The sequence below is a fragment of the Camellia sinensis genome, chromosome 8, assembly GCF_055761805.1.
Source record: "Camellia sinensis isolate YWXY chromosome 8, ASM5576180v1, whole genome shotgun sequence".
NCBI lineage: Eukaryota > Viridiplantae > Streptophyta > Magnoliopsida > Ericales > Theaceae > Camellia > Camellia sinensis.
The window spans coordinates 43,809,977-43,882,065 of NC_138968.1; positions in this window are offsets into that span (position 1 = coordinate 43,809,977).

Here is a 72,089-nt window from a genome sequence, read left to right on the forward strand (position 1 = left end):
CGCGTTGAACATGCATTTTTGTTGTTTCGCATAGAATATGCATTTCTCCCTCTTGCATAGAATATGCATCATAATATTGCATGGAGCATACATTTAACGTTACTTGAATTGTCATGCACACCTTACTTGCGCTATTACGCACACTCGTTGCATTGTCACGCACTCTCGTTGCATTGTCATGCACACCTTACTTGCGTTGTCACGCACGTTATTTGCATTGTCATGCACACTTTACTTGCATTGTCACGCACGTTATTTGCATTGTTATGCACACTTTACTTGCGTTGTCACGCACGTTATTTGCACTGTCATGCACACTTTACTTGCTTTGTCATGCACGTTATTTGCTTTGTCATGCACACTTTATTTGCGTTGTCACGTACGTTATTTGCATTGTTATGCACCACTTTACTTGCGTTGTCACGCACGTTATTTGCATTGTTATGCACAACTTACTTGCGTTGTCACGCACGTTATTTGCATTATTGTGCACACTTTACTTGCGTTGTCACGCACGTTATTTTCATTGTTATGCACACTTTACTTGCGTTGTTATGCACGTTACTTGCATTGTTATGCACACCTTACTTGCATTGTTATGCACGTTATTCACATTGTTTTGCGCAATTTAGTTTCATTGTTATGCACCTCCTTACTTGCGTTGTCACGCACACTCCAGTTGCATTGTTATGCACGTCCCAGTTACATTGTTATGCACGGTTCCACTTGTATATTATACATGTCTTAGTCGCATTGTTATACACTCCTCACTTGCATTGTTATGCGCATTCCAGTTGCATTGTTATGCCCCTTTTCACTCGCATTGTTATGCTTGTTCTAGTTGCATTGTAATGCACATCTCCTATGCATTGTTATGCACCTTTCCATTGGCATCATATATGCACGCTCTTATCTTGTATTGAAGTTGTATCTTGATATACCGTCGATTATGTGTTCCTATTATATTATACTTGTCAAAACCTCTCTTTTGTGCAGGCACGATATTGTATGTATGGTTCATTTGAGGGTGGTGCAACCAAACGGTATTGTATGTACGGTTCATTCAAGAGAAGTTCCTGTTCAGTTTGACTGCTACCCTTCTCCACTCACATTTGACATGCGTTTGGACGTACCCTTCTCCTCTTACATTTCACACGCGTTTGGATGCCTTTCTTCTTTTGCGTTTGGTATGCTAGGAGGTATTTTGTTTGAGACTCCGGGTATTCTCGGTAGTCCCTTTTATCCTTCTCCGCGTGAGATGCAATGAGAATTGTATAATTTTCTTACGTCCTTTCTGTTGGAACGTGTGAGACTGTTGTTTCTTATTCGTTTGCTTAAAATGTTGTATTGATTTTTCATGAGTGCTTCATTACAGCCCTCTTTGCATAATCATAAGTTATGTTCCGCATCGTGCACGCCATTTGCATCTGGCCCCTGCCTGCCGGCGCATCTTATTGTTATTTTGTATGTTTGTCTAAGTCTTCGGCCTTGTCAAAAATGGGTCGTCTCTGGGCTTTGACATTCACTCCCGTCATCTTATGACTTTCGAGTTTTGTCAAAGAGGGGTAACTGTAGACACTCTATTTTTGACCATCCTCAAGACTTGGACGTCATCGTTTGAACACTAGATGATCATCCGTGCTCGTGTTCATTTTGAGTTCCTGAGGGTCTCGGCTGCGCGCCTTGCCTTGGAGCCTCTCAACTTGTCTGTTTTGTGCTTGGTTGTGGACCAAGAACTTGTGGTTTTGTTTGTGAGGGAAGAGAGTGGCTTGTTGGCCAGCCCTACAACCCATCGGCCAGGCCTTATGCCAATCGGCCATTCCTTCTTTCCATCGGCCATCAGTGGTGGCCGGTCGACATCTATGATGGCCGGTCGGCACCCTTTTTGGCCGAGACCTTTTTATTTGCTTTTGCAGATATTTTCGTGCCAGCTGTGAAAGTTGGTGAGCACAGAACTCATCCTCCATACACGTGTATGGAGGGATTGAACCAAGCCTCTAGCTTGTTCAACAAGCTTGAGGCTTGGATTTCTATAAAAGGGGAGGTCCCTCTTCCTTTCCAGAGGTTCTGAAAATTTGAGATACAAAACATATATCTTTCTATATTTCTTTTTCTCTTTCTTTATTTGCACTTGTTTGTGCTCAAAAGTGTATTTTCCTCACACTTTTGCACTAAAGCACCTACTGAAACACCTTCACTACTGAGCTAAGGTTCTTGGAGGTTGCAGTTGAGTGGTTTAAGTTTGGTCTTTTCCTCTAAAGTTGTTGTTCTAAAGAGGCTCTTCAAGGGTGAGTCTTTTACCTCTTTAAAGCTTTGTTCTCATAGCTTATTTGGCCTTATTTGCATGCATCTTTTGGCTTAACTTTCAACTGTAAAAAGCTTCATTTTTAAGTATTAAAAGTATTTATTTAAGGCCTCTTTGGTGTTGGGGGTGGTCTACCCCCCCCCCCCTTTTTGTGCCTTATTTGGCCTTGCTTTGTGCCATCCTTTTAGGCCTTCGGGATCACCTTTGTTTGGCCTCTTCACCACTGAAATTCTTTCAGTGGTGGGAAAGTGGTTTTGAGGTCCCAAATAGGAAGGGGTTGTCCCCCCTCCTCTCCTCTTGTTTACTTTTGTTGGTGGCTCACCAAAAGAGCATGTAGTTCTATCTTCTTGAGGCTTTGTTTGAGCACTTTTTTGTGACCCTCTAGACCTGCCATGACTCTATTTTTGGCTGTCTTGGTCACCTCTTGCATGCTTCTTGTACTTGTAGCTTTGCAAAGTAGCATGCCTTTCTAGCTTGTTTTGGCTCCATCTTAGCATGTCTTAGGCATTATTTTAGCATGTTATAGCTCTGTCTAGGGTTGGTTTGATAGCCTCTTGCATGCTCCTTGCACTTGTAGTGCAATCCTCTTCACTTGCCTTAACATGCATCATGCTTTGGACCATCATTCTAGCATGCTTTTGGCTCCACTCTAGGAAGCTTTTGCTTATGTTTTTCTATGCTTAAGCTCTATTTGAAGTTGTTTTGGTCATACATGCCTTGCTTTGTATAGCCGTAGTGCAATCTTGCCCGCTAGCTTTGAGTTTCCAAGTCATTAGCATGCGTTGCTTGGGCTATTTGCAAGATTTAGCATCATTTGGTATGTGATTTCAGTGTGTGTAGTGTGGTCATACTCTCTCGTCTTTCACTTTTTCAATGCTTTGGAGGGTTTGTGCTTTATGCCTTAAACATGTGGTAATATGTATGCCATCTTGCCTAGGCTTTTGGGCTCCCATTTCAGCGTGTATTTGGTCTTATTTTGCCATGCCATAACTCTGTTTTTGGCTAGTGGAGTCATCTCATGTTTGGTTTTGGTAGGTGTAGTGTAATCCCACTCATTGTGCTTTATGCTTCATGCCTCTAATTCTAGCATATGTTGACTATGTTTTAGCATGTTTCTAGCATTGTTTTGACCTGCCTTGGGACTGTTTTGAGTCATCTTGGCTCTTTGTGGCTTGATTGATATGGCCATGGTGCAAGTCCCTTTGCTAGCCTTAAGCTTTGAGCCTCCTAGCATGCTATGCTTGTGTTATGTGCATGATTTGGCATCATTCCTTACATGAATTCAGAGCCTATTTCATTGTCACACTCTCACATTTTCCACTTCTTGAATATGTTTGAGAGTTATTGTCCTCATACCTTGTTTGTGAACCAATGTGTATGCATGCTTGTATTTGCTTTTGGATTTAATTTTCAACATGTTTTGACCATTGTCTTGGCATGCATAAGGCTTATTTGAGGTTGGTTTGGTCCATTGAGTATTACATTACAAAGCCCTTGCCATGTTCATGTTGTCAGCCTGTTGTGTGTTGCACGTTGTTTAGGTTGGACATCAATCCAAACATGAGGAACGAGGGACATTTCAAACTCAAAGTGATGAAACGCGCCTCATTCCTTAGGTCACCGACACCTTTGATCATGTATGATAAGGTGGAGGTTCATCGAGTCTCATGTGTTATTTGTGTGCATTCATTAACATTGATTTGTGAAACTCGGCCTCTTAGGCCATCACGCATCGAGATGCATGATTGATGACTCGAGAGCCGAGCACTACACTCCTTTGAGCTTTAGACATGATAAGGAGTGTGGTTGCACACACATTTTCTTGTAAATATACTACCATGCCTCTGTTAGTGCTCTGTTGCAGCAAAAGGAGAAATTGTAGGAATCAGTGGCTGACCGGCCATCAAAGGCTGCTGATCGGTTATCAAAATTGGCTGATAGCCATAAACTCTGGCCAATGGCCATTCATCTTGCCCGACCACCCCTCAGCATGGTCATAAGGTGGATCAGAAGCATCTTGGAAGTTGGCACAATTTTCAGAAATACAAAAGTGTGCAAACAGAGGCATTAGAGGCACGGTAGTGGATTTCCAAGCGAAGCCGACCGAGCATGGATCTTTTCCTTGCCCACGAGGCCATTTCATTACTTATGATTAGTTCGTGTAAATTAGTCATTTGATTTATTTTGTAATAATTAGTTAACTAGGAATAGTTAATTAGTTTCGGGTTGTAATTAATTAGCTTAGCGTAGCTAGTTAGTTGATTCATTCAGACCCTCCGTCGAGAGGGCACAACTGTTGTAATAAGTGTGCATGTGTGTGATGCATGTCTTCCAATCCCCATTTCTTTCTCCTTTTTACTTAACCGCTTTTGATAGTTAGTTTGAGGGTCATTTTCAATTAACATACTTATGTTTGCATGCGTGCATCATTCATCTGTCTTGCATGCATCGGGCTCGGCGCATCATACAAACTGCATTGAATTTCAATACTTACTTGAATACATATTTCAAAGCATGTTATCAAGTGCTGCATTCGTATGCCATCTTAGAATAGCCGAGTCTTTTAGCTGCATTTATTACATGTGTTGCATTAGGCATTGTTGACATAGTTAGGAACATGTATTGTTTTTTAACTAGTTTTCTGTTTTGGCTCGGAGTACACTGTAAGTGTTTATGCTTTAGCATCCTTACATGTGTGTAAGTGACTGCCATGATAGCATATTTGCCATGAGGCTATGTGCTTATGTGTTTAAATGCATGAATGCCTGTGGATGAAGGCTCCATTGCTTGAATTGGAATAATTCATCGAAATGCGAGTTTTAAGCCCACTTGAAGTGGCAAATCATGTTTTCTAAAGTCCAGTTGAGGGTGGCAAAATCCGCGTCATAGCCTACTTGCGAGTAGAAACTCCAAACCATTTTCGCAAACAGACATGAGATGTTTTGTTCCAAATCGAGTGATTTAGTCTATACTTGCATACTGTGTGCATCACATAGTAATTCTAGATTAATAACCAGAATAAGAACACATATGCTTTCAAAAATAACATATCATGTTTAGTAGAGGCTAATCCTTTGATCGAGCGAGCGGGGTTGCTCATTTCAAGACCTTCCCCTCTCATACCCAAGTTCCCGAGTCGAGGCAACTTTGGTGATGACGGACACGTGGCCTTAGGCACGAGTCAGAGTTTCCTAAATTTCCCCAAAATAAAACATTTAGGTGGCGACTTTGAAATCTGACAAAGCAGTCCATGTTTGGTGCTTTTTGATTAAAATCGATTTTCCAAAACGATTTGCCGGATTTGGACTCTTTGATGATTTATCAGTCTTACGTTGCACTTTGTAAGATTAGATTCAGAACCGTGATAGAAGTTCGAACTGTAGTAGCTAAGACCTACGATTCACGCCCTCGCACGCGGAACGGAGTTTGGGACGGTCTACAATATGAGAGTCTTAACTCACCACTTTCAATTAGATTACAACAATATATAATAAAATAAGAAATCAAAGCAAAAGAGCAAAGTAAGTAAGAAATGCAAGAAAATGAAAAGTTTGTGAAATTCACCTTCCAAGAAAATGACGAACTGGTTAGTTCACAAACTCCCTGTTGATCACCCTCAAGTGTGGGAAATGTGTTCACAAATCCTCAATTCGAAATTATGGAGTTTATGGTATGGAAAATGGCTAACTCTCTAGTTTTTCTCACTTTCAATCACTAAACACTCTTCCTTATGATCAAGGCAATTGATATTGGGCTATATCAGAATTTTTGGAGTGGTTTTGGTGTATGGAAATGAGGAATTCAGTAGCTATGGAAGGTATGGGGTGCATATAGAAGATATGAGTATTTTTTGCTCAAAAACTCATTTTTTCCCTCTTTTTTCACCCTTTTCTCATTCTTTTCTCTCTCTCTCTCTCTCTCTCTCTCTCTCTCTCTCTCTCTCTCTCTTACAATATGATCATTCTAGATAGGCAATGAGGGAGAATGAAGGTCAAAAAGAAGGTGGAAACATGGTGGGAGACAAGAATGTGATAGAAGGGCAAATTTTGAAGTTGGTTGCATGGGATACTCCTTTATGGATGCAAACAAAACCTCTTGTTGATAATGGAGGATGAGTGAATATAATGGACGATGAGTGGGTGCACTTGAATGGATAAGAAAATAGGTAAATGGGGTGTCCCAACCAAACCAAATCCAAGAAAAACGGGAATGCTGCTGTTTTGGACCGAGTCAACAAAATATGCTATTAAGCCCAACTTCAAATGGGCATATCTCCCTTATATGGACTTGGTTTTGGGTGGTTCTTACATCTTAATTGAAGCCCCAGAAGTCTAATTTCCAATGGTGGTGGTCTCACATCTAAATTCCAAGTGCACAAAGAGATATACCTAATTTAGTGAAGGCTGTTCATTTCTCTCGGGCCAGGTCAATAAAATCTGCTCTTAAGCCCAACTTCAAATGGGCATATTTCTCTTATTCGGACTTGGTCTTAGGTGGTTCTTGGGTTTAAATTGAAGCCCCAGAAGTCTAATTTCCAATGGTAGAGGCCTCACATCTAAATTCCAAGTGTACGAAGAGATATGCCTAATTTAGTGAAGGTTGTTCATTTCCCTTGGGCCAAGTCAACAAAATCTGCTCGTAAGCCCAACTTCAAATGGGCATATCTCCCTTATCTGGATTTGGTTCTTAGTTATTGTTGAGTCTAAATTGAAGCCGCAAAAGTCTTATTTCCAATGGTGGTGGCCTCCCATTAAAATCCAAGTGTACAAAGAGATATGCTTAATTTAGTGAAGGCTGTTCATTTCTTTCTTAATAATTTGATGCTCATCCTTTCCCTAAACCAGTTGTCTTCCATCCCCTCTTGTTTCCTTCAAATACAAACCTATGCAAACATATCCAAACCTATAAAGAAGATGTTTTTAAATATTTTTTTAAAGAGTTCACCTTCCTTCCATTTATTTCTACTTTGTCCTTACTCGGTTCACTGCAAAGTGCAATATTTTAATTGAAATGGGAGCCTCAGAACATCGTAGAAACATTTGGAAAAATATTTTGAAAAGAGGATTTTAAGATCTAAAATAGTTTGGCCAAAAATGTATGAAGGTTGCGATTAAAGCTCAAATTCTATTTTTCTTGTTGAGGACTACTAGGGAACACATTCTGATTGTCATCATCGGGTAATCAACAGAAAGCTCCTAAGTCTTAGGACTGGTTAAAATGAGGTGTCTACAGTTGCCACTCTTTGACAGAGCTCGAAGTCCTTTTATGACGTGAGTGATTATCAAAGCCCGAAGACAACCCTTTTGACAAGGCCGTAAGACTTGGGCAAACAAACAAGATGCAAATGCAGTTGGTTGAACCTAAAGGTTACGTACGTATCCCATTGCAAGGAATCAAACCAGCGTAGTTTAGGGGCAAAATGCAAATGATATGCAACTGAAAATTGAACTCTCTTTTTTTGTCTTTTTTTTTTTTTTTTTTTTTTTGAAAAAGTGCATCACTAATGCAATGCAACAAGTAATATGAAGCATAACAAGGGATACAACCCGAATACATCCATGTAAGAGAACGAAATATAATTGATGAATGGTCCCAGAACAAGGAAGGTATTAACCAAGGGATAGACTTAACTAACAACCCAAGAAAAGGCAGGTATTAACCAATAATGGTTTGGACTACCAACCTGAGGAAGGGATAGTTTTGTCATCCCGAAAAAGAGCCAGTACAAACGAGTGGTTTTTACAACCCAAAAAATGGGAGCTAGAATAAATTGTGCCAAATGGTGATGTGAATAGATTGTAGCCAAGTGATACAACATATAACTATGCAAATGATATGCTAATGCAAGTGAAAGTCGTTTCTTTTTTTCTTTTTTTTTCTTTTTTTTTCCTTCTTTTATTTTGGAAATGCATGATGTGTACAATGCAAGATGTGATATATAGTGAGGCAAGCCTCATGCAAATGATATGAAAGAAGGGGGTGCATCGCATACAAATGTGCATACCGCACAAATGAAAGAAGGGGCTGCATCACATACAAATGTACATACCGTACAAATGAAAGAAGGGAATGCATCACATTCAAATGTGCATACCGCGCAAATGAAAGAAGGGGGTGCATCGCATATAAATGTGCATACCGCACAAATGAAAGAGAGAAGTGCATCGCATACAAATGTGCATATCGCACAAATGAAAGAAAGGGGTGCATTGCATATAAATGTACATACCGTATAAATGAAAGAAGATGGTGCATCGCATACAAATGTGCATACCGCACAAATGAAAGAAGTGGGTGTATCGCATACAAATGTGCATACCACACAAATAAAAAAAGGAGGTGCGTCACATACAAATGTACCACAACACAAATGATGAACTTGAAATTCAAACACGTCTCATGCGAGAGGAGGAAAAATGGTGTGAACACTAGGCACACCTGATGTTTTTAACCGAGTAAATCAACCACATAACATGTCTCAGGCGCAACTGATGTTTTTAACTGAGTAAATCAACAACCTAACGCGTCTTACGCGAAAGAAGAAAAGATGGTGTGGACACCCGGCGTACCTGATGTTTTTAACCGAGTAAATCAACAACCTAATGCGTCTCACGCTAAAGGAGGAAAGATCATGTAAACATCAGGCGCACCAGATGTTTTTAACCGAGTGAAGCAACAACCGAACGCGTCTCACGCGAAAATGAGGAAAGATCATGTAAACATCAGGTGCACCTGCTATTTTTAACCGAGTGAAGCAACAATTGAATGTGTCTCATGCGAAAAAAGGAAGGATGGTGTGAACATCAGGCGCACCTGATGTTTTTAACCGAGTAAATCAATGACCTAACGTGTCTCACGCGAAAGTAGAAAAAATGGTGAACAAATCCAAATGCGTCTCATGCGAGAGGAGAAAAGGTGAAATCAAAATCCAAATGCGTTTCACGCGACAGTAGGAATAGTAAACTAATCTAAATACATCTCATGCGAGAGGAGAAATAGTGAACAAATCCAAACGCGTCTTAGGCAAGAGGAGAAAATGTGCTATAACCAATAGACATTCCTAACCGTATTTCATGCGGAAGGGGAAAGATTTTAACCAGGTAAACGTCACATCCTAACATATTTCATGTGAAAGGAGCAAAGGTGGTGTAACCAACAAGCGTACCTAACCGTATCTCATACGGAGAGGGGGGAGGCTTAAACTTGGTAAACGCCAAATTTTAACACGTTTCAGTGAAAGGAACAAAGGTGGTGTAACCAACAGGCGTACCTAACCATATCACATATGGAGATGGGGAAGGTTTTTACCGAATAAACTTGAAATCCTAACGAGTTTCACACGAAAAGAGAAAACGTAAATTTGAAGTCCAAAGACGTCTCACATGAGTGGAAGAAGGTATAGTAGAATGATTTTTTTTTCTTTTTTAAAATTCCCTTTTTTTTTGTATAAATTGCAAATACCATATATGTATACATACCATATACATAATATAAATACGTATATAGGCATACTCAGTCAAACTATATACATATACGGAGACACACACACACACACACACACATATAGACAATATGTACATTCAAGGAATATTCCGTTACTATCGAGGATATTCCATTTTATAACATTAGCGGTGTGTCACGCTAGTGTCACCACACAAAAATAAAACAAAAATACAACTCTGCTGCTATGAGGGTTCGAACCCCTAATCTCGGGCTCATTCAACCAATCCCTCACTGCTGAGCCAAACCAATTCTTTTGACAAAATTTATATACAAATAATATATATAGACACAGTACATATACATATCTATATCTTTTCTGCCTCCCTTGTTTTTGTCTCACTCTCTCTTCCTTCATCTTCTTCTAGCGTCATGTCTGGCGCGCGATTTCAACAACCGTGGTGCCTGACCGACGTGCTGCCTCTATCTTCAACGATGTCTCGAGCCTTCTCTCCCATCTTGTCTTATTTTTTTTCCTCGTTCTTTTCTTAAGTCGAGGCATGTGAGAAAGGCAGAACAAAAGGCTACAAACTTTCTCTGCCACCACTGTGTAACCCCTTTCTTTTGCATCACTCTTTTCTGACATGGCCTCTTCCCACGGTTCTCTCTCTCTTTTTCTAGACATTAACGAGTCCACGATAGAGATGACTGATTCTAACTCTCCTGAACCACAACCGTGTGCTCCTCCTCTTCTCCCTATTTTTAGTTTTCCAGTGATGTCAATTGAGCAAATAATGGCAGCACAGTTTAACATCGAAGCTACCTCGTATACGTTGAGGTCATGTGTGGAGACCGTGACTGCGGTCTCCAACTTGTCTTGTCGACTGTAGAATAGGACGTTTGATGTACATCAGTTAACTGCACAACTCTCTCTGCTCCAACGTATGTACAAGGACCTTCGAGTAGAAATTAGTGCACTAAAAAAGCAGAACAAAGAACTGAAACGACAAGCAACCTCCATGGCCCAATTCGGAGTTACTTCGCACAACCAATTTGATGGTCGGCAAGGAATAATCTCCTTTGGAAGCTCCACCAAGGCCAAGGCAGAGTCTGCAAGAGCTTTAGAGGAGTAAAGATGAAGCGAGGCAGCTGATGGTAAAGTCAAACAATGAAGCTGTGTACAAATGAAGCTGGTTACAATCTTCGCCGCTGGGTTACTACTAGAAAACTGAGAAAATACTACTCTCTTTTTTTTATTTTTTCTTTTTTTTGTTTTTGTTTTGGAGTGGGCACCTATAGCTTTAGCTCTCTCTCTCTCTCTCTCTCTCTCTCTCTCTCTCTCTTTCTCTTTTTTTTCCTTTTTATTTTGTGTCTATGTAATCGGGGATTTCATCCCCTGACTTTAACAAAATAAGTTTCGTTTTTGCACATCAATAGCGTGACTGACATATCACTTTGAGCTTGAAAACAATTTGTTTGATTGAATTTGAGAATGATTGAATTTTGAACTCTAAATCGAACACTGATTCCATACTGACCAGAATCAAAGAATGATTTAATGAAAGAAAAATGATGCAAAAAAATCCAAACACACTTATATACACTGACTGGTATGAAAGGAACTTAAAAATGTGACTCTAAAACACAACCATTGAGCCTAAGCAATTCTACAGTTTGTCATGATGGGTTGAAATTGAAACTGGTGGGCCGACCAAAAAGTTGGCCGACGAACTAATGAGCTAGCCAAAGAGTTGTTGTGTCAGTCAAAAAGTTGGCCGACGAACTGGCTAAAGAGTTGTCGTACCAGCTGAAATATGAAGCAACACGCGTGGAATCGAATCCCGGTGGATGAATAGTAACTTCTGGGGATGAATAGTTAACTCGAGTGAGGAGAAGACAGAATCTCTGACTCGACTATGCCCCTAGTTCATTGCCTTGACTTTTTTCTTTTGATTTTTTGTAAAAATGTTTTGATCAACATGAGAGTTAGATTAGCATACTTATTCCATTTTCTGTTTTGAAATCATGTAAGTCAAGTTGTGAGCACTGAAATTTTTTTCCCTTTTTTAAGTCCAAAGAATGGTCTGGTTTTGCAAAAAATGGAATAAATTTCGAGAAAAATTAGTCAGCTTCATTCAAAATAATCAAAGCCTATTTTTGCGACCACTACCCGACCAACATGGAATCAACCATTGGGGTGCATAGTCCCATGCCAGATAATCCCGAATTGGTTCTGTTGTAGCAATGGTGATAACTGAACCCAATCGATTTGAATCGAACGAAGTCGAGCAGAACTGGGAGAACCAAAGTAAACTGAACCGAACGAAGCCAAGTTGAATTAAACCGAGCTGAACAGAGCAGAACGGAGATGACCCTTGCAAACACGGATAAGGCAACCAAGTCGACTAAAGATACATGAAACAATATGGACGGGATGAGTGAGTTGAAAATGGCTATGGCTGAACTTTAGGATGAAGCTGCCTACGTATCCTAAAGATAGGAATTAGGCCTTACATAGTTCCAGCTAAGGTTCACTTGGGTATTAACACTCTCCTTTTGTACTCTAACTTTTGCCAAAGCCGCCTTTTCGGGTTTTCAACCTTGCGAGCTTTTTCATTTATTTTTATTTTCTTTTTATTTATTTTTTTATTTTTTTCATTTTTTTTATTTTTTATTTTCTATTTTTTTGTTTTTTTGTTTTATTTTTTTATTTTTTTATTTTTTTTTTTGTTTTTCTACTCTAACTTTTGCCTAGGTCGTCCTTCCGGGTTTTCAGCACAGCGAGCCTCTCAAGGGTGGTATTTTCATTTTAATTTGTCCATGTTGATTGGTTGTGAGATCTCTAGGCCATCTAAATCTATAACAATGACTCCTACACTTGACTAGATAGACATGATGATGTAAGGACTAGGCTAATTGGGTCTGAATTTGCCCCTAGTGTAGTGGATAGGAACTTGATTGTCCTTTAGTAATAAAACTAATTGTCTCATATTCCGAGATTGGACTTCTTTTCTGGTCTTCATTAGCTTGAGAAACGATCTAGTTTGAACCTTTGTAACATTCGACCTTATTGCCCCTAATTCAAGGGTTACTTCCAGTCTGAATCACATCCGACCTTACTGCCCTCTAGTTCAAGGGCTGCCTCCATTCCGGCTATGCAAGCCTTATACTTTGGTTGATTGCTAAACATTCTCAATCAAGGTTTGAAAGCTAAGGAGGTTGGACATCAAGTCGAAAGAGATCCTATGTTGTACAATCTCAAGATCAATTCCAGGCATGTCTTCATAGGACCATGCAAAAATATTTTTTGAAATCTTTTAACAAAGTGACTAATTGTTCGTGCTCTTACAAAGACAATATATAACCAATCTAGACCAAGCCAGGATCCTTCTCAGTACCCACATTAATAGAAACGATCTCATTCATCAAGGGCTTAGCACACCTCTCTTCCTCTCAGTCGATCAAAATTTGCAAATCCCGAAGAATTTCTTCCTCTTCATTTTTATCAGAGTTTTGGAAAAAAGTTTTATAATTTTTGGTCAATTCAATGAATTAAAGGCACAGAGAAGTAGGCTGAATCTATGGCACTTTTATTGAAAAGAAACTACAACTCAGCGATGACAACAGATTCAAAAGAAAATGACAAAGAAGACCTACACAAGACAAAAATGTCTAGGTTAGCACTCTCGAAATCAATAGACTTTGAGTCACTGGAATGACTCGAGCCTAATCCCAACTCTACAAACTTGGTGGAATCAAACTTAGACTCAATACTCAATTCAGAACTTACAATAAAACCATTCTCAAATTGCTAGTCAAAATGTGGGCCATCAACAACACTCAAACTAAAGTCCGTGCAATCAACAGGTGGTCACTCTCGAATCACAGAAATGGTTGGATATCCCACAAGTTCTATTTATTTACACTGGTAGATTTTGTAGGATATCGGACTTTTCTAAAGTAATGGTGCTACAACAACTTAGCAAAAATAGAACTTCCAATCAGAACTACGACAACGCTTTGGCCCAATTCGCACAACTTACCACTAGATACATCACCGAAAAACTAAACTCAGCCTCACAAACTGAAATGCCTGAACCACTCATTCGAATTTGAGAACCCCTATATAGATCCAATACATTGCATATAACACATAGCAGGAAAGAGAACAAACACCCCTATGGGCAGTAGAGGTACCCTGTCCTAGCTTTTGAAATGATCTAGGGTTCATTATTCAAACAAGTGGGCATCATACATCCTAGAAATGGGAGAGCATTCTGTCCTAACTTTGGAAGGGACTATAGCTTATTATATGCACAAGATTGGCTCTACTCTAGGGGTTGAAGTCAAGGTGACGTTAACAAAGAGTTCTTTTTGTCATAACCAATGAAGATCTTAGGAAATCAGAAGAGTCAATATAGCCTCTCTTCAAAGTCTGAGAACCTTCAGATCTCAAAAGATTATAACACAGGGCCTCCAAAGTAACGTTGACATAGGTGTAGTGTCACAAAAAGTGTGCCTGTGCTCCCACCAGTATCTGGGCAACACAGAAACTTTAAGTGCACCAATGCATGCAATACAATAAACATATAATTGAAAATAAAGGTCATATCATGGAATTCAAGTCAAGGTTTCATAAAATCCCCAACGGAGTCGCCAGAAATTGTAACATGCCCGCCGGGGGGGGGGTACTCGCGCTCGTTAAACAATTCGGACCCTTGATTTCTTTGATCTAGTCTCACGAGTGCAATGTGAAATATAGACGACAGTCCAGATTTGGCAACTTTTAGAAAATCCAAATTTATTGCAAAATCTTTTGCTAGAAATGGACTACGTCATCAGAGCTCAGAGTCGTCACCTAAAATTTTTGGAAAATTAGGAAACCCATGACTCGTGCCGAGGCCACTGTTCGTCATAACCAAAGTTGTCTCAATTCGGAACCTTAGGTATGAGAGGGGAAGGTCATTAATTGAGCACTCCCACTCACCTAATCAAAAGATCGGCCTTTACTAAACCATTATATGAATTTTATTTACTTTATATGTTCATATTCCGATTATTTAATAAATCCTAAAAATTACTATGTGAAACATGCAAGTATAGACTATGTCACCCACTTTGGAACAACTTGATTTCATGTAGTTTTGAAAGAGTTTTGAAGATATACAATCCAAATAAATTGAGTTTACAAACATGAAAATCAATATCATTACAAATTAAGCGACACAGCCTCCATCCACTGGCATTCATACAATTATATCACATAACCAAATAGGGACATGGTAAGATGCTAAACATATTAAAAACAAATTATGTACAAGTGGAATGCTAAAGCATAACAACTTACATATGTATCGACGTCCCGCGAACAGCTATAGTTAGTAAAATATGCATAATCCTATATACAAACTCCTAATGCAATACATACACAAGAACGCTTCTAAAGATCCGGCTTCTAAAACATGACATGTGAAACACTGCAAAACATGCGATAGCACACAAAATCATGTAATAATCAATTAAAGCACAAAGATGTAAATTTAGCCGGATCTAGGCATGAATCATGTATATAAAAGCATGGATGGCATGTAAGATATATACATAAGCACAGTTATGGAAAGAGATTAAAGAATGGGATAGATAAGAAGTGGGATAGGGAATTATTACAATACTTTAAATATTACAAATTCAAGGGAGATAAATAAATATTACAACACAATATAAAAATCCTCACAAACACTCAAAATAAAATAAACATAAGAAAATAGCAGCTTCAAGCGCCTCAAAGACCATCAGAGGTTGATCTTCTCAATGTCAGAAGGCTGCCCGGTTTTGCCTAGAGGTCGCGGGCACGGTCATGAAGGTCGCGGGTGCGATGGTGTACTTTTCGATGGCTACCCGACCAACTAACGGGCCGGGTGGCCCGGTAGGCTCGGCCAAATTCTGTTTTATTAGATTTTCACAACAAAAATAGAACTAAAAATAATATATATATGGGAGTCTCAACTCACCACTTTCAATTAGATTGCAACAATATATAATATAATCAGAAATCAAAGCAAAAGAGTAAAGAAATCAAAGCAAAAGAGCAAAATAAGTAACAAATGCAAGAAAATGAAAAATTTGTGAAATTCACCTTCCAAGAAAAGGATGAACTCGTTAGTTCACAAACTCCCTCTTGATCACCTTCAAGTGTGGGAAGTGTGATCTCAAATCCTCAATTTGAAATTATGGAGTTTATGGAGTTTATAGTATGGAAAGTGGCTAACAATCTAGTTTTTCTCACTTTCAATCGCTAAACACTCTGCCTTATGATCAAGGCAATTGATCTTTGGCTATGTCAGAATTTTTATAGTGGTTTTTATGTATGGAAATGAGGAATTTTAGTAGCTATGGAAGGTATGGGTGTATATGAAAGATAGTAGTATTTTTTGCTCAAAAACTCAATTTTTCTCTCTTTTTTCACCCTTTTCTCACTCTTTTCTCTTCAGTTTCGTGGTCCTCTATCTCTCTTACAATATGATCATTCTATATAGGCAGTGAGGGAGTGTGAAGGTCAAAAAGAAGGTGGGAGACAAGGTGGGAGACAAGAATGTGATAGGAGGGCAAATTTTCAAGTTGGTTGCATGGGACACTCCTTTATGGATACAAACAAAACCTCTTTTTGACAATGGGGGGTGAGTGGAGTAATGGAGGATGAGTGGGTGCACTTGAATGGATAAGAAAATAGATAAATAAGGTGTCACAACCGAACCAAAACCAAGAAAAACGGGGCTGCTGTTGTTTTGGGCCGAGTCAAAAAAATCTGCTATTAAGCCCAACTTCAAACGGGCATATCTCCCTTATATGGACTTGGTTTTGGGTGGTTCTTACATCTTAATTGAAGCCCCATAAGTCTAATTTCCAATGGTGGTGGTCTCACATCTAAATTCCAAGTATACAAAGAGATATGCCTAAGGTCGTTTTGAATGGACCGAAGGTCGTTTTGATATGAATGGACCGAAGGTCGTTTTGATAAGAACGAATGGACCAAAGGTCATTTTGATGTAAATGAATGGACCAAAGGTCGTTTTGATGGAAATGAATGGACCAAAGGTCGTTTTGACATGAATGAGTGGGCCGAAGGCTGTTTTGGTATGAAAGAGTGGGCCAAAGGCCGTTTTGACATAAAAGAGTGGGCCAAAGGCCGTTTTGACATAAGTGAATGGGCCGAAGGCCGTTTCGCCATGAATGGAAATCCGAATGGGCTGAAGGCCAGAATGTTTAGAACTACAGTTACTTGTTTTGAATTTCGTATAGTTATATATATTCGTTAAATAGAAGTGAGACTTGGGCCCAAGGCCGTTTAGAGCACGTTGTTCTACATATTGTTGTGTAACTGCTATATTTGATATTATTCACTGGGCTATCGCTCACGCTCATTCATGTGTTTGTAGGTGAGCCAAGGGAAGTCCAAACCCAGCCCCAGTGAAGTCTGCTAGGATAAATCCGAGTTTTGAGGAAGTCAGCCTTGCGTCTCACTCTTGAGACCTACCCTTGCCTTTAACTATGTATTTATGTTTTGTCTTGCCGGCAGGGACTTGATGTAATTATGTAAATAGTCCGTCATAGGTTGACTTGTTTTGGATGATCCTGTTTGTAATGAATTCTGTGAAGCTGTACTTTTGAACTGTGGGTTATTAACGTAACTAAATGTGGTCTGTTAATGTGCATATAAGCACGGCTCTATGGACAAAGTTTTATTTATTGCTTCCGTTTGGCCCCTTTTCTCTGACAAGATATGTCTGTTTTGGTCTGAGGCCGTAGGTAATCCCAGGATTACTGGCCGGTTATGTCCTTAACCCATAGGGGCGGGTTCGGGTCATGACAGAGTGGTATCAGAGCACGAGTTAATAACTCACACACTTGTCCAAAAAGAGCAATAAGCGTCTAGATAAGATCTAGGATGCATTCATGTGATAAGTTCGAGCTAGGAAGCATTGATTATATGCTTAAATGTTTTGTTATGAATATTTATGTGCGTAAGCTGTGAACTACTTGTACTGCAAATTATCTGGAAATGTGTGTTCCTTAGTGTATGCGTACTTGTGTACCTTCTGTATGAACTATAATGCAAGTTTAATCAGATGGTGAGAACCAGAGGTGATGAGTTAGAGGAATCCTCTACTGCCCGACTGGACAGAATGGAAAGACTGATCCAAGAAATGGCAGAAGCCTTGAGACAGCAACAGGAGTGGCAACAACAGTGGCAGCAACCACATCCGCCACCTCCACCTCCGGCACCACCTGTGCCAGATAATCAAAATGATGATCGGATAATCGCTCTCACCAAGGAATTCAAGAAAATGAAACCACCACAGTTCCATGGTGGACTAGATCCCTTAAAAGCCGAAGCTTGGGTACTTGGGATTGAAAAGCTGTTTGAGGTGTTTCCGTGCTCGGATACACAGAAAGTGCTTCTAGCCACCTTTATGCTAGAAGATGATGCGAGAAGATGGTGGATGTTGATGAGGGAAAACCACAGAGATATTGATTGGGCGAAATTTTTGGAAATCTTCTATGACAAGTACTTCCCGCAGTGTGTCCGGGATAGGAAAGTGGCAGAGTTCATGGAACTCAAACAAGACAGTATGACTGTAGCTGAGTATGAGGCCAAATTTACTGAGTTGGCCAGGTTTGCACCACACGTAATTGACACTGATTATAAGAAGGCAAGGCATTTTGAAGGTGGGCTCCGAAGTGACATCCTAGAGCGAGTGAATGTCCTGAAGTTGGAAACCTATATCGGAGTGCTTGACCGGGCCATCATATCGGAGGCTAATATAGCTAGACAAGCTAAGCCAACAACCGAATGGAGAGGCAACAAAAGACAAGGCTTCTTTTCGAAGAAGAAATTTCTGAAAAAGCAAAACACGGGCTCCTCAACTACCTCAAGTTCTTCCCGAGACACGGCTCCCATGTGCAACACTTGTAGCAAAAGGCACCGGGGAGTCTGTTACCGTGCATCGGGAGCCTGTTTTAAGTGTGGGAAACAAGGGCATATGGCTCGAGATTGTAATCAGGTAGCTGCTAGCTCCACTGCATCGATCCCAAAGCCGGGAAACACTTTGAGATCTGCTACTACTGGGGATACAGTGAGACAAGGGAGAGTTTTTGCACTCGTTCCGGGCGATACGCGGAATGCCAATACCGTTGTCTCAGGTACTATTTCAATATGTAATCAGGATGCCTTTGTATTAATTGATTCTGGATCGACGCACTCATTTGTGACATATGCATTTGCATCTAGACTGAAAAGACCCCTAGAATTGTTGCCATATTTGTTATGTGTGTCTGCTCCATCGGGGGAATCTGTGTTATGTGACTATATATATCGGTTTTGTGACATGCATATTGAGGATGCTACCCTATATGTAGATTTGTTGCCCTTAAACTTTAGACACTTCGATGTAATTTTGGGCATGGATTGGTTGACCAGATATTGTGCCACTATAGATTGTGTGACAAAGAGGGTTGTGTTTAGACCCCCAGAACAGAAAGAGATAGTGTTTGTGGGAAATGGGGTAGTGCCTCCACCATATTTGATATCTGCAATGAAAGCATGCAAATTGATCAGGAAGGGGTGCCAGGGTTATTTGTGTTATGTATTGACTGAACAATCCGTAAATGTTGAATTGAATAAAATTCCTATTGTTAGAGAATTTCCAGACGTGTTTCCGAATGAACTACCAGGGGAAGTGGTAGATAGAGAAATAGAATTTACTATTGAGACTGTACCAGGCACCCAGCCTATTTCTAAAACTCCCTACAGAATGGCTACTGCCGAAATGAAAGAATTAAAGGAACAGTTGCAAGACCTTCTTGATAAAGGGTTTATCCGGCCTAGCGCTTCGCCTTGGGGTGCACCAGTGTTATTTGTAAAGAAGAAGGATGGTACTCTGCGCCTGTGTATTGATTACCGGGAATTAAACAAGGTAACGGTAAAGAACAAATATCCCTTACCCCGTATTGATGACTTATTTGACTAGTTGCAGGGATCACAGGTGTTTTCTAAGATTGATTTGAGATCTGGGTATCATCAGCTGAAGGTTAAAGCAGAGGATGTTGAGAAAACCGCATTCAGAACGAGGTACGGTCATTTTGAGTTTCTTGTTATGCCATTTGGAGTGACTAATGCTCCGGCAGCATTTATGGACCTAATGAATAGAACTTTTAAAACCTACCTTGATGAGTTTGTTGTAGTCTTCATCGATGATATTTTGATATACTCTAAAGATAGGCTTGAACATGAACATCATTTGAGGACTGTTTTACAAATACTTCGGGAAAGGAAATTATTTGCTAAACTAAAGAAATGCGAGTTTTGGTTGGATGAGGTTGTTTTCTTAGGGCATGTGATCAACAAGGAAGGAATTTCAGTGGACCCGCAGAAAATAGAAGCAATTGTGAATTGGCCTACACCAACTAATGTGACAGAAGTTCGCAGTTTCATGGGTTTGGCAGGGTACTACAGGAGGTTTGTAAAGGACTTTTCGAAATTAGCCGTGCCTCTTACCCAATTGACACGTAAAGGACAACCATTTGAGTGGGATAGTGAAAGAGAATCAGCCTTTCATGAATTGAAGACAAGATTGACCACTGCACCAATTTTGACACTACCTTCAGGTACGGAAAATTTTGTGATTTTCAGTGACGCATCTTATAAGGGTTTGGGTTGTGTGTTAATGCAGAACGGAAAGGTTATTGCTTACGCCTCCCGGCAGTTGAAGCCACATGAGAAGAATTATCCAACACATGACCTAGAATTGGCCGCGGTTGTTTTTGCTTTGAAAATCTGGCGGCATTACTTGTATGGGGCAAAGTGTGAAGTCTACACGGATCATAAGAGCTTGAAATACTTCTTCACGCAGAAAGAGTTGAATATGCGTCAGAGAAGATGGCTAGAGCTGATAAAAGACTATGATCTGGAGATTCAGTATCATCCCGGAAAAGCTAATACAGTGGCGGATGCCTTGAGCAGAAAATCAACAGGGAGTATGGCTTGTTTGCTTACTGAACAAAGGGAGATATTGCAAGACTTTGAAAAGTCTGAAATTGAAGTGGTGGTACGTGAGCAGGGCGGATTGATAGCCGCTATTACAGCCGAACCGGCAATTGTTGATGAGATCAAGCAGAAACAGAAAGAAGATGAGTTCCTCAGAAAGATAATTGACGAATTTGAAGTAAGCCCAAAGGCAGAGTTCAGAGTCGAGAATGGAATGTTAAAATTCCGAAACCGAATATGTGTCCCAGATATTCCGGAGCTAAGGAAGAGGGTTTTAGATGAAGCCCACAGATCTGTATTTGCTATGCATCCGGGTAATAATAAAATGTATCGGGATTTGAAACAAACCTACTGGTGGCCTAAAATGAAGAAAGAGATTGCAGAATATGTGTCCAAGTGCCTTCAGTGTCAGCAAGTTAAGGCTGAACATCAGAAACCAGGCGGCCTACTTCAACCTCTCCCTATTCCTGAATGGAAGTGGGAACATGTGACTATGGATTTCGTCGTTGGCCTACCTCGGACTTCCCGAGGTATGGATTCTGTTTGGGTCATAGTTGATAGACTAACCAAATCCGCACATTTTCTGCCTGTCAAAACTACATTTACTGCTTATAGATTGGCTACCATTTACGTTGATGAAGTTGTCCGGTTACACGGAGTTCCGGTGTCCATTGTGTCAGATAGGGACCCGAAATTTGTATCTAGATTGTGGAAGAGTTTGCAGGAAGCCATGGGAACAGAACTGAGGTTCAGTACTGCATTCCACCCGCAGACAGATGGGCAGTCAGAACGAACGATACGGACTTTGGAAGATATGCTTCGCATGTGTGCTTTGGATTTTCAGGGGAGTTGGGAAGATTATTTACCGCTTGCAGAGTTTGCTTATAATAACAGCTTCCACTCCAGCATTGGTATGGCACCATACGAGGCTTTGTATGGTAGGAGGTGTAGATCACCTATTTGTTGGACAGAGGTCGGGGACAGAGCTTTGCTCGGGCCTGAAATTGTACAAGACACCTCTGAAAAGATCAAAACTATTCGGCAAAGGCTCAAAACAGCTCAAGACCGACAAAAGAGTTACGCAGACGTTCGGAGAAGACCTCTTGAGTATGAGGTCGGCGACCATGTGTTCATTCGTGTCTCTCCAATGAAAGGTCAAGTCAGGTTTGGGAAAAAGGGGAAGTTGTCGCCCCGATACATTGGGCCGTTCCAGATTTTGGAAAGGCTTGGTCCAGTTGCCTACAGGGTTGCTTTGCCACCGGGATTTGAGCAAATCCACAATGTGTTTCATGTGTCAATGTTGAGGGGTTACCTCCGAGACCCGTTGCATGTGATTGACTATCACCGGGTCGCTATTGATGAAAATATGGAATATGCTGAATGGCCGGAAAGAGTTGTTGACCGACAAGTGAAAGAATTGAGAAACAAATCCATTCCAATGGTGAAAGTGGAATGGAAGGAACACTATGGGACAGATGCTACATGGGAAAAAGAGGAGGAAATGCGTCTACGCTATCCACACTTGTTTCCCGACGAAGGTAAATTAAGTTTGGAGGACCAAACTTCCTAAAGGGGGGAAGACTGTAATACCCCTGTTCCGTAATATGCCAATTGGTCCTTAAACTGAGTATGATTATGTGTTTACCATGATTTTATGTGCCATTATGTGAATATATGTGATTTTGAAGTTTAATCTGTTCACCGTAGGAATATCTGTTTGAATAACCTGCTTTGGAAATTAAATTGAGGGCCTCATCGGCCACAGAACCCGAAATTGATTACGCCATTGTGGTTGGCATAATTTTTAGAGCCTACGATGAAGTTTAATTGAAAATTGATTTGGGCCAAATTAAATTGATTAAGTTGGTAAAATGAGTGCCCAATTACTCTATATTATTATTATATTGTGACTTAGTGAGGCTCTATACACTCAAATCCCTCTTTGTTATTCCTCTTGGCTGACTTAAACGTAAGAAAGAGAGAGGGGAGTCGGCTAGAGAGAGGGAAAAGAGGAGAGTTTGGTGTTTGGCTCAAATTTGTGAAGAATTGGAGGATTAAACTCAAGAAATTACTATAGTTTGGAAGATTGAGCCTCTAGGTAAGCATTTGGTCTTGAATTCATAAGTTTGAAATTGTGATCTTGTAAGTTCAAGGGTTGTTGTGATCAAGAGCATGTAATAAGTTGATTTTTGTTGAGTTTGGAGTCTTAGAACTCATGCATGTAAGAAATTACTTTGAATTTGCATGTTTGAGCTTGAAACACATGATTCATGTAGAGTTTTGGTTGAAACTCATGTTTTGATCACCATCTGTACCATCTAAGTTGAGAATGATGAGCATCTCCCACATGCATGTACAAATCATGGGGGTATAAGTCTTGAATGTTTGAAATTGAGCATGTTGATGATGGGTTTGAGATATTTTGGGACATGCATGTAGATAAATCAAGAAATTGAACTTCATAATGTTATGATTTTGCAAGGGAACCATGTTAGTATGATTATATTTGAGATTTGAGCCCTTGCATGCAAGAATGGTAGCTGGGAAATCGAGTTGAAGCTCAAGAACACAATCTGGAATTTCCAGAATTTCTGCTTCCGCTCGAGCGGGGAGGTCCACGCTCGAGCGGAGAAAACGAGCTCCCAGCATCTTTTTGCAGACATGGTTCCCGCTCGAGCGGGGGATTTGACGCTCGAGCGGGTAGCTATGTAGACAGGCATTACGCTCGGGCGGCCGAGTTCACGCTCGAGCTGGGATTGAAGGCAACCAGTACTTTTGCAGACCTAAGGGTCCGCTCGAGCGGGGAAGTCTACGCTCGAGCGGAGGCCCTATTTTCTGAAATCCTGTTTTTGCGTTTTGTGTTCTGTTTTCCGTTCTGTTTCACTTGCAAGCACTCTTAGGCATATGTTAAGCATTGTAAATGAGTTAATGAGATAATAATAAAGCCTAAAGAGGAATATGTGAATTAAAGAACGGATTAAACTGTTAATGACCCCTTTTGTGTTCATGAAACGTGTAGGGTCAAGCTCCAGGGCAAATCAACAAGCCGATCACTGTGAGTAATATCAATGTTTGAAAGCTTGTCCAATGTCCAATTGTTATTTCCCTATAAACTCTATAAGTCGTTGATTGGGATTGTGGACAAAAGTCTGACAGGAGTAAATGAATGGACCGAAGGTCGTTTTGATATGAATGGACCGAAGGTCGTTTTGATATGAATGGACCGAAGGTCGTTTTGATAAGAACGAATGGACCAAAGGTCGTTTTGATGTAAATGAATGGACCAAAGGTCGTTTTGATGGAAATGAATGGACCAAAGGTCGTTTTGACATGAATGAGTGGGCCGAAGGCTGTTTTGGTATGAAAGAGTGGGCCAAAGGCCGTTTTGACATAAAAGAGTGGGCCAAAGGCCGTTTTGACATAAGTGAATGGGCCGAAGGCCGTTTCGCCATGAATGGAAATCCGAATGGGCCGAAGGCCAGAATGTTTAGAACTACAGTTACTTGTTTTGAATTTCGTATAGTTATATATATTCGTTAAATAGAAGTGAGACTTGGGCCCAAGGCCGTTTAGAGCACGTTGTTCTACATATTGTTGTGTAACTGCTATATTTGATATTATTCACTGGGCTATCGCTCACGCTCATTCATGTGTTTGTAGGTGAGCCAAGGGAAGTCCAAACCCAGCCCCAGTGAAGTCTGCTAGGATAAATCCGAGTTTTGAGGAAGTCAGCCTTGCGTCTCACTCTTGAGACCTACCCTTGCCTTTAACTATGTATTTATGTTTTGTCTTGCCGGCAGGGACTTGATGTAATTATGTAAATAGTCCGTCATAGGTTGACTTGTTTTGGATGATCCTGTTTGTAATGAATTCTGTGAAGCTGTACTTTTGAACTGTGGGTTATTAACGTAACTAAATGTGGTCTGTTAATGTGCATATAAGCACGGCTCTATGGACAAAGTTTTATTTATTGCTTCCGTTTGGCCCCTTTTCTCTGACAAGATATGTCTGTTTTGGTCTGAGGCCGTAGGTAATCCCAGGATTACTGGCCGGTTATGTCCTTAACCCATAGGGGCGGGTTCGGGTCATGACAGAGTGGTATCAGAGCACGAGTTAATAACTCACACACTTGTCCAAAAAGAGCAATAAGCGTCTAGATAAGATCTAGGATGCATTCATGTGATAAGTTCGAGCTAGGAAGCATTGATTATATGCTTAAATGTTTTGTTATGAATATTTATGTGCGTAAGCTGTGAACTACTTGTACTGCAAATTATCTGGAAATGTGTGTTCCTTAGTGTATGCGTACTTGTGTACCTTCTGTATGAACTATAATGCAAGTTTAATCAGATGGTGAGAACCAGAGGTGATGAGTTAGAGGAATCCTCTACTGCCCGACTGGACAGAATGGAAAGACTGATCCAAGAAATGGCAGAAGCCTTGAGACAGCAACAGGAGTGGCAACAACAGTGGCAGCAACCACATCCGCCACCTCCACCTCCGGCACCACCTGTGCCAGATAATCAAAATGATGATCGGATAATCGCTCTCACCAAGGAATTCAAGAAAATGAAACCACCACAGTTCCATGGTGGACTAGATCCCTTAAAAGCCGAAGCTTGGGTACTTGGGATTGAAAAGCTGTTTGAGGTGTTTCCGTGCTCGGATACACAGAAAGTGCTTCTAGCCACCTTTATGCTAGAAGATGATGCGAGAAGATGGTGGATGTTGATGAGGGAAAACCACAGAGATATTGATTGGGCGAAATTTTTGGAAATCTTCTATGACAAGTACTTCCCGCAGTGTGTCCGGGATAGGAAAGTGGCAGAGTTCATGGAACTCAAACAAGACAGTATGACTGTAGCTGAGTATGAGGCCAAATTTACTGAGTTGGCCAGGTTTGCACCACACGTAATTGACACTGATTATAAGAAGGCAAGGCATTTTGAAGGTGGGCTCCGAAGTGACATCCTAGAGCGAGTGAATGTCCTGAAGTTGGAAACCTATATCGGAGTGCTTGACCGGGCCATCATATCGGAGGCTAATATAGCTAGACAAGCTAAGCCAACAACCGAATGGAGAGGCAACAAAAGACAAGGCTTCTTTTCGAAGAAGAAATTTCTGAAAAAGCAAAACACGGGCTCCTCAACTACCTCAAGTTCTTCCCGAGACACGGCTCCCATGTGCAACACTTGTAGCAAAAGGCACCGGGGAGTCTGTTACCGTGCATCGGGAGCCTGTTTTAAGTGTGGGAAACAAGGGCATATGGCTCGAGATTGTAATCAGGTAGCTGCTAGCTCCACTGCATCGATCCCAAAGCCGGGAAACACTTTGAGATCTGCTACTACTGGGGATACAGTGAGACAAGGGAGAGTTTTTGCACTCGTTCCGGGCGATACGCGGAATGCCAATACCGTTGTCTCAGGTACTATTTCAATATGTAATCAGGATGCCTTTGTATTAATTGATTCTGGATCGACGCACTCATTTGTGACATATGCATTTGCATCTAGACTGAAAAGACCCCTAGAATTGTTGCCATATTTGTTATGTGTGTCTGCTCCATCGGGGGAATCTGTGTTATGTGACTATATATATCGGTTTTGTGACATGCATATTGAGGATGCTACCCTATATGTAGATTTGTTGCCCTTAAACTTTAGACACTTCGATGTAATTTTGGGCATGGATTGGTTGACCAGATATTGTGCCACTATAGATTGTGTGACAAAGAGGGTTGTGTTTAGACCCCCAGAACAGAAAGAGATAGTGTTTGTGGGAAATGGGGTAGTGCCTCCACCATATTTGATATCTGCAATGAAAGCATGCAAATTGATCAGGAAGGGGTGCCAGGGTTATTTGTGTTATGTATTGACTGAACAATCCGTAAATGTTGAATTGAATAAAATTCCTATTGTTAGAGAATTTCCAGACGTGTTTCCGAATGAACTACCAGGGGAAGTGGTAGATAGAGAAATAGAATTTACTATTGAGACTGTACCAGGCACCCAGCCTATTTCTAAAACTCCCTACAGAATGGCTACTGCCGAAATGAAAGAATTAAAGGAACAGTTGCAAGACCTTCTTGATAAAGGGTTTATCCGGCCTAGCGCTTCGCCTTGGGGTGCACCAGTGTTATTTGTAAAGAAGAAGGATGGTACTCTGCGCCTGTGTATTGATTACCGGGAATTAAACAAGGTAACGGTAAAGAACAAATATCCCTTACCCCGTATTGATGACTTATTTGACTAGTTGCAGGGATCACAGGTGTTTTCTAAGATTGATTTGAGATCTGGGTATCATCAGCTGAAGGTTAAAGCAGAGGATGTTGAGAAAACCGCATTCAGAACGAGGTACGGTCATTTTGAGTTTCTTGTTATGCCATTTGGAGTGACTAATGCTCCGGCAGCATTTATGGACCTAATGAATAGAACTTTTAAAACCTACCTTGATGAGTTTGTTGTAGTCTTCATCGATGATATTTTGATATACTCTAAAGATAGGCTTGAACATGAACATCATTTGAGGACTGTTTTACAAATACTTCGGGAAAGGAAATTATTTGCTAAACTAAAGAAATGCGAGTTTTGGTTGGATGAGGTTGTTTTCTTAGGGCATGTGATCAACAAGGAAGGAATTTCAGTGGACCCGCAGAAAATAGAAGCAATTGTGAATTGGCCTACACCAACTAATGTGACAGAAGTTCGCAGTTTCATGGGTTTGGCAGGGTACTACAGGAGGTTTGTAAAGGACTTTTCGAAATTAGCCGTGCCTCTTACCCAATTGACACGTAAAGGACAACCATTTGAGTGGGATAGTGAAAGAGAATCAGCCTTTCATGAATTGAAGACAAGATTGACCACTGCACCAATTTTGACACTACCTTCAGGTACGGAAAATTTTGTGATTTTCAGTGACGCATCTTATAAGGGTTTGGGTTGTGTGTTAATGCAGAACGGAAAGGTTATTGCTTACGCCTCCCGGCAGTTGAAGCCACATGAGAAGAATTATCCAACACATGACCTAGAATTGGCCGCGGTTGTTTTTGCTTTGAAAATCTGGCGGCATTACTTGTATGGGGCAAAGTGTGAAGTCTACACGGATCATAAGAGCTTGAAATACTTCTTCACGCAGAAAGAGTTGAATATGCGTCAGAGAAGATGGCTAGAGCTGATAAAAGACTATGATCTGGAGATTCAGTATCATCCCGGAAAAGCTAATACAGTGGCGGATGCCTTGAGCAGAAAATCAACAGGGAGTATGGCTTGTTTGCTTACTGAACAAAGGGAGATATTGCAAGACTTTGAAAAGTCTGAAATTGAAGTGGTGGTACGTGAGCAGGGCGGATTGATAGCCGCTATTATAGCCGAACCGGCAATTGTTGATGAGATCAAGCAGAAACAGAAAGAAGATGAGTTCCTCAGAAAGATAATTGACGAATTTGAAGTAAGCCCAAAGGCAGAGTTCAGAGTCGAGAATGGAATGTTGAAATTCCGAAACCGAATATGTGTCCCAGATATTCCGGAGCTAAGGAAGAGGGTTTTAGATGAAGCCCACAGATCTGTATTTGCTATGCATCCGGGTAATAATAAAATGTATCGGGATTTGAAACAAACCTACTGGTGGCCTAAAATGAAGAAAGAGATTGCAGAATATGTGTCCAAGTGCCTTCAGTGTCAGCAAGTTAAGGCTGAACATCAGAAACCAGGCGGCCTACTTCAACCTCTCCCTATTCCTGAATGGAAGTGGGAACATGTGACTATGGATTTCGTCGTTGGCCTACCTCGGACTTCCCGAGGTATGGATTCTGTTTGGGTCATAGTTGATAGACTAACCAAATCCGCACATTTTCTGCCTGTCAAAACTACATTTACTGCTTATAGATTGGCTACCATTTACGTTGATGAAGTTGTCCGGTTACACGGAGTTCCGGTGTCCATTGTGTCAGATAGGGACCCGAAATTTGTATCTAGATTGTGGAAGAGTTTGCAGGAAGCCATGGGAACAGAACTGAGGTTCAGTACTGCATTCCACCCGCAGACAGATGGGCAGTCAGAACGAACGATACGGACTTTGGAAGATATGCTTCGCATGTGTGCTTTGGATTTTCAGGGGAGTTGGGAAGATTATTTACCGCTTGCAGAGTTTGCTTATAATAACAGCTTCCACTCCAGCATTGGTATGGCACCATACGAGGCTTTGTATGGTAGGAGGTGTAGATCACCTATTTGTTGGACAGAGGTCGGAGACAGAGCTTTGCTCGGGCCTGAAATTGTACAAGACACCTCTGAAAAGATCAAAACTATTCGGCAAAGGCTCAAAACAGCTCAAGACCGACAAAAGAGTTACGCAGACGTTCGGAGAAGACCTCTTGAGTATGAGGTCGGCGACCATGTGTTCATTCGTGTCTCTCCAATGAAAGGTCAAGTCAGGTTTGGGAAAAAGGGGAAGTTGTCGCCCCGATACATTGGGCCGTTCCAGATTTTGAAAAGGCTTGGTCCAGTTGCCTACAGGGTTGCTTTGCCACCGAGATTTGAGCAAATCCACAATGTGTTTCATGTGTCAATGTTGAGGGGTTACCTCCGAGACCCGTTGCATGTGATTGACTATCACCGGGTCGCTATTGATGAAAATATGGAATATGCTGAATGGCCGGAAAGAGTTGTTGACCGACAAGTGAAAGAATTGAGAAACAAATCCATTCCAATGGTGAAAGTGGAATGGAAGGAACACTATGGGACAGATGCTACATGGGAAAAAGAGGAGGAAATGCGTCTACGCTATCCACACTTGTTTCCCGACGAAGGTAAATTAAGTTTGGAGGACCAAACTTCCTAAAGGGGGGAAGACTGTAATACCCCTGTTCCGTAATATGCCAATTGGTCCTTAAACTGAGTATGATTATGTGTTTACCATGATTTTATGTGCCATTATGTGAATATATGTGATTTTGAAGTTTAATCTGTTCACCGTAGGAATATCTGTTTGAATAACCTGCTTTGGAAATTAAATTGAGGGCCTCATCGGCCACAGAACCCGAAATTGATTACGCCATTGTGGTTGGCATAATTTTTAGAGCCTACGATGAAGTTTAATTGAAAATTGATTTGGGCCAAATTAAATTGATTAAGTTGGTAAAATGAGTGCCCAATTACTCTATATTATTATTATATTGTGACTTAGTGAGGCTCTATACACTCAAATCCCTCTTTGTTATTCCTCTTGGCTGACTTAAACGTAAGAAAGAGAGAGGGGAGTCGGCTAGAGAGAGGGAAAAGAGGAGAGTTTGGTGTTTGGCTCAAATTTGTGAAGAATTGGAGGATTAAACTCAAGAAATTACTATAGTTTGGAAGATTGAGCCTCTAGGTAAGCATTTGGTCTTGAATTCATAAGTTTGAAATTGTGATCTTGTAAGTTCAAGGGTTGTTGTGATCAAGAGCATGTAATAAGTTGATTTTTGTTGAGTTTGGAGTCTTAGAACTCATGCATGTAAGAAATTACTTTGAATTTGCATGTTTGAGCTTGAAACACATGATTCATGTAGAGTTTTGGTTGAAACTCATGTTTTGATCACCATCTGTACCATCTAAGTTGAGAATGATGAGCATCTCCCACATGCATGTACAAATCATGGGGGTATAAGTCTTGAATGTTTGAAATTGAGCATGTTGATGATGGGTTTGAGATATTTTGGGACATGCATGTAGATAAATCAAGAAATTGAACTTCATAATGTTATGATTTTGCAAGGGAACCATGTTAGTATGATTATATTTGAGATTTGAGCCCTTGCATGCAAGAATGGTAGCTGGGAAATCGAGTTGAAGCTCAAGAACACAATCTGGAATTTCCAGAATTTCTGCTTCCGCTCGAGCGGGGAGGTCCACGCTCGAGCGGAGAAAACGAGCTCCCAGCATCTTTTTGCAGACATGGTTCCCGCTCGAGCGGGGGATTTGACGCTCGAGCGGGTAGCTATGTAGACAGGCATTACGCTCGGGCGGCCGAGTTCACGCTCGAGCTGGGATTGAAGGCAACCAGTACTTTTGCAGACCTAAGGGTCCGCTCGAGCGGGGAAGTCTACGCTCGAGCGGAGGCCCTATTTTCTGAAATCCTGTTTTTGCGTTTTGTGTTCTGTTTTCCGTTCTGTTTCACTTGCAAGCACTCTTAGGCATATGTTAAGCATTGTAAATGAGTTAATGAGATAATAATAAAGCCTAAAGAGGAATATGTGAATTAAAGAACGGATTAAACTGTTAATGACCCCTTTTGTGTTCATGAAACGTGTAGGGTCAAGCTCCAGGGCAAATCAACAAGCCGATCACTGTGAGTAATATCAATGTTTGAAAGCTTGTCCAATGTCCAATTGTTATTTCCCTATAAACTCTATAAGTCGTTGATTGGGATTGTGGACAAAAGTCTGACAGGAGTAAATGAATGGACCGAAGGTCGTTTTGATATGAATGGACCGAAGGTCGTTTTGATATGAATGGACCGAAGGTCGTTTTGATAAGAACGAATGGACCAAAGGTCGTTTTGATGTAAATGAATGGACCAAAGGTCGTTTTGATAGAAATGAATGGACCAAAGGTCGTTTTGACATGAATGAGTGGGCCGAAGGCTGTTTTGGTATGAAAGAGTGGGCCAAAGGCCGTTTTGACATAAAAGAGTGGGCCAAAGGCCGTTTTGACATAAGTGAATGGGCCGAAGGCCGTTTCGCCATGAATGGAAATCCGAATGGGCCGAAGGCCAGAATGTTTAGAACTACAGTTACTTGTTTTGAATTTCGTATAGTTATATATATTCGTTAAATAGAAGTGAGACTTGGGCCCAAGGCCGTTTAGAGCACGTTGTTCTACATATTGTTGTGTAACTGCTATATTTGATATTATTCACTGGGCTATCGCTCACGCTCATTCATGTGTTTGTAGGTGAGCCAAGGGAAGTCCAAACCCAGCCCCAGTGAAGTCTGCTAGGATAAATCCGAGTTTTGAGGAAGTCAGCCTTGCGTCTCACTCTTGAGACCTACCCTTGCCTTTAACTATGTATTTATGTTTTGTCTTGCCGGCAGGGACTTGATGTAATTATGTAAATAGTCCGTCATAGGTTGACTTGTTTTGGATGATCCTGTTTGTAATGAATTCTGTGAAGCTGTACTTTTGAACTGTGGGTTATTAACGTAACTAAATGTGGTCTGTTAATGTGCATATAAGCACGGCTCTATGGACAAAGTTTTATTTATTGCTTCCGTTTGGCCCCTTTTCTCTGACAAGATATGTCTGTTTTGGTCTGAGGCCGTAGGTAATCCCAGGATTACTGGCCGGTTATGTCCTTAACCCATAGGGGCGGGTTCGGGTCATGACAGCATGCTTCATTTGTATCATGTACATGATTTGGCATCATTTAACATGGCATTTTAGAGCATATAGCATTGCCATGTTCCTACTTCTTTCACCCTTTGAGTGCCTCTAGGGGTTGTGCATTGTTGCCTTGTTTGTGGCCAAGCGTGCATGCATGCATACTTAGACCTTTGAGCCCCTATCTTAGCAGGTTTTGGTCTTTGTTTAGACCTAATTAAGCTCTATCCATGTTTTTTTCTTGCATTTGTGCCATGTATTGCATGTCCCTTATATAGTCCTCTTTGCTAGCCTTATGCCTTAAGGACTCTAGTATGCTAGACTTGTGTTGTTTGAATGATTTGGCATCATTTCATACCTAATTTCAGTGTATATAGTGCTGTTACACTTCCACATTTGTCACTCCCTGAGCACTCTTGACAGTTGTGCTCTTAGGCTTAATTGGTGAGCCAATTGGTGTGCATGCATTGCCTTGTATTTCATGCCTTTATTTCTTAGCATTATGGCTACTGATTTGGGCATGATTGAGGTCTACCCATTATTGGTTTAAGTCCATTGAGCATGTTTGTTTGCATGTTTATGTTGCATTGCATTCTGTATGCATGCCATTAGCATTGATAGGTTGATCATGTTACATTGCATTGAGTATGCCATGCTGTTGTTTGCATTATGTATGCCACGTTACATTGCATTGTGTATGCTATGTTTTTGTTTGCATTTTGTTTAGCAGTCTAGTTGCTTTACCTTGTGTTTGGATAAAGTGTCAATCCAAACACGAGGAACGAGGGACGTTTCATACTTAAAGTGATGAAACGTGCCTCAATTCTCGGTCGCTGATCCTCTTGATCAAGCATGATAGAGGTCAAGGCATTTTTGTGTTTTTGTGCATTCATTTGCCATTGATTTCTGCAACTCGGCCTCTTTGGCCATCATGCATTGAGATGCGTGATTGATAGCTTGAGAGTCAAATACTACACTCCTTTGAGCTTTAAACATGATAAGGAGTGTGGTTGCACACACATTTTCTTGCAAATACACTGCCATGCCTCTGTTAGTGCTCTGTTGCAGCAAAAGGAGAAGTTTGCAGGAAGAAGTGGCCGATCGGCTATCTAGTGTGTCGATCGGCTATCAAAATTGGCCGATAGCCTTGAAAATTGGCTGATGATCATTTCCTCTAGCCGATGGCCACTCCTCTTGGCCGATGACCTCTCAGCATGTCCATAAGGTGTATCAGAAGTATCTTGGAGGTTGGCACAGTTTTCAGAAGTCTAAAACAGTGCAAACAGAGGCAACATGAGGCATAGTGGTGGATTTTTGAGCGAAGCTGACCGAGCATGCATCTCTTTCTCGTCCGCGACGCCATTTCATTGCTATTGATTAGTTTGCATGATTAGTCATTTGATTTTTTGTGTAATATTTAACTAGCTTAGTATAGCTATTCGTTTCAATTCGGTTGTGTAATAATTAATTAGCTAAGTTAGTTAATTAGTTGATTTGTAATTAAATTAGCTAATTTGTTAATTAGTTAACGTGTTGTAATAATTAGCTTAGTGTTAGCTAGTTATTCAATTTGATTACGTAATAATTAGTCTAATTAGATTATTAGATTAGTTAGAATAGCTTAGCGTAGCTAGCTTAGCATACTCATTCGGACCCTCCATCGAGAGGGCACAACTATTGTAATAAGCGTGCGTGTGTGTAATGCATGTCTTCCAACCTCCATTTCTTTCTCCCTTTTACTTAACCGCTTACGATGGTTAGTTTTAGGGCATATTTTGATTAGCATCCTTATGTTTCACATGCGTGCATCATTCGTCTGTTTTTACATGCGCCGGGCTCAGCGCATCATACTAACTGCATTGTATTTCAATTCTAATTTGAATATATGTTATCCAGTTGCATTCACATGACATCTTAGAATAGCCGAGCCTATTAGTTGCATTTTGTATGTGTTGCATTAGCCATCTTAACATGAACTAGGATCATGCATGATTTCTAACTGGTTCTTTGTTTTGGCTCGGAGTACACTGTGAGTGTTTATGCTTTAGGATACTGCATGAGATGTGTATGTTGCCATGTTAGTATGCTTGCCATGAGGCTAACTGCTTAAGTGATTAACTGGTTGAATGCCTGTGGGTGAAGGTTGGATTGCTTGAATTGGAACAATTCATTAAAATGCGCATTTTAAGCCCACTTGAAGTGGCAAAATCATGTTTTCCTAAGCCCATTTGAGGGTGGCAAAATCTACGACTTAGCCTACTTGCGAGTAGCAAACTTCAAATTATTTTCACAAACGAACATGCAATGTTTTGTTCCAACTTAGGCGATCTAGTCTATACTTGTATGCTGTGTGCATCATATAGTAATTCTAGGTTAATAACCGGAATAAGAACACATGTGTTTTCAAAAACAAAATATCATGTTAGTAAAGGCCGATCTTTGATAGGGCGAGCGGGGGTGCTCATTGCATGACCTTCCCCTCTCGTATCCAAGTTCCTGAGCCGAGGCAACTTTGGTGATGACGGACACGTCACCTTCGACACGAGTCAGGGTTTCCTAAATTTTCCAAAAACAAAACATTTAGGTGGCAACTCTGTATCTGGCAAAGCAGTCCATGTTTGGCACTTCTTTATTAAAATTGATTTTCCAAAATGATTTGTTGAATTTGGACTCTTTGGTCATTTATCGGTCTCACATTGCACTTTGTGAGATTAGATTCAGAACCGTGACACGAGTCTGAACTGTAGTAGCTAAGAACAAAGCGATTCGCGCCCTCGCGCGCGGAGAGCGGAGTTTCGGGGCGGTCTACAACTGGCCGGTAGACCGGCTGAATGACCAGGCAATTGACTGCCCAAAGAGAAAAATGCCGGTTTGCTTTGGTTTAGTCCAACTTCACTTCGGTTGTCCGACGAGGCTTAAACACTTGGCCAAAGTAGGCTTAGGGTTGGAAACAAAGCTCAAATTTCATCTTTTTTATTAAGAATTTTGTGAAAAACACATTCTCATTTTCATAATCGGATAATCAAAAGAAAGCGCCCAAGTCTTAAGGCCAGTCAAAATGGGATGTCTACTGTAATCTAACTAGAAGTGATTAGTTAAGCCACCTACGTATTCTCTGTTTGTTCTTTTCTTGGTGTTGTAACAAAACAAGTTTTGCTAGGCCTAGTTGGCCAGCCCATTAACTATTTGGGCGGCTATCTAACTTCCGACGGATAGAACAAAGTAGTCTTCCAACATTGAGCATACTAGTTTTTGGGGATCCTCAAGACCTACTTCTTTTGTTTTATTTTCTTTGAGAGTTTTGCAAGATTTTTTATTTTGTTGTAATATTTTCTTCCTCTCTCTCTCTCTCTCATTCGGTTTGTAATTATTTATGCAAAGTGTTGTAATAATTTCCCGTCCCATTTCTTTCTATCACGTTCTTTACTTGCTTTACTTATTTCTACATACACATCATATTTTTCTTTTCATCATATACGTGCTTTGCATCCATGTTTCATGTGTCTTCTAAGTTTGCATCTATGGATTTAATCAATTCTTGTGTGATTATGTACGTTACCTCATATTCTTGAGATGATTCACATGTCATATATTAGAAGTCAAATCTTTAGTTGCATTTCATGACTGAATTGCATTAGGATTTTGTATATAAGATCATGCATGTTTTGCTAACTTTGTTTTGTAATTGTTCGTAGGACGTCGATAAATATGTAAGTTTTTTATGTTTTAGCATCCCGCTTGTATATGTTTTCTTTACTATGTTTAGCCTCCTACCATAAGGCTACTTACTTACTTGATATAACTTTATGAATGCCAGTAGATGGAGGTTGTGTCGCTTAATTTGGAATGATGTTAATTTTCATTTATGTAAACTTAATTACTTTAAGTTGCACATCTTTAAAACTCTTTCAAAATACATGAAATCATGCTATTCCAAATTGAATGGCATAGTCTATACTTGTATACTTCACATAGTAAATTTTAGGATTTATTAAATAATTACAACATGAACATATAAAGGAAATAAAACTTTTATCATGGTTTAGCAAAGGACGATCTTTTGATCAGGTGAGTGAGCATGCTCAATTAATGACCTTCCCCTCTTATACCTAAGATTCCGAGCCAAGCATCCTTTGTAACAACGAACAGTGACCTTGGCACGAGTCACGGGTTTCCTAATTTTTTCAAAATATTAGATGGCACTCCAAGATCTAGTGATGCAGTCCATTTATGGCAATGGTTTTGCAATAAAATGAATTTTCTATAAAAGTTGCCAAATCTGACTCTCATCTATGTTTCAAATTGCACCCGTGAGACTAAATCGAAGAAATCGAGGGTCCAAACTATTTAACACGCAAGGGTACCCCCCGGGCATGTTAGATACATTCAATGCATGAATGGGTCCAAAAATGGAGTTGTGAAGTGCCCCACCCAAACCAACAAAAATTTGGTGGATACTGTCTCTAGGTGGTCGACCGGGTGGACAACCGGGTGGTCGACTGGCTAGAGAGAAAGTTGGCCATTTTGCACTAGTTTAGTCCAGCTTTGCTCTAGTGCCTGATGTGTCTTAAACACTTGGCCAAAACTGGTTTAGGGTTAGGAAGAAAACTCAAATTCCATCTTTTTTATTGAAGATTTTGTGAAAAAATACATTTTTATTTTTATCATCAAGTAATCAAAAGAAAATGCCCAAGTCATAGGGCTGTCAAAATGAGGTGTCCACAGTTGCCCGCCTTTGACAGTGCTCGAAGTCATTTCATGACGTGAGTGAATGTCCGAGTCCAAAAACGACCCTTTTGACAAAGCCATAAGACTTGGGCAAACAAACAAAATGCAAATACAATTGGTTGAACCCGAGGGTTACCTATATATCCTTTTTGCAAGGGATCAAACCAGCATAGTTCGAGGCTCAAAGGAGTTAGTGTCAGCAATCTCTATAGATGAGTCATTAAGGCCTGGGAAAGAGAAAGAGTACGGCAGGAAAAGGCCATGCCAGTGGAGAGTAATGTTAAACAGAGAATTTGCAGAGTAATAGTAGAGAGTGTTTTTTGTAGTTTGGTTTTCTACTCTGCCTATCCCTCACAGACCGTCCTTAAAAAGAGAAAGAAGAAGACGACTAAGATTGCATGGTCCTAGAAAGACATACTTGGAACTGATCTTGAGATTGTACAACATAGGATCCCTCTTGACCTTGGGACACCCCCTAACTTTCAAATCTTGATTCACAATGTTCAATGATCAACCAAAATGTGAGGCTTGCATAGCCGGATTGGAAGTAGCCCTTGTACTATGGGTAATAAGGTCTGATGTGATTGAAGTTTCAAACTGGATTGTTTCTCGAGCCAATGGAGACCAGAAAGAAAGTCAAATCCCAGAATTTGAGAGAAGAAGATTTATTGCTGAAGGACAATTGGGTTCCTATCCATAACCCTAGGGGCAAATTCATACCCAATTGGATGGATCCCTACATCATCATCAAGACTATTTGCTCAGGAAGAGCGATCATTCTCATGGATTTAGATGGCTTGAAATTCTCACAAACAAATCAACAGGACATGCTAAAAAATGTACTATCCTTGAGAGGCTCGTTGGCCCGAAAATCTGAAAGGGCGACCCAAACAAAAGTTAGAGCAAAAAAATTTAAAAAAGAATAGAAAATGAAAAATTAAAAAAAAAAAAAACCTCGCAAGATTGAAAACCCAAAAGGACAGCTTTGGCAAAAGTTAAAGTGCAAAAGGAGAGAGAAAATATCCAAGTAAGCCTCACCCCGTGAACTATGTAAGGCTTGATTCCTATCTTTGGGATACGTAGGCAACTTCATCTTGAAGTTCGGCCCCAACCATTTTCAACTTGCTTGTCTCGTCCCTGTTTGATTGGTTTATCCTTATTCAACTTGGCTATCCTATCTATGATCGATTGGGTTATCTTCATTCAGTTCGATTTTCCTATCTCTTCTTCGTGGAAGGTTCAGTTGTAAGACAAATTCAGTGGTAATGCAGTATATCTTACTCGGGTTATCTAATTTGAGTTTGTGCATCTCAAGGGTTGATTCCATGTTAGTGGGGTGGTGGCCATTGCGAAAATAGATTTTGATGATTTTTAGTGAAGTCGACTAATTTTTTCAAAAATTATTCTATTTTTGCAAAACTAGAACATTCTTTGGACCAAAACGGGAGAATTTTCCGTGCTCACAACTTGACTTACATGATTTTAAAACAAAGAGTGAAACAAGCATGCTAATTTAACTCTCACGTCGATCAATATCTTTTTACCAAAAAGAAAAATAAAAAGTCAAAGCAATAAACTAGGGCCATAGTCAAGTTAGGAATTCTCCTTTACCCGGTTGAAACCCATCCCCTATTTCGTATTGAGGTATGGTCTAGGTCTCGCTTGTTGGTTAAGACCCTTTTTCCCTTTACCCTGTTGAAACCAATCCCCTATTTCGTACTGAGATGCGGTCTAGATCTCGCTTGTTGGTTAAGATCCATTTCTCCTTTACCTAGTTAAAATCAATCCCCAATTTCATATTGAGGTATGGTTTAGGTCTCACTTATTGATTAAAACCTTCTTTTCTCCTCTCATGTAAGTGTGTTAGGATTGTCCCTTTGTTATGCATCATATCATTTGCAAAAGACTTGCCTCTCATATTGCCACCTCTATATCTTTATCATTGTAGCTCAGTTTTCTCGTACCCCCTTTCGAAAGACAAAAATAAGCCCTACAATTCGAACTCCCATGGTTCTGAATCTAATTTCATAAGTGCAATGTGAAGCTGATAAAACACCAAAGAGTCCAAATCTGGCAAATCGTTTTGGAAAACTGATTTTGAATCAAAATGCCAAAATTGGATTGTTTTTTGCCAGATACAGAGTCGCCACCTAAATATTTTATTTTGAAAAAATTTAGGAAACCAGTGACTCATGCCAAAGGCCACGTGTCCATTATCACCAAAGTTGTCTCGGCTCGGGAACTTAGATACGAGAGGGGAAGGTCATGAATTGAGCACCCTCGCTCGCCCGATCAAAAATTGGCCTCTACTAATCATGATATGATTTTTTATAAACACTATGGGCTCTTGTTCTGGTTATTAAACTAGCATTACTATGTGATGCTCACAAGCAAGTATAGACTAGTTTGCTCAAGTTGGAACAATTCAACTCATGTTTTTTTGCGAAAATGGTTTGAATTTGTCACCTCAAGTGGGCTTAAAGTTTGTTGCCACCAAACATAGTGGGCTTAAGATTGATTTGCCAATCAACAAAATGGACTTAAGACTTACATTTGTTGAATCGTTCCAATTCAAACAACAAGCCTTCATCCACAGGTATTCATGTAGTTTAGCAAGTAAGCATTTAGCCTCATGGCAAGCATGCTAGACATGGCAACATCCACAATCATGCAAATATGCTAAAGCATTAAAAACTCACCTAGTACTCCAAGCTAAGAAAATATGAGTTAGAAAAATATATGTGATTCCTAACTATACAAGATGCCTAATGCAACACATGCAATATGCAATTAATAGGCTCGGCTACTAATATGGCATATGAAGCAATAACATCCGATTAAACACATTTTCAAAGAAGATATTGAAATGGCGATGCAGTTTGAATGATGCTCCGAGCCTCGGTACATGCAATACAAATGAATAGATGTAAGCATAAGGTATGCTAATTGAAACATGTCCCTAATCTAACCATCAAAAGAGGTAAATAAAAGCGAGAAAGACGTGGGGTTGGAAGACATACACGCACGCACACACACTTATTACAATATTACACCCTTGCGAAGGAGGGTTCGAATGAAACCAGCTAAGCTGCACAACTTAACTAATTATTACAACACACTTAACTAATTAATCAATTAGGCTAGGCTATTTAATTAATTAATTAATTACATAACATGAACTAATTAACTAATCTACTTAAATAGTTATAACATTTGCATGAATTAACTCCAACTAATTAACAAAGCAAATTAACTAAATGGCCTCGGGAAACGAGAGATGCATGCATTCTCAATTTTTCATCCAAAGAACATCCACTGTCTGCCACTAAAAGCCTTTATTGCACAACACTTACACTGTTTCCTCCTCCAGATCAACACTGCTCTTCTTCAGAAGCACAATACTGATTTTTTCATTGGTGGCTAGCCGGCCACAGATGAGGGTTTGCTGGCTAACACTGAGGGGTTGCCGGCCACTGAAGCCAAGTCCTTCCTTGCTGCAATAGAGGACATAACAGAGCAAGAAAGGGGTGGTCTAATAAGCTGTTTGTACCATGTATCACCCCTTATCATCAACACAAGCTCAAAAGAGTGATACATTTGGCCCTCAAACCATGAATCAAGCAATTTCCATGCATAATGGCTAATGGACCAATTTGTACAAGTTCAATGAATGCAAAAAAAGACTCAAATGCTATCACCCTATCATGCATGATCAAGGGCCGCGGAGACCTAGGAAAGTGGCACATTTCATCACTTTTGAGTATGAAATGTCCCATTTTCCTTGTCTTCAAATTAACGTCCGATTTGAATACATGCAATGCAACACAAAGAAATGATTATCTTGCCACTTTTACTTGCCAATTTTGTTTACACATTTTAGTTACCAAATCATTCTTTAATCAATTTGTCCATTGGTGAGTGTCCTCTAAGATGAAAAAATTGTCAACCAAGGGATAATGTAAGGCAAGAGAGAGATCATGCCGTTGATAATGAACCCTCAAAGAGGATTAAACCATTAAGCATGACCTCAATCTCAAGCTTAAAGGAGCCCAAGCTTGAACAACCCTCAAAAGTAAATGAAAGAGTGAAGCAAAGAAGGAGGTTGCATAGTTTATAGTGTTGAAATGGAGTGAAAGACAACACCAAAAGATGCTATCAACTCAAACAAGAGGTGTCAAAGACCCTAAAACACCAACTTGTGAGGACTATTACACTACAACCATGCAAAACAAGAGTCAAATGAACTAACTAGCCCAAAATAGATCTAAAGCGGGCTATTTCAGAGGCTAAAACATGCTGGACTTGAGCTAAGTTAAGCTAGAAAAACATGCCAACATATGGAGCTAACTAGGCATGAAAACAAGACACAAGGAAGGGAGGCTAACCCCTCCAAATTTGGACTTCAAAATGAGCTTTTTGCTAGTGAAAAACCTCTAAAATTCAGTGGGTAAAAGGCCCAAAAAATTTGGTTTGAAAGTGGTGAACAAAGGTACAAAAGCTTTACAAACAAAGAAGTAAGAAAAGTGAACCACCCCATAACTGAAAATGGCCTCAAACCACCACCTTTAGGCCACAAAAATAGAGTTTTTTACAGTTCAAAATCAGCCCCAAAATAGCCCAAAAATAGTAGAAGAAGATGGCAAAGCAAATATGTAAAACAAGCTAACAAAACAAGTGTTATACCTCCTGAAGCCAAGGCACAAATTAGGCAACAAAGCAAGCCACAACTACCTTCTAAAGCTCAGAGAGGATCTCAAGTAACCTTAGGCCAAAGAGAAGCAACTTTGGTCAAGGAAGTGTATGCAAAAGTATAGAATTTGTGAGCAAATGTATACAAAATTGCAAGAGAGAAAGAGAAATCCAGAGAGAGAGAGAGAGAGAGAGAATTTTGCTCCAAAATTTATAACCTCTAAAAATGGTGGAGAAGGTCCCATATTTATAGAAAAACAAGCTTTCAGCTGAGTTAAATCAGTCCATACATGTGTATAGTGATCAAGCCCATTATGCTAACAACTGGAACAGCTGTTAAGAAAATATCTACAAAAAAGGTCACTGGTGGCCGGCACGCCACCAATGACGGCCAGCAGGCCATACTATTGGCCAGCAAGGCACAAAGCTGGCCGGCTGGCCACTAGGGGTTGCAGGCTTGAAGCACTAAAGTTTTGGGTTTGAAACACTAAGGTTTTGGTCCAAAACAAGGCACAAAATGGACACAGTTTCGAGGCTCAAAAGCAGGGCACTCTGCCGAGAACTTTGAGCACTCGAAACGAACACATACAATCACAATCATCGTGTGCACAAACAACGACGTCCAAGTCTTAAGGACAGTCAAAAATGGGGTGTCTACACTCATCATTCGATTGTGTTACATTGCATAATCATGAATGTTCAAAAAATTAAAATAAATAAATAAATAAATCGGGTTTGTGAAACGTGTAAGTCCAACTTTCAATTCTATTTCGAGCATGTCATTTGCATCTTGCCACTGAACTACACTGGTTTTATTTCTTCCAAAATGATACATACACAACCCTCGAGTTCAACCAATTGCATTTGCATCTTGTTTGTTTGCCCAAGTTTTATGGCCTTGTCAAACGGGTGATCTTCGGGCTTTGACATTCACTCACGTCATGAAATGACTTTGAACTCTATCAAAGAGGAACAACTACAAACACCCCATTTTGACCGGCCCTAGGACTTAGGCGCTTTCTTTTGATTACCTGATGATGAAAATACAAATTTTTTTTTTCATAAAATTCTCAGTAAAAAAAAAAAAAGAATTTGAGCTCTGTCCCCAACCCTGAGCTTGCTTTGGTCATGTCTTTAAGCCCTGTCGGACAACTGAAACGAAGTTGGACTGAACCAAAGCAAACCGGCATTTTTCTCTCTGGGCAGTCGACCACCCAGTCGACCACCTAGAGACAACAAAGGCTATTTTTGTGTTGGTTTGGGTAGGGGCCTTCGCCACCCCATTTTCCTAACCCATTCATGCATTGAATGCATGTATACTCAGCCTTCATTGCCTAGTGGTTGATCCATTAGCTCCATTTGTGCTCCATTTGCTCCAAACCTAAATGATTCGTGATTAGATCAAGAACTAATTGTATCAATTCCCAAATAGCAAAACTTACCAATCTAAATCATCAAGCACGTATGAATGTGATTTAGATTGTTGTTTTTGAAACAATAAATAGACACAAACGATTTTTATGTGGAAAAACCACAATTGGAGGTGTTCCAATTGTGATCAAAAAACCACGGGCGAAACGCCACAATTCAATCCACTACTGAAGAAAGAAAGATTACAAAGATACCAAACACAAATTACCCAAACGCTTCTAATTTGTCTTCAAATCTTCTATATATCTTTCACCACCACCTTCGTCGCAGAATTGATTAGATTGATGTTGAATCCACAACATTTAATGTCGAACCAACAACTGCACACAGCATCAAACTCCTTCGATTACTCTATGCTTGAATCTTCGGATTCCAGTGAAGAAGAATACTCTCAAAGAAGATCAATCAAACTCCTTGATGTGTTCTTATAAGAACATGAGTTTAATACTCAATCAAACATCAAGGAAAACCAGAAAAATATCCACAAAAGAAAACCCTAAAACCCTTAAAAAAGATCTAAAAAACATCACCCTAAATCAAACTTAAACAAGTATTTATAGAAAATAGGGACTGCGAAGCTTGCTCGAGCGAAGACTCTCTCGCTCAAGCGAGGAACCAAATACGCATGTTTTCTTTAAGTGTCGTCACTCGAGCCAAGCTATCTATGCTCGAGCGTACAAACATTCTTCCCAAAACTTTTGCAGACCAAGCCAACTTTTGGGAGTAGAACATCTTCACTCGAGCAAGGACTCCTTCGCTCGAGCGAGCAAGACAAAATAACTAGGAAATTTACAACTCAATAAAACAATGTTTGGCCTTGGAAATTGACAAAACTAAGGATCCTAACAATTTCCCCCTTTGTCAATTCCCAGACAAAACATTCTAACACTATTTCTTAGAAAAACACACGCGCTAACAAAAATAACCAGCCAACTCAAGACAACCAACGCAACAAACTAAACAATCTTGTCCAAATATTTGCAAAAATAGAAAAACAACACCAGAGGAATAGAGAGAGTAGTTATTCAAAATCAACAAAAAAAAAAAAAAAACATATGAAGACATAACGAATCAAAACTTATATCATCATGCATGCAAGTTATTCAAAAACTATCCCATAGATGCAAAGTCAACAACCATCCCATATACCCCAACCATCATGCAATCAAAATATATACCCCATCCCAAAAACACTCCCCCTTTTTGTCTGGGAGAGACAAAAGAAACAGAATATACAGGCTAAAAAAAAACTGTCCAAAAGTAAACAGAATTTTGAATCTAGTGGAGGCGGTGGCAGCATCTGTAACAAAGACAGAATCTGAGTCATCAGGGTGGTTTGCTGATCAAGGCGGACATCAAGAGTATCAAGCCGGGCATCAAGCTGATCAGGGCACTAAGTGACAGACTGCTCGAACTACTGCAGTTGGCCACGAAATGAATGAGGACGCATCTCAGGTCCACCGGCAGTGGCTGCATCAATCTCAGCCTCCTCGACTAAGGGATCATCACCTGCATTAGACACCCCGACTCCCGATGAAGCCCCCCTAATGTGAGCTTGACTCTGGGACACGGTCAACTTGGTGATAGGTTTAATGGGAGAAGCAAACTCATCATCCTCAAATGTGGGAACACCAAGATAAGTGAGAAGCCTAGTGAGAAAACACCCATAAGGAAGACCCAAGGATTTGTGACCCTCAAAAATCATAATTATTTTGGCTACAATCATCGCAGGTAGGTCAATAGGAAGTCAGTGATCAATGCAATACAACACATAACCTTGATCTTGGGTAATGTGAGATGAATGAGTAGTAACATGGATGTTGGCACAAACTATGATATTAAGGAGACGAAAGTGAGAAAGAAGCTCATTTTGCTGAATGAAGAGTGCCACAAAGTTCAATGGCCACTCGATCAAAATCAACACCACTATGGGTAATGAAAGGATAATGACAATTCTGGACTTCCGGAAGACCAAGAAACTGCCTAATCACTTCGCCATTTATGACCAAAGCTTTGTTCCTAACCCAGGTTTGAAAAGAAAGAGCTATTTCCTTGCAAATGGAGTGCATATTACAATAAAATTTGTGAACCAAGCTGAGATTTTGAGGCCCAGAGAAAAGCAAGACTTGATTACCTCCTAAAGTATCAAACAAAGAACGGATGGGGATAGACTCAAAAGCATTAGGATGGACATTGCATTCTAAGTGAACTTTCCTAGAAGCATAGATATCCCTAAACAGGTTGGATTTTTCCTTGGATTGAAATTTGTCAGTATTGAAATTGGGATGAGACACCGTGGATTTACGGTGTTTAGAAGACTCAGCCATGACTGACCAAAGAGGAGAAAAGTAACCACAAAACCACAACCCACCATGACAAAATCAAGGAAAAACCAAAGCCCATTAGAACCCCCTAAAAAAAATATAAGAATACAGCAAAAATCATTAGTCCAACAGGGTTAAAAACATCAAAATGTTCAAAACCAAAGCAGTATAATAATGATTTGAAAAGTAGAGCTAGGTTAAGTCCCAATAACACCCAAATGTAACAGTAAGAGAGATATATGGACATGAGATTAAAGGAACCAACAATCACTGAGAACATCACAAAGTAGTAATTAAAACTCATGTCAAAAACAGGGTAAGAAGAAATTAAAGCCCTAAGAACAAAAACCTCACAATGAACTCTAGCAAAACCCTAGTGTAGACACCCCATTTTTGACCGTCCTCAAGACTTGGACGTCACCGTTTGAACACCCGGTGATCATCCATGTTTGTGTTCGTTTGGAGTTCCTGGAGGTCTCAGCTACGCGCCTTGCCTCAGGATCTCCGAACTCGACTGTTTAGTGTCTGGTTTTGCACCAAACACTTGTGTTTTTCCTTGGAGGGGTAGGGAATGCCTTGTGAGGCTTCCCCACACACCACCGGCCATGGCCAGAGGCCACCGGCTGGTGTTTTGTTTCCATCGGCAATGTATATTGCCGGTCGGCATTATTTGTTGCCGGTCGGCAGTGCATTTTGTCAAAATGGAAATTTTGAGCAGCCGACTACTGTTCATCTACTTTTGGTAGATATTTTGTGCCAGCTGTGATAGCTGGCACCCACTCTGTTCCCCTCCATACACGTGTATGGAGGGATTTCCCCCTAAGCAAGCTTGTTTGGTAAGCTTTGCAAGGGGGACTTCTATAAGAGGAAGGCTCTTCTCCTTGTTCTAGGGTTAGACATTTTAGAGACAAAAAATACAGAGGAGAGCTCTGGTTCTAGGGTTAGGATAGTTGTAGCTATTCTATCTCTCTTTCCCACTCTTTTGTATTCTAGGTGTGTTTGTCCATACTATTGCACACAAACACATAGTGTTACACCTTTGCTTGATTCTTGAAGGATCAGAGGTTGTTCTTGGTGTTCTTGGGTGATTTTGAGCTTGAAGAACCATCTGGTCCACCATTTTTGAAAGAGGTCTTCAAGGGTAAGAAACTAGTCCCTTTTTACCCCATTTTTGCAAGCTATTTTTGCCTATCTTAGAACTGTTTTTGAGCTTAGTGTATAATACAAAAAAGTTCTATTTTTAGGCCCTCTAAATAGTTTGTTTAGAGTGTTTTGTGGTTTGAGGTTGTTTGACCCCTCCTAAGCCTTGTAAGGCTCCATTTTGTGCTATTTTGTGTAAGCTCCGAGACCTTGGTGTTTGGGCCTCCTCACCACTAAAATATTGAGGGATTTCAGAGGTGAGGATGGTGCCTTGAGGTCCCAAGAAGGAGAGGGCCACCCCCTCTCCTTGTTGTCCTTGAAATGGACCATTTTTGGCCTCTTGAGGGAGCACCTAGCTAAGCTTCTTGTTGACCATGCCTTGACTATTTTTTGTGCTTATTATGTCATAATATGCCTCTGTTTTTTTGTTGGTTTTGGTACACCATGCATGCTTAGCATACCTACCTTGTAATGCCATGTTTAGGCCTTAACATGCTTTAGGTTGTGAGCCATTGTTCTAGCATGTTTTAGGCTTAGCCTTGTGAATCTTTCATACTTATTTTGCCATGTTTAAGGTCTGTCCATAGTTGTTTGGGTCGATCTTGGCATGCTTAGTATAGCCCCTTTGCATTTTTGGTTTGTTGGCCTTAAGTGTGTGAATGTATAGCATGCATCCTTGCCATAATTTAGTGGGTTGGGACCATTTGCCATGTTATTTCAATCCCTTTAGCATGCTTGTATGCTTGCCTTGGATGCCCCTTTGATGCTTTATGAGCTTGCGTTATATGCTCCATGTTTTGGCCATTATGCATGCTTTTGAATTTGAGTCACTTAGATGCCATCTAGGTGTCCCTTGGGTGTTGTTTAGGCCTGCCTTAGACCTATTTTAAGTCCTCTTAGCCTTGTGAGGCTTGGTTGACCTAGTCTTGGTTTAAGCCTCTTGGCTTGTCTTGGATTTTGGCTTTGTTTGCATGCTAATGTTTGTCTTGTTTAAGTTGGTTTGGCACCTCTTATAGCATGATTTTCAAGGCTTATAATGCATGCCATATGCCCATGATTGTTCCCTTTTAAATGTGTTTGAAAGTCGCCTTTGTTTGCTTAAGTATAGGCCCATTAGCATGTGCATGTGTGTAAGTGTGTTTGGTCCATTTTCTTAAGTTTTTGGCCACTGTTTTGGGCCTATTTAGAGCTGCCTAAACCATGCTTAGGTCCACCCTTTGCTTGCTTGCATGCTTACCTCGCATATTTGCTTGCATAATTGCATGAATGCATTACATTGCCATGTTGCATCCTTAGCTCACATGCCTAGGATTGTATCCCATTTGCATGCATGCTTGACCTCTTGAAGTACTTGTGATAGAGGTTGAGTCCCATTGGTTTGCTTATGTGCATTGCATTCCACATCAAAATGTGCACACTTGGTCTCTTGGGCCATCACGCATGGAAATGCGCGATTGGTGGACCGAGAACTAAGGAGCATGTCCCTTTGAGTCACTGACATGATGAGGGACATGATTGGTGCATATATGGCTTGAATTGCATTGCCATGCAAAGTTCTATCCTTTGCTGCTGTCAAACAGGTTCTGCAGGCATTCTCTGCCGATCGACTGCATGGAGTGCCGACCGGCAATCAATCAGAAGCCGATGGATTCATTATGTGCCGAGGGACACCAAGCCACTGCCGGTGACCATTCTACTCAGCCGGTGGTGTCTCCCTATGTTCAGAGAAGCAATTCTGAGACTTTGACAGTCTTCAGAGGAGCAGAGCAGGGAAAACAGAGGCAGATTGCGCATGGCAGTGTACTTCCAAGCAGGACCGAGCATGCTTTGCATTGGGCACTCTTCCCGAGGCAGTTTATCTGTCTTCCCTAGATTAGTTAATTTGCTTAGCTAATTAGATGGCCTGTAATATTTAATTGGCTTGTAGGTTAATTATCTGTAATATTTATTTTGGACCCTCCGAGCGAGGGCAATTGTGTAATAAGTGTGCATGGGTGTGTGTATGTCTTCCAACCCCACGTCTTTCTTCCCTTTTATTTACCCGCTTATGATGGTAGACTAGGGCATATTTAAATTAGCATACCTTATGCTATGTATGCGTGCATTCATACATTTGTCTTGCAAGCATCGGGCTCGGTACATCATGCTAACTGTATTTGTACTTCAATTCTGAATTGAATACATGCTACTTGTGCATTTTCACATGCCATGTTTAGGTTAGCCGAGCCTATTCTAATTGCATCCTGTATGTGTTGCATTAGTCAATTTGACATGAACTAGGACCATGCATGTTGGCTAACTAGTTTATTGTTTTGGCTCGGAGTACTCGGTAAGCACTTACGCTTTAGCATATCTCATGCGTGTGAATGCTATCATGACAGCATGCTTACCATGTGGCTAGATGCTTATGTGATAAACTGTTTGAATGCCTGTGGGTGAAGGTTGGATTGTCTGAGTTGGGAACACTCGTTGAAATCCGTGTTTTAGCCTACTTACGGGTAGCAAATTCCAAAGTGTTTTTCAAGACAAACGGATATGCAATGCTTATTTCCAAATTAGGTAACCTAGTCTATACTTGTTTGCTGTGCGCATAACGTAGTAATTCTAGGCTAATAATCGGGATAAGAACACATAACGTTTTCAAAATCGGATATCACGGTTAGTAGAGGCCGGTCTTCGGACCGGGCGAGAGGGGGTGCTCATAGCTGACCTTCCCCAATCGTACCCAAGCTCCCGAACCGAGGCAACTTTGGTGATGACGGACACGTGGCCTTTGGCACCGAGTCAGGGTTTCCTAAATTCCCGCATTTTAAAATATTCAGGTGGCGACTCTGTATCTGGCAAAGCAGTCCATATTTGGCACTTCTTTTCAAAAATCTGTTTCTCAAAACGATTTGCCAGATTTGGACTCTTTGGTTCAGATTAAGAACCGTGACATCAAATCGAGTCCGAACTGTAGCAAGGGCCCCCCACGCGGGCGCGTCTACACCTAACAATGATGTATCAAACTACTAAACCAAAAATCAATAGAAAGACAGTAAGCCACAATGCAAGAAACGAAACCAACAATGAAGAACCCTAGACACTCATAGACGAAGCAGAGCAAACACTCAAAAATAGAAGGAGAACGAAAAAGAAAGAGAAAAACTTACCAATCGAGGAAGCCGCAAGACGGATTGAAGAGATGCCTCCAAAAATGAGTGAAAATCGAGGGAGAAACAGCAGTAGATAAGAACAAAAAACCTTAGGAGAGAGATAAAACAAGTAAAAATGAGGAAAAATGAAGTGAAAGGACGCAGTGACAGTATTTAAACCACGACAGGTCACTCGAGCGAAGACTCTCTCGCTCGAGCTAAGTCATTTATGCGCACAAGGTCGCTCGAGCCAAAAAGACATGCTCCCAGAATCTGTTCCATCTGCAAAAAATACTGGCTTGAAAGAAAGCTCGTTCGAGCACAAACTCCCTCACTCGAGCGAAAAGAAAAAAACAAAAACATTTAAAAACACCTTTCTAAGCAGTTAAAACCAGCTCACACTACCAAGTCAAACCTAAAACAAAAGGAAGTGAGCACAAATGCAAGTATGTGACACTATGATTTGATAATCTACAAACCATGAAGCTCGTAAACTCACAAATGCTGACATTATGAACCACAAACTCATGAGGAAAAAATAATTGATCAATGAGCATAAGCAACATGGGAATGCACAACTCAACAACAAACATGGGAGCTCACATAATGAATGTGTGTGCGTGCAATCCTTGAGAGGCCACAGAGCTAGAGTTAATCCTTGTAGTGATCTGATGGTCGGACCTCTGACAAGAGTAACTAAACATCACAGAGAAAAGTCAAACCACTAGGAATCAAGGGATATTTGTTGAGTAAATGCGGTGGCTCCCCCTCAATCAATGAGTCCCTTTTTTTTATATATATATATATATATATTTTTTTTTTTGACTTTTCTTTCTTGTGGGCACTCACTGGTGGTATGCACGCTCAAGAGTATGGAGACCGAACCAGAGAAGTGTGAAAACAGTAAGGATGTCCTAGTTGGTGCCTCTGAGGTAGCCTTTTCCTAATGCCCAGACTTTAGTGAACTGAGGAAGGAACTGCGAAAGTGAAAAAGGATGGAAGATGATTAAGAGACTCAACATCACCCATGATATACCAGTATAGGTCAATTCCTTTGAAAATGTATAAGAAACACTATTAGTGGTTCATAGAGAACTTTGATCACTTGTGCAGAAACTCCTACAACAGTTTATCTCAAGAATGTGTACAGAATGAGATCATGAAGTCAATGAGCATGGGCATTCAGAATGAGCTATAAACAAAGAAAAATGAAATCTAACAAGCAGCATAAGAGGTGTTCATATGAGTCTAAAAGCAGGAATGACAAGAATCAATGAGAATAAGATTATAGCACCGAAGTACACATAAAAGCAACCACTCACACCCCCTCAAGTAACAGGTAACACCGTAGTAACTGAGCACTACACCCAAGGTCTTTCTAAGGAACTCAAACCTAAGAAGATCAAGGGGTTTTGTGAAAATATCAGCTTTTTGATGCTCAGTGGGTACATGTTCAAGAACAACAAGGCCTTCTTCCACTAACTCTCGGATAAAATGATGATGAATGTCAATGTGTTTGGTGCAAGAGTATTGGACAGGATTTTTAGAAATGTTAATGGCACTTGTGTTGTCACAGAAAAGAGTGAGAGTGTTATGTTTTATTCCATAATCATAAAGCATTTGCTTCATCCACAACATTTGTGCACAACAACTCCCGGCAGTAACGTACTCAACCTCAGCGGTCGAAAGAGAGATGGCATTTTGCTTTTTGCTATGCCAGGCAACCAGATTATTCCCAAGGTAAAAACACCCCCTAGATGTGCTCTTATGATTATCATCACACCCTGCCCAGTCAGCATCAGAAAAACCAGTGATTCCAGCTGTAGTGTCGGTCGAGAACCAATCCCATAACCCAATGTCCCATTAACATATTTAATGATACGTTTGACTGTAAGAAGATGAGTGTAACAGCGCCCGCGTGGGACCTCGTGCTACAGTTCGGACTCTCGGTTTGTGTCACGGTTCTCAATCTGAACCAAAGAGTCCAAATCTGGCAAATCGTTTGAGAAAACAGATTTTGTTGAAAAAAAGTAGTGCCAAACATGGACTGCTTTGCCAGATACAGAGTCGCCACCTAAATATTTTTAAAATGGGGAAATTTAGGAAACCCTGACTCGGTGCCGAAGGCCACATGTCCGTCATCACCGGAGTTGTCTCGGCTCGGGAGCTTGGGTACGATCGGGGAAGGTCAGCTATAAGCACCCCCTTTCGCCCGGTCCGAAGACCGGCCTCTACTAACCGTGATATCCGCATTTGAAAACTTTGTGTGTTCTTATTCCAATTATTAGCCTAGAATTACTATGTTATGCGCACAGCAAACAAGTATAGACTAGATTGCCTAATTTGGAAATAAACATTGCATATCCGTTTGGTTGGAAAATGCTTTGGAATTTGCTACTCGCAAGTAGGCTAAAATACGGATTTCAACGAGTTTTTCCAACTCAAACAATCCGGCCTTCACCCACAGGCATTCAAAACAGTTTAACACATAAGCATCTAGCCACATGTTAAGTATGCTGTCATGGTAACATTCACACTCATGCGATATGCTAAAGCGGAAATACTTACATAGTACTCCGTGCCAAAACAAAGAACTCGTTAGCAAACATGCATGATCCAAGTCCATGTGAAGTGCCTAATGCATCGCATACAAAATGTTACTAGAACAGGCTCGGCCATCCTAAACATGTCATGTGAAAATGCACAATTATCACGTATTCAGTTTGGGAATTGAAGCATTGATGCAATTAGCGTGATGTACCGAGCCTAATGCATGCAATACAAATGCATGGATGCACACATGCATAGCATAAGGTATGCTAATTTAAACGTGCCCTAATACTAACCATTAAAGCGGGTGAGTAAAAGGGGAGAAAGAAGTGAGGTTGGAAGACATACACACACTCACGCACGCTTATTACAGATTTGCCCTCACTCGGAGGGACCGAATAAATATTACAAATTAATTAACTACACAAGCTAATTAATATTACAAATTACCTAATTTAATTAACAAATTAAATAAATTAATTAAAGCAGGAAAACGTCTCGGGAAACGCGCCACCATGCGCAAGCTGCCTCTGTTTTCCTCCCTTTCCTCCTCTGGAGGCTGTCAAAGCCTCAGGACTGCATCCTTGGACAGAGGGGATCATCACCGGCTGAATGAAATTGCCACCGGCAGTGTTGTATGGCCATCGGCACAAAGTTGAAGCTGTCGGCAGAGAAAATAGTGCCGGTCGGCACATTACACTGCCGGTCGGCAGAGTATTCCTGCAGAACCTGCAATTCACAGCAACAGAGGGCAAAACAAGGCATGGCAGCACAATTCAAGGCATGTATGCACCAACCGTGTCTCTTATCATTGTAATGACTCAAAGGGACATGCGCCTCGGTTCTTGGACCACCAGTCACGCATTTCCATGCATGATGGCCCAAAGAACCAAGTATGCAACTTTGATTTCAAATGCATGCAAACCAATCAAACAAATTAGGCCCTATTCCTATCACCAATTCAAGGAACAAGGCATGCATGCAAGATGCAATGCAACCTAGGCATACAAGCTAAGGATGCAACATGGCATGGCAAAAAAATAAAAAACTTATGCAAGCATACAAGCATGCATATGGCAATGCAAACTAATGCTAAGATGGTCTTATACATGAATTAGGCAGCTCTAATAAGGCCTAAAACAGTGGCCATAAGTGCTAAAGAGTGAAGGCTAAATGGCATACACACACACATGCACATAAGGACCAACACTTAAGCACAAATCAAACAACATTCAAGTACACTTGAAAGGGGCAAACATGAACAATTAGCATGCATTATAAGCTTTGAAATCATGCTAATACATGGTGCCAAACCAAGCAACAAATCAAGCCAAGCATGCACCGAAAGGCCTAAGTGTTCAAAGCAAATCAATGAGGCATTGAACTACACTTAACAAGACCAAACGAGGCATGCAAAGAAGGACCAAAATCAGAGGTTTAGCATGTTAAAACAAAGCTAAAGGACTACTTAGATGACATCTAAATGGCCCAAATACAAAGGCATACACCATGGCCAAAACATGGAGCATTGCAACACATGCTTTCAAAGCATTAAAGAGACATGCAAGGCAATCAAACAAGCATGGAAATGGGACTGAAATGGCATGTAAGATGATTCCAAATCATCAAAACAATGCAAAGATGGCATGCTACACATGCACATACTCAAGGCCGACAAGCCCAAATACAAAGGAGCTATATAATGCATGCAAAGATCGACCCAAACGATTATGGACAGAGCTAAAACATGGCAAAATAAGCACATAATCTTCACAAATGCAAGCCTAAAACATGCTCCGACAAAGGCTAACAACCTAGAACATGTTAAAGCACAAATAAGGCATTACATGGCAACTATGCTAAACATGCATGGAGTTCCAAAACCAACCTGAAATCATGTTATATCATGGATATATAAGCATGAAAAACAAAACAAACATGCTCAACTCACACTCAAGCATAGGCTTCCTTAAGAGGCCAAAATGTGCCCTTTTCAAGGACAACAAGGAGAGGGGGTGGCCCTCTCCTTCTTGGGACTTCAAAGCATCATCTTCACCACTGAAATCCCTCAAGATTTCAGTGGTGAAGAGACCTCAACACCAAAATCCCGGAGCTAGCACAAAATGGCTCAAAAAGAGGCCTTTTGAGGCCTAAGGGTGATCAACAACCCTCAAACAACAAAACACTCTTAATAAACAATAAAGAGGGCTTAAAAACAGAACTTTTTTATGTTATACAATAATCACAAAAACAGCTCTAAGACTAGTAGAAAATCAATGCAAAAAAGGGGGAAAAAGGGACTAGTTTCTCACCCTTGATGCCTTCTTCAACAAAGATGCTCCAATGGCCTCCTTTGGCTCCAAATCAGTCAAGAAACTCAAGAACAACCCCTTAGAACCCTAATCTCAAGAGGAAGGTGAAACACTAGGTGTTTGTGTGCAATAGTAAGACACAAAACACCTAGTGTGCAAAATGAGAGGAAAAGAGAGATAGGTTGTGTATGTCTAACCCTAACCCTAGAAAACCAGAGCTCTCCTCTGTATTTTCTCTCTTCAAAAATGTCTAGAGCCTTTCTTTGCCTTCGAGAGAGTTCCTCTCTATATGCCTCTTGTAAAGCTTACAAGACAAGCTTTGCAAGAGGGAGATCCCTCCATACACGTGTATGGAGGGGAGTAAAATCAATACAGCTGTCTAAAAATATCTTCAAAAGCAGATGAACAGCAATCGGCCGGCCAAAAATGCCATCTTGGCCAAAAGGAGTGCCGACCGGCACAAAATAGTGCTGACCGGCAACAAATAGTGCCGGCCGGCAAACTATATTGCCGGTGGCAGCAGACACCAGCCGGTGGCCTCTAGCCACTGCCGGTGATGGGTAGGGATGGTCTACAAGCCCCACCCTGCCTCTCAAAGGCAAGATGCAAGTGTTTGGTGCAAAACCAGACACTAAACGGTCGAGTTCGGGGATCCTGAGGCGGGGCGCGCGAGCCGAGACCTCCGGGAACTCCAAACGAACACAAACATGGGAGATCACCGTGTGTTCAAACGGTGACGTCCAAGTCTTGAGGACGGTCAAAAATGGGGTGTCTACAGTTGCCCCTCTTTGACAGAACTCGAAAGTCATAACAATGACGGGAGTGAATGTCAAAGCCTAGAGACGACCCATTTTTGACAAGGCCGAAGACTCAGACAAACATACAAGACAAATAAGATATGCGCCCGAAGGCTGGGGCAAAATGCAAGACAATGCACGGAGCCGAGCATAACTTATGATCATGCAAAGGCAGCTGTAACGAAGCAAACAAGCAACAGTTTTAAGCTAGCATACCAAACTACACTACAATGCAGAAAGGATGTAAGAGAATTATGGAATTCTCGATACGTCTCACTCGGGAGATACAATACCTGTGCGGCTCGTCTGGTTGCACCAGCTTCAAATGAACCGTACATACAATATCGTGCCTGCGAAGAAAACAAACTTAACAGGTACAATATGGTTAGTAACATGCATGACAATGCAAATGTGATGTACTCGAAATGCGTGACAGCGCAAAGCAAGTGGGGAGCATAACAATGCTGTGGAAATACAAATAGGTACGTGGAGCATGCGGTCTACGCCGATAACGAATTTGAACATGAACATGCGGTCTACGCAGGTGATGATTTTTAACAAATATGTGGTCTACGCAGTTGAAACATGCGGTCTACGCAATCAAAACATGCGGTCTACGCAGGTAATGAAATTAAGCATGCGGTCTACGCAATTGAAACATGCGGTCTACGCAATCAAAACATGCGGTCTACGCAGGTAATGAAATTAAACATGCGGTCTACGCAATCAAGACATGCGGTCTACGCAGGTAATGAAATTAAAATGCGGTCTACGCAATCAAAACATGCGGTCTACGCAGGTAATGAAATTAAAATGCGGTCTACGCAATCAAAACATGCGGTCTACGCAGGTATTGAAATCAACATGCGGTCTACGCAATCAAAACATGCGGTCTACGCAGGTATTGAAATTAACATGCGGTCTACGCAATCAAGACATGCGGTCTACGCAGGTATTGAAATTAAACAGGCGGTCTACGCAATCAAAACATGCGGTCTACGCAGGTATTGAAATTAAACATGCGGTCTACGCAAGTAATGAAACTAAGCATGCGGTCTACGCAATCAAAACATGCGGTCTACGCAGGTATTGAAATTAAACAGGCGGTCTACGCAATCAAAACATGCGGTCTACGCAGGTATTGAAATTAACATGCGGTCTACGCAATCAAGACATGCGGTCTACGCAGGTATTGAAATCAACATGCGGTCTACGCAATCAAAACATGCGGTCTACGCAGGTATTGAAATTAAACAGGCGGTCTACGCAATCAAGACATGCGGTCTACACAAGTATTGGAATCAACATGCGGTCTACGCAATCAAGACATGCGGTCTACGCAGGTAACGAATTGAACATACGGTCTACGCAAGTCAAAACATGCGGTCTACGCAAGTAAAGAATTGAGATGCGGTCTACGCAAATAAAGAATTAACGTGCGGTCTACGCAAGTAAAGGAATTGAGATGCGGTCTACGCAAATAATGTACTTAACATGCGGTCTACGCAAGTAAAGAAATTGAGATGCGGTCTACGCAAATAAAGAATTAACATGCGGTCTACGCAAGTAAAGGAATTGAGATGCGGTCTACGCAAATAATGTACTTAACATGCGGTCTACGCAAGTAAAGAAATTTTGATGCGGTCTACGCAAATAACGTACTTAACATGCGGTCTACGCAAGTAAAGAATTGAGATGCGGTCTACGCAACTAATGTAATTAACATGCGGTCTATGCAAGTAAAGAATTGAGATGCGGTCTACGCAACTAATGTAATTAACATGCGGTCTACGCAAGTAAAGAATTGAGATGCGGTCTACGCAAGTAATGTACTTAACATGCGGTCTACGCAAGTAAAGAATTGAGATGCGGTCTACGCAAGTAATGTAATGAGAGCACAAAGCCGCACAACGGGATGCAATGCACAAAACAGTGCGACGATTTGAAATGCACAAACAGTGCGACGCTAAGTGCGACATGCATGACACACGGAATGTAAATGGGCTTAAATGCGCAACAACGCACGTATTCCAGAATGCATGACAATGCATGGGATGGAAATGCAATGACGATGCATGAGAAATGTGCACGACAATGCAAAGGAGTGCGTGTTGCAACGTATGTATCACGTGCATAACAATGCAAATGTGTGGCGCACGACAGTGCGACGTAATGCGACGAAGTGGTGTGATGAACTTGTGCAACACACATGGGGTAACTTTTGAATTCAAAACGATACAAAAAGGATACACCTTGCATGAATTCGAGTGCCACGCACTGGAGACACGGCCCGCGGTCAAAACGGAGGCCGGTTGAATGTCGGAGATGCACTTTCTTGCACTTTCTTCAGCTATGAAGACCCAAAACAGCTCAAATGGCCTAAACAAGGCTTTGGGAACCCCACCGGCCGAAAGGGAAGGCCACCGGCTGGCCATCGGCACAAAAACAACTTCATCGGCACAAAAAAGTGCCGGCCGGCACAAAATATTGCCGACCGGCAAACAGTTGCTGGTGCGGGGCAGTTTTGTCTTTTCACCTTGGGTGTTATAAAATAGGGCTTCAAGCCCTATTTTCTCATCTCCCCACCGCCGAAAACCTTTGCCCTCTCTCTCTAGAGCTCTTTCTCTTCCCCGTTTCTCCGTTTCTTCGCGTTCTACGCCCGTTTCATCGTTGGATTCGCGTTTCTCTTCGCGCTTCGGACATTTTCAACCGAAAAAATCTTTGTTTTGGTGCCTCGTTTGGCGTTCTCGCCTTTTCGGGGTTTGTTCCCCTCACTTTGTTCTTCATTTCCGTGCCTCTTCAAATTCCGGCCTTCCCGGCCATTTCCGACCCTCTCGGGAGTTGACTTTTCAGTTGACTCTTCGTATTCCGGCTCGGTTTTCCTTTTCCGGCCATTTTCACACCACTCTCTACATGGCGGACGACATTCCACGTGGCGGGACTCCCCCGGACCACGAGATGGATCCCGGGGTCGAGCTCTTACCACTGAGCGAGCGCCCGTTTGACCCGGCGACCTACCGGCCGGCGATCCACGTTCTGCCCCCAGACGGCCTGCGTCAGTTCCGGAGCTTTGAGAGATACGCGGCGCCTGAGCTACTACTACGCGAGCCTACCGCCCACCTTTCATTCGGCACTCCCGAGGTAACTCTTCTTCTTTCTGCTTTACTTTCTGCAATGTAGGATACAAAACTATCATAGTTAGTTGTACTCTTTAATTGCTGAAATTTGATATGCCGTAGACCGTAGTTGACTGTAAACATACATACAACTGATATCTGCTTGAGACTGACACATGCACACACACTGCACTAGCCCTGAATTACTCAAACACACGGCACCCACTGTATTTGTCTGAATCTGTCAAACTTGCACACATGCTATATCTGTTCTGAAACACCCAAACACGCTGACACAGCACACGTATTTCACTGCAAGCACACCGGCACCCGGTATTTGCCTGAAACTGACAAACTTACATACATGCCATATTTGTCCTTTCAAAACTGCATTTTGAATGTTGTCTTGCGATTGTTATTTTCTGTTTGCAGGAGGGTTCCCATACCATTCGCGGGTATGGGAATACTGGTGCACGGGAGTGGTATGATGAGCTCCCTGATGCGGTCCAGCGCATCGTGGACCGAGCGGGCTTCGGCACCTTCTGCCGAGGGCTCTCTAGGTTGTCCACATGCAGACCTCTTCTTGCCGCTCTGGCGGAGAGGTGGTGGGACACCACCGATTCTTTCCACTTCTCTGCTGCAGGGGACATGACGATGACCCCTTATGACTTCTCGATGCTCACAGGCATCGGGGTAGGGGGTGATCCGATCCCTTTCGACACCGACATGGATGAGTGGACCGCCGCTCAGGTCTATCTACTGGGGGAGGCCCCACCGCTAGCTCGTCCAGGCTTCGTCCGATACTCCTGGTTCGAGACACAGTTCAGGGTCCAGCCCGCGTTAGGGGAGGAGGTGCAGATGACCGAGGAGGACGTGGAGAGGTATGCCCGCGGCTTCCTCATGTTCCTGTTCGGGACTACTATCTTCGCCGACCGGGCGAACACCGTGCCTCTCTGTCTCCTCAGCGCACTGGTGGACGTCCGGGACATCTTGCACTACGATTGGGGTGGCGCCGCTCTAGCCACCCTGTACGGATATATGAGCTCGGCTTCTCGCGGCAGCGACCAGCTGCTTGGAGGTTACTGGCGGGCTTGGGAGGTACATCTCTTCTCCACTTTTCATTTCTGTCTCGTACTTTCTGTACTCTGTACACTGCACACACTGCGGTCTGCTTTACACTCACTGTATACGGTACACACGGCACACACATACATTCTGCTTTACACTGACTGTACACTGCTCACACTGTACACTGTACACAATACACGGCTCAACACACGGCTCTGCCATTTCTGCTTCACTCTGTATATCCTGCTTTTTCTGATAGTCATACTGACATCTGTTTTGCAGTTGTGGGTTTATGCCTACTTTCCTAGGCTTGAACCTGTACCAGTTGCGGAGCCTCCTCCGGCTGTCCCGTTCTCGAGTCGCTTTGACGGGAGATGCACCCGGCGACCACGGGAGACATTCGGCTTCTTCCGCCGATATTTCGATACCATCACCCCGGCCGAGGTATGTTTTACTTTCAGTTTATTTAGCTTTGCTTTCCCACTGCATATTTCAATAACAGTAGATAACAAACTGTCTGTCACTTTCAGATCACATGGCGGCCATGGGCTTCCTTGCCGTCGGCGATGCGGGGTCGGTTCCCTGGTGCTGAGGAGACCTCGCGTTTTCGGATCTTGCTAGAGGGCCCGGTCTGTCGAGCTTGGTACCTGGGGGAGCGTTTTCTACGCCAGACCCACGGGTTGCCTGAGCAGATAGTCCCGGCTCACCCTCCTGCAAAAATGAGGGAGACCGAGGGGCTCACCACTGAGCAGCTGGATGATTACTCCATCGGCTGGGAGGAGGCCGGCTTCCGAGGCACCGGCGACTATCAGGAGTACGTGCGGACGTACCTGATGCGTCCCTTGAGCGGTCGTTGAGCAGAGGGGGCCAGGCCTGCAGCATCGGCGGCTGGGGCCGGAGCGGGAGCAGGGGCAAGATCTTCGAGGAGGGCCCGGGTCCGTGGTAGGGGCGGAGTGCGGGGAGGACGAGGAGCTGGCTGGCCTGCCCTGCCTACTGTACTGACCTTCCAGGGGCAGGGTGGGTCGACCTATCAGATCCCCTTCGCCCCTCCACCTGCTGGTCATGAGTTCATTGATGTCCCCGACCTACCTCCGGTATGTGTCACTGCACTTCGTACAGTTATTCATTTCAGTTTACTTGATATTCCACAGAATACTAATGCATCTGATACCTTTGCAGGCTTCTTCTGAGTACACCCGTCAGTCGTTGGCGATGAATGCCTCGATGATGGGGATGCTCCAGCGGACATTTGACCTCCTGGCCGTCTACAGCATACCGGTATGTCCTTCTGACACTGGCCTCAAACCATTCATACACTGCTTCACATAATCTGATGCACGGCACAACACCCGATACACTGATCTCACAGCATTTGACACACTGCATACACTGCATTCTGCACTGTACTCTGTACTGATAAACTGCTCACGGCATTCTCGTACTGTACTCACATACTGCATTCTGCACTGCTAAACTGCTCACGGCATTCTTACTGTATTCATACGCTGCATTCTGCACCTTTAAACTGTTCACAGTGTACTGATGCATTTCCCTTTTCTGTACTTTTCCAGCCTCCTTTCCAGATTCCCATGGCAGGAGGTGCTCCGGCCAGACCTTCTGTCCCTGCTCGGGGGAGAGACGAGGAGGGCAGGATATTTCCCCGTACCAGGGGAGGGCGTACTCAGGTCGGGAGCAGCTCGCGAGCTCCAGTCCCGGACGATGACGACGACGAGGAGTCAGAGGCGGAGGCAGAGTCATCGGAGGAGGAGACCGGAGACGGTGCTAGCTCGGGCTCTGACGATGACGCTGATGATGCTCCTGGACCCTCGTCCAGGAAGAGGACTAGGACGGACTGACAGCCCTTGGAGTCGCTGGACATAGATGCAGATTTTTGCTATCTTTTATTTCTTTCTTTGTACTCTTCTTTTTGTTGGTAGATAGATTACCCTGTACTGCCACAGGCAGATTTTGCTTCCAAAACTTGTACATTTGAAAAGATAGTGAAATGAAACAGACTTTTTATCTGAAAAAGTGTTTACATTTACATATCTCATGCATTGCATCGCATCTCATCATGTTACACCTCAAATGTAAATGAAATTGATTGGTTATCTGAAAATTGAACATTCGCACTGTAATAACCAGATAACTTAAACAGCCAACAGCAAAATAACCCAAGCAACCCACTGCCTGATTCTGGACACACATCCTTTGCTCTACTGGGGATTAATCTGCATACAGCCCTTAACACAGCATTCAATTCATTCCGCACACGGCAAATTCTCAAACAAATAGCCCAATCTGACAGGACGGACCTCAAAGATGGAACCGGTTGGAGTCAAAACACATTCGAATGTAGAGAATGGCACGGCATTCTGAGCATAAGCGATTTTTGAAATCGAATGAGGGTTTTTCAAACCGGGATATCGAGCCTACAACTGAACACAGCAGGGAGGACTCAAACAAAGAGGTACACAACCTAAACACAACGAGGCACGCTTGGAAAAGACCTAAAGCAAAGTTTGAGATAAACAAAACCAAAAGACACGACATACCGACGCGTTAGCGAAGATGGGGAACCTCGGACCACGAGGAGCCAGTTTCTCTGGGTATTGTTTCCCACCCTTTTCTGATTTGTGATTCTCACATCACTCGACTCTCAAGCTCGGATTTTCTCTCAAAACCCTTTTCCTCACTTTTCTCTCAACTCACACCTCTCTATTCTTCATTCTCTCATTTTTCATCCCTCCCCGGGGTGATTGATGAATGAACAGGAAGTTGCGGGTTCATGCCCAATGCCGTTAGCTCACGGCTATTTCTTCCGGCGGGTAGAGCGCCCTTCTAGCAAATACGTCGATGACGGGGGAAAGACAGAACGCCTGACTCAACTGTGCCCCTAGTTCATCATTTTAACCATTCTTTTCGTTTTTACTTTCTACTAAAATGGTTTTGATCAAAATGAGAGTCAGATTAACGTACTTGTTCGATTTTTGATTCGAAAAGCATGCAAGTCAGGCATGCAAGCACTGAAAATTTTCCTTTTTGGGTCCAAGACAATGGTCCGATTTTGGAAAATGAAATAGTTTTCGAGAAGATAGTCAACCTCAGTAAAAATTTTCAAAAACTATTTTTGCAAACAGCTGATGCTCAACAAGCATAGAACTTACCCTTTGAGATGCGCAACCTCGGATCAGAGGCAATGGAAAATTGCCCCTAGTTTGAATGGTGGCTCACAGCGGCTTGTGGCAACGGAAAGTTGCCCCTTGTCTGGGATGGTGCCGCAGCAATCCACAGACAGTCTTCATTGGCGATGGTCAAACTCTCAGACACAGAGATGACGAAGACGGTCACAACACATATATGGACACAATCACCTTGAAGGGTGTTGGCCACTGAACTTTGGGATGAAATCGAAACCATTGCATGGACTGAGACGCTATGAAAGCGTTGGGGGCTGGACTTCATGATGAAGTTGCCTACGTATCCCAAACATGGGAATCAAGCCTTACGTAGTTCCGGTTAAGGTCCACTCGGGTATTTTAACCTTCACCTTTTTTAGGCTCTCACTTTTGCCAAGGCGCCCAATGCGGGTTTTCGACCTTGCGAGCTTCTTTTCATTTTCTATTTCTTTTTCTTCTTTCTTTCTCCCTTTTTTCTTTTGCATTTTTTGTCTTTTTCTTTTCTTTTCTTCCTTTTTTTTGTATTTTATTTATTTATTTTTTTTTTGCTCTTTTTTTTTGTATTTTTCTCTTGCTCTAACTTTTGCCTGGGCCGCCCTTTCGGGTTTTCGGCCCAGCGAGCCTCTCAAAGGGGTAAAAGTGTAGCAAGTCCATGCCAAATGGTTTTTTGAAATTGAAGCCTCTCTGTGTCTAGGAGAACGGCTGTTGCACTGATTTGCGGAGGAATCCATCACGGTTACTCCACGAGCTTCTTCTGGTGAGATCCACTCCTTCTGATTCGGCTTGTGTGCTTCTTGATCGAAGGCTACTTCAAAACTGGCCACACGGGCCTTTCATGGCGTTTGTCCGTTGAACTTTCTGAACATTCTGAACGGGTTCAAAGTCGGAAAACAAACAGGTTGGATCTTGAGGCTGAGAGCGATCCTAGGCTGCGCGACCTCAAGAGGGATTCCACACAAGTCTTCGCAGGGCTGCGTAAAACATTTGTTTTTTGAAAGTTTTTAAGAAAGCGACGAATCGCTCGCGCCGAAGATAGTGCGGAACCAATCTGGATCAGGCCAGGATTCTTCTCAGTACTCACGCCGAAAAGCATGATTTCGTTCATTAAAAGGCTCGGCACACCTTTCTTTCTCTCAAAATGATCAAAATTTTGCAAAGCCCGAGGAATTCCTTCCTCTTCGTTTTCATCACCGCAGTGTTCAAAAAGTTTGTTTTTTGGAAAACTTAGGTTAATGCAATGAGTTTGGCACGCAGGAGAGCAGGCGAGATGTACTGTCAGCCCAATCAAATTCTCTGGCACTTATGCTGAAAGCAAGCATGAAGTTGAGATAGCAACAGCTGTTTTAATCGGCTTTGTTGGTGTAACTGGCTCCTCGGCAGAAACAGACTCAAAAACCAAAACAGGTAATTACAGAACAAAACGGTGTTCGAGGCAACAACCCCAGAATCACCTAGTATTATATACAACGGGGACTGACTCGATACAACCAGACAGCCCCTTAAGCAAAAAAAGACTAACTCAAGACAAAGAGACAGACTCAAAACAAAAGACTGACTCGATATCCAAGCCAGGATTTACAAAACTCGGTCTCACCAATGCTCAAAAATGCGTGCCAGACGCTTCATCAAAAATGTACCGAATGTTGCCCGCAGGCGGTTCACTTTACATACTCGCAGTATCTGAGCCCTCGAAATCCAGCAACTGGGTGGTAACGGGCTTGCCTGAGGTGGGTGGTAGGATAACCTTGTTATCAATCAAATCCTGCACTTCATGACGAAGGCGGGAACATCCATTGGTACTGTGACCGGACTGTTGATGGTACGCGCAGTACAAGGTAGCATCATGAGTGGCGGGGAGATTCTTCGGGAGTGGCCGGGGCTCCAAAGGCTTAAGATGCCCATTCTTCGCCAATATTAATAATGCCCTAGACAAAGGCATGTGGAGGTCGTGAAAGACTCTGCGCCCTCGGGGCAGGTACTTTGCAGTTTGAGGATTCTTGCCAGATGCGCTGGCGAAAGGATCAGCTGGCGCTGCCTTGGCCTTTTGAACCTTTCCCGGTGCAGGGGTGGGAACTACTGGAATCGTCTGGGCATGACGGGGCCCATCCCGATTTTCTGTCTGGCTTGAACTGCCTTTGATCGGAGTGGGGAAAGCATCATCCACAGCTTTGGTCACTATTGCAGATGTTTGTTGCTTGTTCATCCCTCTAGCCTTCAGAGCCTCGACTGCCCACAGCAGTTGCTCAATGGGGTCGGCGTCTATCTTTGCCTTGTCTTTTCCTTTGGCCTCAGCCTGATCGAGGGTCTGGGTTGGTGCTGACATGTCGTGGCTATAGCCGGAAGCCACCTCTGGCTGGCTGAGCTCTATCACAATCCGCCCTAGTAACGGGGGCTCCTGTGGTACAAAATTCCCGGCATACGGCGCCGCTGGCGGTGAAGCCGACATTCCATAGGCGAGGTCTGCCACAGACCTTTGGAGATCGCCTATCATTCCCATCAAATCGAAGGTGGTGGGCTCACGAGCCTGGTATAACTGGGGAGCCCAGACTGGGTGCACAACAGGCATCCTGGGTGGGTGTGACATACTAATGCTGGCCTCATTCTGCGGAGTGGTCCCCTGCTCCGATACAGCCGTCATAACCACAATTTCTTCTGAACTTGGCGCCGCCATAAATCCTGCCTCAGCAAAGGGGGGACACAGGCTATTCTGTTTCAACTCTGTAACTCTCTAAACTGAAAGGAAAACAGACAGCATTTCAGCCCAAACTGATCGAACACGGGTGTAGCCAAACAACTGTACCCTACTACTGATCACTGTTCCCAGAAGTCACTGTTCCTGAAAGCTGAACCGATACCCGCGGATAACTGATTCTCACAACTGATACTGATACCGGTATTTCCAGGTTTGATACTCAAACTTGCGAACTGACATGTGCGTTCCTGTAGAGCAACACTCTAAAAGCACATAGCAAGTAAAGAGAACAAAACACCCCTATGTTGGGGCAGGGTTTCCCTGTCCTATTTTGTTAGGAGCTAGGGTTTTACTGTGCACACAGCGGTTTCAAGCAACTTAGCATCAGGTAAGCAACCTGTCCTAGCTTGGAATGGTCACTATGGATCCGAATATGCACTAGGTCGAATGGTCAAAAGGGGTGCCTCGGTAAAACCGGGGTTTGTGTTCCCATACTGTCAGAGCCCATAGCCGGTCAGCCTTATGGACATGCCTTGACAAGACAAGCCTCCGGCAAACCGTTCAGGAATGGCAGATGGCAAACACTGTGTTCCTAGGCGCACCAATGCACATGCAATGCAAAGAAACACATAAATGAAGTCAAAATGGGATATCACGAGTTCAAGTCAAGCTCTCTAAACTTCCCCAGCAGAGTCGCCAGAAACTGTAACAGCGCCCGCGTGGGACCTCGTGCTACAGTTCGGACTCTCGGTTTGTGTCACGGTTCTCAATCTGAACCAAAGAGTCCAAATCTGGCAAATCGTTTGAGAAAACAGATTTTGTTGAAAAAAAGTAGTGCCAAACATGGACTGCTTTGCCAGATACAGAGTCGCCACCTAAATATTTTTAAAATGGGGAAATTTAGGAAACCCTGACTCGGTGCCGAAGGCCACATGTCCGTCATCACCGGAGTTGTCTCGGCTCGGGAGCTTGGGTACGATTGGGGAAGGTCAGCTATGAGCACCCCCTTTCGCCCGGTCCGAAGACCGGCCTCTACTAACCGTGATATCCGCATTTGAAAACTTTGTGTGTTCTTATTCCAATTATTAGCCTAGAATTACTATGTTATGCGCACAGCAAACAAGTATAGACTAGATTGCCTAATTTGGAAATAAACATTGCATATCCGTTTGGTTGGAAAATGCTTTGGAATTTGCTACTCGCAAGTAGGCTAAAATACGGATTTCAACGAGTTTTTCCAACTCAAACAATCCGGCCTTCACCCACAGGCATTCAAAACAGTTTAACACATAAGCATCTAGCCACATGTTAAGTATGCTGTCATGGTAACATTCACACTCATGCGATATGCTAAAGCGGAAATACTTACATAGTACTCCGTGCCAAAACAAAGAACTCGTTAGCAAACATGCATGATCCAAGTCCATGTGAAGTGCCTAATGCATCGCATACAAAATGTTACTAGAACAGGCTCGGCTATCCTAAACATGTCATGTGAAAATGCACAATTATCACGTATTCAGTTTGGGAATTGAAGCATTGATGCAATTAGCGTGATGTACCGAGCCTAATGCATGCAATACAAATGCATGGATGCACACATGCATAGCATAAGGTATGCTAATTTAAACGTGCCCTAATACTAACCATTAAAGCGGGTGAGTAAAAGGGGAGAAAGAAGTGAGGTTGGAAGACATACACACACTCACGCACGCTTATTACAGATTTGCCCTCACTCGGAGGGACCGAATAAATATTACAAATTAATTAACTACACAAGCTAATTAATATTACAAATTATCTAATTTAATTAACAAATTAAATAAATTAATTAAAGCAGGAAAACGTCTCGGGAAACGCGCCACCATGCGCAAGCTGCCTCTGTTTTCCTCCCTTTCCTCCTCTGGAGGCTGTCAAAGCCTCAGGACCGCATCCTTGGACAGAGGGGATCATCACCGGCTGAATGAAATTGCCACCGGCAGTGTTGTATGGCCATCGGCACAAAGTTGAAGCTGTCGGCAGAGAAAATAGTGCCGGTCGGCACATTACACTGCCGGTCGGCAGAGTATTCCTGCAGAACCTGCAATTCACAGCAACAGAGGGCAAAACAAGGCATGGCAGCACAATTCAAGGCATGTATGCACCAACCGTGTCTCTTATCATTGTAATGACTCAAAGGGACATGTGCCTCGGTTCTTGGACCACCAATCACGCATTTCCATGCATGATGGCCCAAAGAACCAAGTATGCAACTTTGATTTCAAATGCATGCAAACCAATCAAACAAATTAGGCCCTATTCCTATCACCAATTCAAGGAACAAGGCATGCATGCAAGATGCAATGCAACCTAGGCATACAAGCTAAAGATGCAACATGGCATGGTAAAAAAAAAAAAAACTTATGCAAGCATACAAGCATGCATATGGCAATGCAAACTAATGCTAAGATGGTCTTATACATGAATTAGGCAGCTCTAATAAGGCCTAAAACAGTGGCCACAAGTGCTAAAGAGTGAAGGCTAAATGGCATACACACACACATGCACATAAGGACCAACACTTAAGCACAAATCAAACAACATTCAAGCACACTTGAAAGGGGCAAACATGAACAATTAGCATGCATTATAAGCTTTGAAATCATGCTAATACATGGTGCCAAACCAAGCAACAAATCAAGCCAAGCATGCACCAAAAGGCCTAAGTGTTCAAAGCAAATCAATGAGGCATTGAACTACACTTAACAAGACCAAACGAGGCATGCAAAGAAGGACCAAAATCAGAGGTTTAGCATGTTAAAACAAAGCTAAAGGACTACTTAGATGACATCTAAATGGCCCAAATACAAAGGCATACACCATGGCCAAAACATGGAGCATTGCAACACATGCTTTCAAAGCATTAAAGAGACATGCAAGGCAATCAAACAAGCATGGAAATGGGACTGAAATGGCATGTAAGATGATTCCAAATCATCAAAACAATGCAAAGATGGCATGCTACACATGCACATACTCAAGGCCGACAAGCCCAAATACAAAGGAGCTATATAATGCATGCAAAGATCGACCCAAACGATTATGGACAGAGCTAAAACATGGCAAAATAAGCACATAATCTTCACAAATGCAAGCCTAAAACATGCTCCGACAAAGGCTAACAACCTAGAACATGTTAAAGCACAAATAAGGCATTACATGGCAACTATGCTAAACATGCATGGAGTTCCAAAACCAACCTGAAATCATGTTATATCATGGATATATAAGCATGAAAAACAAAACAAACATGCTCAACTCACACTCAAGCATAGGCTTCCTTAAGAGGCCAAAATGTGCCCTTTTCAAGGACAACAAGGAGAGGGGGTGGCCCTCTCCTTCTTGGGACTTCAAAGCATCATCTTCACCACTGAAATCCCTCAAGATTTCAGTGGTGAAGAGACCTCAACACCAAAATCCCGGAGCTAGCACAAAATGGCTCAAAAAGAGGCCTTTTGAGGCCTAAGGGTGATCAAAAACCCTCAAACAACAAAACACTCTTAATAAACAATAAAGAGGGCTTAAAAACAGAACTTTTTTATGTTATACAATAATCACAAAAACAGCTCTAAGACTAGTAGAAAATCAATGCAAAAAAGGGGGAAAAAGGGACTAGTTTCTCACCCTTGATGCCTTCTTCAACAAAGATGCTCCAATGGCCTCCTTTGGCTCCAAATCAGTCAAGAAACTCAAGAACAACCCCTTAGAACCCTAATCTCAAGAGGAAGGTGAAACACTAGGTGTTTGTGTGCAATAGTAAGACACAAAACACCTACTGTGCAAAATGAGAGGAAAAGAGAGATAGGTTGTGTATGTCTAACCCTAACCCTAGAAAACCAGAGCTCTCCTCTGTATTTTCTCTCTTCAAAAATGTCTAGAACCTTTCTTTTCCTTCGAGAGAGTTCCTCTCTATATGCCTCTTGTAAAGCTTACAAGACAAGCTTTGCAAGAGGGAGATCCCTCCATACACGTGTATGGAGGGGAGCAAAATCAATACAGCTGTCTAAAAATATCTACAAAAGCAGATGAACAGCAATTGGCTGGCCAAAAATGCCATCTTGGCCAAAAGGAGTGCCGACCGGCACAAAATAGTGCTGACCGGCAACAAATAGTGCCGGCCGGCAAACTATATTGCCGGTGGCAGCAGACACCAGCCGGTGGCCTCTAGCCACTGCCGGTGATGGGTAGGGATGGTCTACAAGCCCCACCCTGCCTCTCAAAGGCAAGATGCAAGTGTTTGGTGCAAAACCAGACACTAAACGGTCGAGTTCGGGGATCCTGAGGCGGGGCGCGCGAGCCGAGACCTCCGGGAACTCCAAACGAACACAAACATGGGAGATCACCGTGTGTTCAAACGGTGACGTCCAAGTCTTGAGGACGGTCAAAAATGGGGTGTCTACAATGAGACTCTTTAGGACAGGCTTGGTAAGGGGCACAAACACCTACACTAAATGCAATGTCAGGACGACTAGCTGTGAGGTACAAGAGACTCCCTATCATACTTCTATAAAGGCTAGGATCAACATGAGTACTAAAAGAATCTTTGGAAAGGTGAAGACCGGTGCTCATGGGAGTGCATGCATGTTTGGCCGACTCAAGACCAAACTTTAACACAAGGTTTTTGGTATACTTAGTCTGAGAAACAAACATACCCGAAGAAGACTGTTTAATTTGAAGACCTAAGAAATAAGACAACTCTCACATCATGCTCATCTCAAACTCGTGTGTCATGCAATCCGAAAAGTATTTAACTGGATGATTAGCAGCGGATCCAAACACGATATCATCAACATAAATCTGTGCAACAAGTATATGAGACTTAGTATGTTTCACAAATAAAGTCTTGTCCACACTACCCCTTTGAAAATCATTATCAAGAAGGAAGGTAATAAGTCTATCATACCACGCCCGAGGGGCTTGTTTCAACCCATACAAAGCCTTGTCTAACTTGTAGACATGGTTTGGACATTTAGGGTCCTCAAACCCTTTTGGTTGCTTAACATAAGCCTCTTCTTTTAAGTACCCATTCAGAAAGGCATTTTTTACATCCATTTGAAATAGTTTGAAACCAAGAAAGCATGCAACACCAAGTAAAATGCAAATAGATTCGAGACGTGCAATTGGGGCAAACATCTCATCATAATCAATACCCTCTACTTGTGTATAGCCTTGAACAACCAACCTAGCTTTATTTCTAACCATAATACCATTCTCATCAGATTTATTCTTAAAGATCCACTTGGTACCTATCACATTCATGTCTCTAGGTCTGGGAACAAGGGTCCAAACATTGTTATGTTCAAATTGACCTAATTCTTCATGCCTAGCATTGACCCAACTATCATCTAGTAAGGCCTCTTTTATATTCTTAGGTTCAATTAATGAAACATAACACATATGAGATACCTCCTTCCGAATTTTTCTTCAGGTTTTTATTCGATCTGAGACACTTCCAATCACCTGTTGAGCTGGATGATTCAGTTTCACCCTTACTGATGGTTTGAACTCTGGACTTGTGGTGACAGAAGCTTTAGAAGTGGTGTCTCTTTGTGCACTCTTTGGACTCTGACTTACCTGAGAAGTTGGTGCTGTCTTAACTTCTTGTACTTGGACCTCAGTTTCTTGTTGACTTTGTGGTTCCGTATCCAGGATTGGAGACTCACCTTTTTCTTTCTCATTTATCGCTGAAGTAAGAAAACCTGTGTCATCTATAACCATATTGATCAATTCCATCAAAGATAAAGTTCGCAGGTTATAGACACAAAAAGCTCTACTAGTGGTTGAATACCCTAGAAAAATACCTTCATCACTTCCGGAGTCAAATTTGCCCAAAGGCTCTCTATCTTTGAAAATGTAACATTTACTCCCAAAAGTTTTGAAGTATTATACATTAGGTTTCAATCCCTTCCACAATTCATATGGAGTTTGTAAAGTGCCAGGCCTTAAATACACACGATTTATTACATAAACAGTAGTATTTAAAGCTTCAGCCCAAAACTTTGGAGGAACCTTTTTACTAAGGAGCATGACCCTAGCCATCTCTTGAATAACCATGTTCTTCCTCTCAACAACTCCATTTTGTTGTGGAGTAATCGGTGTAGAAAATTCATGCTGAATTCCATGCTTATCACAAAAATCTAAGAACGAACTATTTTCAAACTCACGACCATGATCAGTTCGGATTCTTATGATATGCCCAATAGAAACACCCTGTTCATTTTAGATTTTAAGGACTAAGGCCTGGAATGCATCAAATGTATTAGATTTTTCTCTTAAAAAATTTACCATGAAAAACGAATAAAATCATCAACAGTTAAAAAAATGTATCTTTTACCTCCAATACTTTCAGTGCGAGTGGGTCCCATAAGATCCATATGAACCAATTCAAGAGGACGTTTGGTTGTAAAGTTGTTCACCTTTTTATGAGGGGGCACCAGTTTGCTTCCCAAGTGGACATGGTCCACACACATGGTTCAGATTCTAACCTAGTTTAGGCACTCCTCTCACAAGCTCTTTGTTGGCTATCTCAGTTAGGTCTTTGAAATTTATATGACATAATCTTTGATGCCACAAATCAATATTACTTATGATGGCTGAGTGGCAAGTGAGATCATTACTGGTAACAATCCCATAGCAGTTATTAGATGTGCGAACCCCATGCATGACTGTATTTCCCTTTTTATCTAAAATTTCACATTTATTTTTTGAAAATAATACTTCATGGTGGGAATCACACATTTGACTGAT